This window comes from Tiliqua scincoides, chromosome 2 (genome assembly GCF_035046505.1).
Source record: "Tiliqua scincoides isolate rTilSci1 chromosome 2, rTilSci1.hap2, whole genome shotgun sequence".
Classification (NCBI taxonomy): domain Eukaryota; kingdom Metazoa; phylum Chordata; class Lepidosauria; order Squamata; family Scincidae; genus Tiliqua; species Tiliqua scincoides.
In genome coordinates this window covers 156,037,002-156,097,949 of record NC_089822.1, presented here as the reverse complement: position 1 = coordinate 156,097,949, position 60,948 = coordinate 156,037,002, and the positions used below count along the sequence as shown (strand labels likewise).

Genomic DNA, 60,948 nt, shown 5'->3' with positions numbered 1-60,948 from the left:
AGGAAACCATCAGATAGAGCGACATCTTGAAAGTGCTTCTTTACTGGCCATGTGGGGAAGAGGTTTTGTCTCTCCAGAGTGCTGGATATCTTCTTTTTTTAAAAGCTCTGATAATGAAATGATGAGCACCCATAGTTTGACAGATGTCAAACTCTGCTGTTTCATTCAAATCACTTCCCTGGAGAAAATATCGGAGGGCTGGAGCAATGGTAGAATATTCTTTGTTGCTTTTCTGCTTGATTCTAGGATTCTATTTATCTTCTTGGGAGTGACATTTGTGTAAAATGTCTATTGAGGCAAACTGAGACAACTCCAGAAGAATCTCTGAAGATGGAATAGATGAATGTTGTAGTTGAGACTTGAGTCCTTGGAGGCTCTTTAGACATGAATGGGTGCAATGTTTGAACACTCACTTGCTACCATGCCTTTTTTAAGATAGGTGTGTGAGAAATATTCCTGAGTCACACTGATCCAATTATTGGTTTCAGCAATATGACCCATGTATGTTAAAGCGCTGGTGTGTTCATGGGGAATAACAGTGATTCCCAAGTTTTGTAGCGCCCAGCTTGGTTTCAACATCTTTCTAGTTTGGTGTTAGCCTTTTTAACTTGAAGGTTAATGATTGTTTAGCATCATTGTAATTGAGGTAATTACAATGTAAATATAGCATCATTGAGGCCATAACATACACAGGATGATGCAACCCCATAACTTGCTATGGGCTGTTTGTGTTTTTACTGAATAATAGGCTATTTGCCAACAAGATTAGATCTTTTTCAGTTCACTTAACAACATCACAGATTTCTCCTTTTTAATGTGGAATCCTTACTGTAGTGATGTCTGTGGAGCTTTGTTTCCCCTAGAAATTTTGTTTCAGTTTTTGCCCTGTCTTCAATGTAAGAAGGCGTGAGCTTGGTTCAGGCTGACCGATACACCTCCAGAAGATCACCAACAGAATGCATTCTGTAGAACACGCCCAAGGGTAGACCAAAATTGACAATCACAAACCAGGTGGAGTAGCCATAAAATGACTTCTCTAATCCGTTCTCAAACACCGGATGTGCTCCAAATGATGGCATGATCCACAACTGGAAAAAGCAAGAGTCAAAAGATGCTTATCAATATTAGTTCTCTCTCTGTGTGTGAGTACATGCATGGCCTTTTATTTTAATTTGGTGCTCATCAATGTAACTTTTGCCTTAGTTTGATTTCCTAGTGCTTACTTGTCTCCTCCCCTTCCCTAAAAATTATAGCCACCTTGGTTCCAAGTACCACACATTAGGTCCCAACACCCATTACAGCATTATAATCCCCATCTGTAAAGATCAACCAATTTACTGTATTGGTGAATCCTAACCCTCATCTTTATAAGGGACTACTTGGTCATATTTGCCCCATGTTGGTGAGTGGGCTTGAAAGTGTATGATTTCAATATATGCTACACTGCAGATTATTATTGTATGAACTGGTCAAGTACTTACTATGATGTTGCACATGATCAAGAAGCTGGAGATCTCCTTCAAACCTTTCCTTTTCCAGTTCAAATGGTTGTAGGTCTGAATGTAAGCCTGGGAAACTCTCCGGATGTCTTGTTTCATTTCTAAGGCACAAACTTTTGGGGAACTACCTTCACCTTTCTCTCCTTTGGTCTCTGTCTCTTTGCTGTCTGTGGCTGGGGCAAGTTCTTGACTGTCTTGAGATGCAATATTGTGTTCATGAGGTGGACCCTGAGTTGAAGTGAAGCTTTGGATGGAGTGTTTAGCATGTCTGGAGCCTTCATCCATCCCAACAGGCTGCCTGTGGAGCCCCTCAATAATGAAGATATTCTGGGTGATGTGCTGAATGATGATGCTCACCGAATAGGCTATGATGATGCTGTTCAACAGATCCTTTGGATTGGTGGCCACAATGGCTACAATGGAAAAGTAAGACATGCCAATCTGGCCTAAGGCTGTTCCCATCAGCAAGACCACATCAAGGCTTCGTGTTGGGTTTTTCAGTGTATCCAGCTCTCTCTCTTCCAAACCATGGATAACTGTTCCAACCAAGGCCCCAACTGCCATCACAGGCAGCAAAACAATGTAGTAGGAATAATAGAGTATGAATGCTTGATGGTTGGAGGAAGAACTGGTGATTTGGATCTGATACACCAAGAAAATACAGATGCCAATGATGGCTGCGGAAATACCAAAGAGAGGCCCAAAAATGACTCCATGGAGTTGAAACCTGGACTTGATACAAGAAGCATGATGATGAGCAATGCGCCGGCCCACATTCTTCCACATGACATAGAGCATGGAGCAAGAGATCAGGCAGTATTCTGTGTTGAAGGGATACAGCAATATGTAGCCTTTCTGGAAAACCTTGCACATGGTGGTGATGCATTCACAGGAGCTGGTCCAATTGTCTGGAGCAAGATTGGGAGAATGGCAAGAAATAGACTGTACAAAGCTGCTATATGTACAAAATCTAGTTTCCAACTCTTAAAGGGTCATTTCACAACCCAATTCATAAAGTTATGAGCTACTTATTCTGAGCTTGCAGTGGCGAGATTTCTTTTAACTCAGGGGTGCTCAATAGGTGGATCGCGATCTACCGGTAGATCGTGAGGCAAAATGAGTAGATTGCGGAGCCCTGTCTCTCCAAACTGTTAATATGTCAGTTTCGTCTAGTCACTAGACGAAACTGACATATTTAGCTGACACTAAACTGACACTTTAGCTGCTGCTCTTCAGGCATGCAGCAACAAAACTGACGAAACTGACTAGACTCCAGCAGGGGCTCCATACATTAAAGGGAGTGTCTGTCAGACGCTTCCTTTCCCCCTGGTAGATCTCTGGGCCTTGCTGGGTTTCAAAGTAGCTCTCAAGCCAAAAAAGTGTGAGCACCCCTGTTTTAACTGGTTGACATATTCACATCTGGGAAAATGAGTCTGTTATTGACCATGACTCTGCAGGCATGTTCCCTGAATGATATCTAAAAGGATGGTCTCTCTTTCAGTTAGAACTAGACTCTTTTTGTGTGTTGAAATGTTGATATTCTCAAAGCAAGTGTAGCCCAAGTTGCCCATTCGTTATATTTCAGTGTTGCCAAATTGCCTTACTATGAGGAAGCTGAACAAAACTGGGTGCCATCTGCAATGGTACCACTTTGGTCTGCCATCTTTCTTCCATAGGCAGGAGAATAGGATTGGAAATCTAGAGGAAAGCATGGAAGTTCTACTTTGTGTCAAAAAGGCTGCACGTTTCCCATCTTGTCTATTTTATCCTCCTCACTGAGATATATCTAAAAGCGAATCTTACCTTCAAATGCCCGCAAAGATTTAAGCTCTGATTCAATTTCTCTGTGAATTGAGTCATTGGTTACTGCTAAGAGCCACAACAGGAGGTTAGTGGCCATGGTCAACATTAGCCCACACCTGTCAAAGAAGAAATACATCTTTAGAATCTCATGCCATGTGAGAATGGCCCTGACTGATTAAAACAAGCAAATTCAGCCTCATCTTTGAAGAAGAAAGGAAGGAACAGCAAACCAGATTCCAATGGTCCAACATATGAATGCTGCCTTATATCAAGTCAAATTGTTGGTCCATCTAACTCAGCATCATCCACACTGCCTGGTAGCAGCTCTGGTGGTGGTGGTGGGTCATTCCCAGCCCTACCTGGAGATGTCAGGCATTGAATCTAGGATCTTCTGCATGCAAAAGGCACTCTAACACAGAAATTGAGAATCTTATGTTGCCCCATACACATTTATGGTGCAACCACAATTGCAATACTGTATACCATTCTGGTTACCACACCTCAAGAAGGGCAAGAGGGTGTCCAAAATGATCAGAGGGTCTGGAGTACCTTCCTACAACATTAGGGCTTTTTTACTTAGAAAAAAGGAGATGAAAGAGGGTTATGATTGAGGCTTATCAAATAATGCATGGTGTGGAAAGAGAAGTTAGAGAGAAGCTTTTCTCCCTTTCTTACAATGCTAGAACCGGGGATCAATTGTTCTGAATTGGTGGGAGATTTAGAACAAATAAAAGGAAGCATTCTTTGCACAGCATATGTATAATTAAGATGTGGAATTTGTTGCCACAAGGTGTGGTGGTGGCCGCTAGCATGGATGGCTATCCAAGAGAATTGGCCCAATTCAGTGGCTTCTAGTGATGATGGCCATGCAATACCTCTGGATTCAGTGGCAATCTTACCTCTGAAAACCTGTTCCAGGTAAGAATAATGCCTTTCTCTCCAGACTGGACTTTCTAAAGGCAGCCAGGGGGTCACTGTGGGAAACAGGATGCTGAACTAAATGGCCTTTGGCCAGATTCAACAAGACTTCTCTTAAATTCTTATGGTAAGTGTGGTTTTCCTTTAAGCCCTACAAGTTAAAGGGCTTGTCAAGTTTGAAGATGAGGGAGGGAAGGAGAGTTTCAAGTTCTTCCTACAGCCACATTCCACATATCCATTGCCTCACCTTTGGTATACTTATTGCAACAGCCTTAGTGATGAAGGAATCGGCAGGAAATACGAGTGGAGAGCTGAAGTGCAGCAGGCTGTCCCGTCCCCCCCCCGAAAGGAATAAGTAACCTTCACTGGTACAGGAGAAAGGAAAGAGCAGCACTGAAATAGAGGCCAAACCTGCTCCCAGTCTCCAGTGGCCCTAGTCACTATGAATGAAACCTCCTATCTGCCTGACTTCATCCTGGGTTCACTTTCTGGATCTCACTCCTCTGAGGTCCTACTCCATGTTTCAGCTTGTAGAGACTGGGCCTTTCCACTGGGGGGGGGGGGCATTTAGTAATGAAAATCTCACCCACAAGAGGCCTGCCTGGTCCTCTCCTGCTCAGAAGATTGTTTCTAACATCTGAATTTTCTGTTGAGGTCAACGTCTGAGGTCAAGCGGAGCTTGGTTACAATTTGCTGCTGTTGTTTTGTGCTGATTTATCTTGGTTTAATTTTATTTGTTGTGATATAAAATGTTTGTGCTTCATATTTGTGTGGCATTGATCGACTGAGCCTTTAGATGGCAGAAAGGTAGGACAGAAGTCTTTGAAATCAAAGGCTGGGACTTATTTTTCTTTTTTGTGAGTGTTGTCGATACCCGTGCAGCTTGAGGCAAGCAGCATAAACTCCTGACTGCCACTTTGCTGGATCTCCCTCAGACCATTGGAATAAATGCAGCTAAAATGGAGCCCATGCTAGATTTTCTGAAAGAAAGAGAGCATGACCTGGTCTGAGCAGTGCAGAGAGTATATGCCTACCTAGTGAGGTTGTGTTGCACCTGCGTACAGTCCTTTGCATGGCGCCAGATGAAGTAGGTCTGAAATCAATACAGAGGAAAAAAATGACTGTGGTATGTATGCTTAGAAATAGTTAGCATGAAGGTTTTTGGAATGGGAACAGGCCAATAGGTGATATTCTTGGTTCAACTCTACAATGACCTTATTCTGGTATCCCTGCAATGCTGTTCTTTGCACTGCATCTGAACCTGCAAAGGATGAAGCAGTGGGGCTGTTTTTCATGTTCCGTACTTTGAAGCATGAGTACAACATACATCTGACATGGTGTTGCTGAAGGATGCCTGTATGTAGGTTGACTGACTGCAGCCTGATTTCTCCTTGGCATCAGTTCTTGCTGAACTGGGAGACAAAGTAACCGTGGTTTCTCCTCTTGCCTGTCTCTCCACCCAGCATCTTTCCCCATTCTACCTGCAGTGCCACATGCTTTTGAGTGTTGCTTGTTGTGGCAGGGAAGGTGAAGGTCTGAGTGAAGAGGTCATAAGTGAAGCTGCAGCTGCTTGGTCTCTGTGCATTTTAAGGGGCATGGGACATTTCTGCGTTGCAACCTGGCAACCCTTTATGCAATTACCAAGCTGGTCTTGTTTTACTTGTGTCTGAAATGGCAGTATGTGCTATAAATGTTTATCTAATATTGATAACAAACAACTGATCTCTGAACTGCCCTTGTGTCAACCACAGATACCCTACTCCTAATCTCTTTCCTTTTTATCCCGTGTCGTTAAGAGGCAGGACTACTGTATAAGCAAAAGTGAAATTTCCTACCTGAATGCAGATAAAGAGCATTTCCAAGCTCGGGAACAAGATTTCCAGCAGGGATTTGCAATGTATATGGACTGTAATGTACCCAATCTGGAATATACTCAGGAGAACGCTGCACGCCCCAAACAGTATTAGAGACCCTGTATAAACACAGAGGCCAACTGCAATTCATTAAAAGAAAAGAGGAAAGGGAGGGATCCAAGACAGGGTGACCAGATTTAGGTGTCCTCTTTTTTTTTTTTGTCTCATGTCCACAAAAAGAACTTAAATGTCCTCCTTTTCCCTGTGATTGGGCCCCTTCAGGCAGTGCACAGCACATCCAATAAATTAGATGTAATAAATTATGTGTGATATACTTTTAAATTTAATAATATAGTGTTGAAATTAACCACTTGAAATCAATATACGAGTGTTTTTAGCATTTATTTTGTCATGTCCTACATTTTTCTTGATGTCCTACATTTTGGGGTGCCTTTTCCTCCTTTGCGTTTATGACATCTGGTCACCCTGGTCCAAGGAAAACTATAAGAATGATGAGAGGAGACCTCAAACATACCCAGAGAATGATTTAGTAGCCCAACACATTTCAAGTCTTTCAACTCTTCCAAAACCAATTAACTCTGTTGCCCTTGAAGAAGAGTAACAAGACTCAAAACTTGCAATGAACTAACAATCAGGAACAGTGAGGTCTCCTTGGATTTGGTGCCCTCCCATCTCTTCTTCCTTAGAAAACGATGCCCAAACCAAAATGAGAAGCATTAACAGCCTTGGAATTGTCCCAAGAATGTGCAGTATTGGGCCAACTGCAGCTATCTGGGATTTTTAAATAGCTTGATAGTGGTACAATAAAATAAAGATCAAAAACCTTGCTCTCCCTGACCAGCTGTCATTCACAATTTAGAATTCTTTTAACTTGAAAGGTGGAGAAATTTTAAAAAGACGAACAGGAAGAAGAGAGGATGGGTTTGGGATTTGTACCTTACAACCTCTGCTGGAATGAGGGGGCTCTTTTTGCAAATATTCAGTGAGCCTTCCTCATTCGCATATGGTTGGCAACCTTCAGTCTCAAAAGACTATGGTATAAGCCTACAGCACCCAGTATTCCCAGGCAGTCTCCCATCCAAGTACTAACCAGGCCTGACCCTGCTTAGCTTCCGAGATCAGACAAGATCGGTCACATGCAGGGTAACAGTTGCTGCATTCGCATGCTCATGTGGATATCTGAATATCTGTGGATGCCGTGACTGCAGTTGGAGTGCCTCAGAGGACCTCCCAGATGACTGAAAGTGACCAAAAGGGGTTCCAGTCTTGCCTGGGAGGTGTTATGAGGCACAGGGGGGCTGCAGGCGGCCCGTGTGCTTCTCACAACCTGTCAGCATAAATCCCAGGCCACTGGCTGGAAACTCGTTTCACCAGTTGGTGGGCCATGGCTGCCAAGGAAAACGTCCAGAGGCCATGCCCAGGTGATAGCAGTCAGCTGAACCTCCTCCTTCCCCCGCTGTCACCAGTAAGTCGGGAGCAGGGTTGGTAGTAAGTGGCCCAGGTTGGAGACAGTTCAGGAACAGGAAAGGGAGGTTCTTGGTGGTAGCAGAGCACCCTAAGATTTTACCTTCCCCCCTCCCTGGCCTGGGTCCACCTTCAGGAGTCTTTTCAGACCTATGCCAGCACAAGAGTTGGCATAGGTGAATAAACCCACTGGAGACCAGGCAGCTTACACAGAAAAAAGAAAAAAGTTTTCACTTATCTTTTCTGGGCTGTCTGGAGCCCCCTCACCCATAGCCTGCAACACATGCTCCATCAGCAGCGCTGTATGCCCTAGGCTGGCAGGACATAGGATGGGGCCCTTAGTTTTCAAGGACTAACTTGCTAATGAAACCTTTGATCTATTTAGGGGTGTGTTTTGCTTTTATAATTAACAGGTGATCACTAAGATGCATTAAAATGAGACATCTGCTACTTCAGTGTCTAGGGTCCAACATTTGACATAGAAAATGGCATTGTTGTTTCATGTTAACGCAACCAACGCTTTGTAGCCTGGCAGTGTCTAAATCAGGGTTGGTGAATCTATGGCACACATGCCCAAGGTGGCATGTGAAAATGTCCAGTTGACATTAGTTCCACCCCTTAACTCTTTAAGCCCCACCCCAAATAAATAATGATTATCATTATTGCTACATGAAGCAGTAAATTGGGTGCATAAGCTGACTTCTTTAAGATTGCTTTCAAACATTTGTTCTTCATAAAAAAATTTGTAAAATAGAAATAATAAATTATCTGCTGCTCAAAATTTCCATTGGCACATGAGAGCATTTTTTTAAGAAGATTATTGCCAATTTGGCTACACAGTCTCAAAAATGTTTGCCACCTGTAGTCTAAGACAAATGAGTGAGCCACTTCAATGAGGTCTGGTGGCATGCCCTATCAAATAATTTGTTTAAACATCCACTTTCCTACAGTTCAGGATATGTTTCAGTATTTTAAATCTACGCATTTATGCTATCACGTGGTATCTCACTGTCCAAATATTAACAATTCTAGAATTACGAGATGTGCTCCATGTCAGCAAGCTGTAAGATCCAGTTCTCAATTAAGATGACCCATATTGAGCCACTGAGGGCCCAATCCAAACCTCCATTTCAGCCGAGGCAAGTCCCTTGCACCAGCCCAGGAACATCACAAAAGCTCCTTAAAGCAGAGACTGCAGGCCCCAGGGAGAAGGTGAGTTGCGTCAGCCAAGCTTGGCCAACTCAGGGGTCTGGGGGGACATGGGAAGGGTGGGGAGGAGGCAGAAGGGAGGTGTTTTAGGGTGGGGGAGGGTAGGCGGGACTGTGGGTGGGTAGGCAGTGAGCAGGAGGCGGGGCCAGACCTCAGCGGTTATGGCAGATCCTGACCACATACAGTCCCGGGCTGCTCAGATTTGCGCCACCTCATCAAGTGGTGCAGTTCTGAGTAGATCCATTGGGGCTGCTGCAGCACAACACGGTGTAAGTGGAAACATTTCCCCTTGCCTTGGGCTGGCTTGCAGTCAGCCCCAAACTTGCGCTGGATTCAGTGCAGGCCCACTGGCCTGCCTGTTTCCAGCACAAGTTAGGATTACACTCTAGAAAACTACTGGTGGCCAGTCAGCTCAAGGATCAGGTACCAGTTTACTACAGAGCACCCCTCACCTATGCACTTACCAAGAATCAAGGAACTGTTTTAATTAAGTATATTAGGGTAAGTATGCTGGGACTAATGCACTGTGAGGAAGATATATAGCATGGCAGAACTTACCCTTCACCCACATTGGCCCTGCATGGGCATCCTGATACAAGATAGCACGTGGCTTCTTCCTAGTGAACAGTAAATAATACGCTATCCAGCCTAAGGCCAGAATCTTGAGGATGATCAAGAAGATCCAGACATCTCCCAGAGTAATGGCCACCTTGTTAAATATCATACTGCAGATGAAGGCACTGCCTAGAAACACCACATTCATGGCCAGTAGTCCTGAGAAAAGCTGCCCAGCCTTCCGTGCCTGCTTATCCCTGCGCAACAGTGAAGAGCAATGCCGGTGCAGCCATGATTTCTCATAGCGGATCTTCCAAGCCTCTGGTTCTGCGGGTGTGGACTCATCCCCTCCATGTTCTTGGGCACCAGATGTCCGCCGCACTTCTTGGTCATCCATGGCTGAGTTGTTATTTTGCTTAAGTGTCTGGCAGGAAGGAGAACCGCTTCCCACTTCTCCTATAACCTTAAAAACAAAGTGGGGTTACTAAGGGCACAGCTATAGGATTAGTTGATGTGAATCTGCCTATCTCTGACTCCAAACAGTAACAGATGATGCTAATGGAATGGATCATTTGGGGGACCCCAAAATCAGATCAAGATGTCCCAGAGCTTAATGGGAGCCTAGCTTCTGCTCTGGAAGATATGAAGAAACCCTGAAAATGTATGGCTCTTGAGTAATCAGAGCCAGCCTCCAGATGGCTGAGATTAAAGGAATAGGTTGACCTAGTTCAGAAGATATGGATTCCTCGTGACTTTGACCTCTTTCTGTTCTTTCCCTTTCAAGAAATTAAATAGTGGGGAACTTCTAGGGTAGAACTGAGCAGAGCTTCGTATTTGCCTCTGTTGAGGCTGAAGTGTGAGCCCCATATTGCCATCCAAAATATCACACTGTCCCACAGTCCACCAGTGTCTTTCCTCTTTGTTTTGAATTCATGTCCTCTCTCACGCTCCCATGTATCCATAGCCTGAGGGGAGCTGAAATTGAAAATCAATACATTCAACTCAACCAATACTCATAATCTGCCACCGGACCATTTTTATCTAGTGCTTCTGTGTTAGACCTCAGCCTCCTGTTGATTTGGTCCTCCCTTTCAAAGGCTTTATGCCTTCATAAAGGTGTCTTTGGTAATTTTATTAATGTGTTCCTAATCGATGGCGGTGCTGGCAGTTCATGATGGATAAACAAGAGTGGAGTGGTTGGATCAAAGTTCCTTGCAAGAGGTGCTATGCAAGCGAAGTGAGTTAAGGTTTGCTAGAGTTCAGATTTAAATAAGATGCAAACTTGCTGAGTTGGGAAAGGGGTCATAAATTTAAGTTTTGCAGGCATACTTTGATATAATGATGGATCAATATAGTATTGATTTTAGCAAACACATTTAGAAACACAAGCTGAATGAATGGAAAAACAGGGCTAAAACATTCACTGGCAGGTTCAGATGGAAGGGCTGACCCACCTAGCAATAAAAGAAGAAATTTTTCTCAATGACTGAAAAAAGAGGCAACTGACGTGATTCAGCAAGCTCTGGTTCCTATTTCTGAAATACATACTTTAAAGAAGGTTAAAAGTCTTCTAGTACCTCATCTCACTCCCCCCACACTTTCTAAGCATACTTTGATTTCCCCTTTTTATTTTGCCTTCCTTTCATTTTCCTTTTTCCCTTTGTTTTGCTGCCTCTTTTTGTTACATGTCTGTAGCAGAGCTAATATCAGTTTGAAACAATACCCCCCAAAATACCTGAATTTTTTCCAAAATACCTGGAAAAAATACCTGAAAAATTTCAGCAATCCTGAAAAAGTTATAATACCAACCAAACCTGCAAGTACACACTGGAATAGACCAACAAAGTGGAAAGCAGGTAAAATCTGATTTCTGTGCTTATTTTTCAGATTCAATACAAATTCAATTTATACAAGTACTGTATAAAGAAAAATGGGATAGATAGAAATTAGTCTTTTTGTGAATTTCAGATCCCAGCTAAAATGTCACTGTCAAAACATTTCAATATCAGAACACTTTGTAGGAAAACTAGATTTATGTATTTAAAATTTTTTTTTTTTCATTTGAAATCTATGTTTGGATAACGCGGGCTGATGTGTATTTCTCTCAGCTTTCTATGTTGCTTTATTAGTTGTCTTAAAACCAAATAAAATTGCATCTGGAGTTTTGACTTTTACAACTTCAATACATTTGTAAATTCAAAGTGAATTGTTCTAGTTTCGTTCCAGTATTAAATGTACCCAATATATTTTTCAATGGGAATGGGGGGGTGAGTCTTATTTTGCAATTTGGTTTTAGTGATTTTCATTTAATAGCAATTGTGAATTCCTTGCTTTGGAACATTTTTCCATTTCAGAAATGGAAAATAGCAAATTCTCCTTTATAATGTTTTCGTCTAACAAAATGGACTACACTTTTTTTTAAACTCAAAGCTGCATTAAAAGATATTACACAAATACAATAAATAGAAGCATCAATGAGAGAGAACTCAAGAGCGATCCGTGAAAAACTAGGGAGACAAGTAGCCCCTTCGAAAAGGGAAATTTCCAATGCAGTTACTATATCAACTTCAACAGAGTTCTGTTTAATTTTAGCAAGTGACAACAAACAGAGCACCCCCCATGTGGGTTGACTGTCATAGCCACTTCATAGAAAATTTTATTTGGGCATATATGTGGAAAAATCCTATGCACACTGCAAGTCAATAAACTTTGTTTAGGATTCAAGAGGAGAAAGCAGTCTACAAGATAAGGGGAAGAGCTCTGTAAATAATTCTAAAACTCCTAAGTTGTAATACTACTATGTTTACTCAGAAGTAAGTGCCATTATGTCCAATGAGCCTTACCTCCTGCTCCAGGAAGGACTGCAACCCTAGAGCCTCTTAGGTTACACAGGGTCAATCTGAACCCAAATCTTCAACCTTTTCCTATATAACATTCACCTTTAACACAATCTGTGGTACGGAACCCTCTTTTAATTTTTTATCCTTATGTTCATTTGTCTCCTCTCTCTAAGGCAACCAGACATGTAGAGGACAGTAGGGCTCCTTTTAATAGTTGTTTAGAAGAGGGAATTTTAGAAGGTACCAGTCTTGTCAGCCTGCGTAGGAGAACTGGAGGCTAGAAGTGAGACCAAACCAGGAAGATCCATTCTGAAATGTTGTTGGTTCTTGAAAGAGAGAACCTCTATGCTTGTAAAAATCCCCTTGAGGGATTTAGAAATGCCTGCCTATGTAAACCACCTTGAATAAAGTCAGAGGAGTAATCCGATGACCAGAAAGGCGGTATATAAATACCTAGTTATTATTATTATTTAGTCTTACCCTGGCATAAAAGCAGCAGGTGCAACAAAGTCCTCTTCTGTCCAACTATCCATGGTAATGAAGCTCAGATCTTTCCTGGTTTTTCTGTTTCTCTTAAAAAAACAAAAAGCTTTTTAAAAGGAAGGAACCCAAAGCAATCGGAGATTCAGTTCACCTTTGTACAGGGTACAACCACAACCAGGATCTCAAAACACAGCACTGATGCAACAGCCCTCCAACGCCATGGTGGTTGTCGCTGTCTAGAAGCAGCTGTGAACGCCCTCCATAAACGATAAATGTCCCATTCATAAAAACATGTTTTCTTCAAATGATGTGTTGTTCTCATAAGACAAAGCCGAACAAGTAATATAGGGTTTGAATTTCCAGTGTATGTGTTGCAGCATGTTCTGTTTTGTTGATGTAGAATTGGCTTGTGATCTACAGAATCTTATATGTAGGCTATGCACACCTCTCTGCCCAACGAGTCAAGGCTTCTCAAGAACACAGCATGCTATAAAAATGGATTCATCAGTTTCCCAGAAGTGGCCAGCCAGGCGCTAAAGGGAGCAAGCTATTACACAGACTAGGGGTTTGTTTGCAGGTCTTCTGAATGGAAGGTTGGGAATTGGCAGTGCTGGATAGATGGTACATCTAGTCCATGGGGTGTTGTACCTATGATGAAATGCCCATTTCAAATCCATTGGAGTGCATCTCCAGTGACAGAAGCACCCACATGTTGAATGCAGACAGGAGACTTTAATGATGTGACTTTGGTGATTAAAGCCAGGTTGTCCCCCATGTGCTTAAGCGGCAACAGGGCACAGGATTGTCCAGATTAATCTCTCCTGATCAGAAATCTTCAGAACAGATGTCAAAGAAAAATTACCATGCATTCTTCCCCTTCTCATAAAAGATGTGTTTGGTATTGCCCTATTGCGTACTGTGGTTTTCTGTTATCTTTTTGTCTGTTGCTACCCTAAATACAGATTTCTTGCTTTGCTGTTTTAAAACTGAAAATGGCCTTGTTAAATTTTTATTTTTAAAAAGCGATGCAGAAACGTATGGAACACAAATCAATTGAAAAAGGTGTCCCTTTGTGCTCCCTGCCCTGCCAAAGGAATCAAGCCAAACCCATACCCCAAATTCCCAGCCAAAAAGGAGATGAAAAAATACCCTTCAGCAAACACACCACCTCAGTCTTCTTACCTCAGTGCTACCATTTGGCAGCTACGTAGCAGTGACAGTTGATGATGTCGGAAATGGTCGGTCCTACATCTTCCAGGCAAATGTGACCTTGTTTGAGTTTTTGGAAACAGACATTTCTTCTCTAGGGCTGAGAAGCTTTTCTTCTCAGAAGGGCTCAGAAGTAGTAACACAGGCAAGCGGACCTGCCAACTGAAAGCGTAGTTTGCATTGATTTTTTTTTGCCTGTTTACTTTGGGGATTGTCTTGTTATTATATTAATTACCAGGCTGAAAGATCCATTAGCCCTGGAGAGTCCAACCAATGGGAATCAACTGCCCTCTTATGCACCTTCCCTGGTCAGCTCATGTCAACAGTCTTCACCTGCCGCACGCAGGGTGTGCTGAGTGCAAAACCACAAACTTGCATGACTAATGCCATTCAGGCTGCAATTTGATTGCCATCCAGAGCTCCCGAAATGGTCCTACTCTTGGCAAACGGGATAGGCTGGAACAAATCCGTACGGATTTCTACACCTAAGTCAGGTCAGATGTGTCTTAAAAGGATTGGAATTGGGTCCCTTGAGTCTACATTGACTTATGTAATGCCTTTGGCTAGAGGCAAGTCAAAAAGGTAAGAGCCGCAATGATGTAGTCTGTGGAATGTATTGCCACATGATATTCCTAAGTGCAAGAATTTACCAACAGTCAAACTGGGTTTGTTTATTGACCCAGATAACAGAGCTAGCAGTGCTTCATGTGGGGTGGGATGCCACTTTGCTTCTTTTCAAGTGGACTCAAACTATCTCACTTCCCCTTTTGTCTCCTACTTAAAGCGCTGAGATGACCGCACCATAGCCCTCATAATGAGTCTGGCCTAATTTGGAATGAAACTGGTCCACTTGATTTTCGTTTTCTACTTCAAGAACCACATGGAGGGATAAAAGGAAGTGCTGCCGATGAGCACAGTAGAGAATGAACATCCTGTTCAGGTGAGAGCAAAGTAATGAGGGTTATAGGCACTTTCTTGCTCAGAACTTCTTTGCTTTTCCTTTGAGACAACTCAGGGCGAGCTCTTGGAGGAGCAGCCCTCAGCCAAATGCCCCAGTCAGCCCCTGAAGCCCTAGTGGACTTATTTTAGTGATGGGGTGGCAGTGAGCTGGATCACTTTTAGGTGGCTGCCATTTAAAAAACCCATAATGCCACGTCCTGACCCTGTTACTGCATCAGTAACAGGGGGTGTTAGTGCATGACTAGTGAAACACACAAAATGGTGGTTGTGCAGATGTGCTGGATCTGTAGCTGCTCAGTCACCAAGCTGAACCCACACAAGGACTTGGGGGAGTCTTATCTTGACTGTAATAGCTTGCAGTGCCGTGGACGAACTGGGCAGGACTTCAAAGTTCAGCTGCCAACCTTCTGATGGCCCTGTGCACCTGCCCAATCCCTTATTCTGAGTATGAGGCAACTGGTGATGGCACCTACCGAAAATGAGGTGCTGAATTAAGCGAGCCACACATCTGATCATAACTGACAATGGCACCACAAACCAGCATTTTCTTCAGAGAGGGCTGTTCCCAGGAAAGCTGACCACTGGGCCACTGTCATCTTCCTCTAGTGCTGGAGTTTGGGCTGATGCACATAAACAGCCTCTCATAAATACTTGCAAGATTATTTCCTTCCATATGGTTTTTATGATACTATCATGCTTCTTAGGAGAGCACCCCATGTCATTAAAGCTGCTATTTGCCAAATTAGCAAGTCTCTTAGCTCTTCTCCACTGTTGCCAAATGCATCTGACCAAATAAAAAGAATGGCTTTTATGACATTTAGGATGCTAAACATTAACTTGTGAATTGGTTCTTTTGCATGGATGAAAGAACATCACATTTTCCATTGTTTCACTGCAACAGTAATGTTTTGAAGTCTTTGCTATAAGGCAAAGACCATGGGGTTTAACCAAAGTCTTTTTTTATCAGAACTAGTGAACTAGGGTTGTCCACTGTGAGGATGTCATTTTTCCTCTTAATGAGAGCTAGCCCGCTTTGAGAGCTGACCTCTTAATTTTCTTAAGGGAGCAGCTCTTAAAGACACACTCGCATGGTTCAAGCTAAACCTATAATGTTTACAACCACCACCATAGGTAATATTTTTGGCTATGATCCTCTACTTGAGCCAAAGTACCTGGGTTTCAATCAAATCATTTTAAAATGACCAGTTCCTGACTCCTATAGTTGTATAGCTGAGATGTCACCCAGAGTTTCTTACATAGACAATCCATGCCCTCACAGGTCTGTATGGCTTTTGGGGTTCACACAAATGGCTGTAAAGTTGGTGCATGAATGAAGACCCATGCATAAAGCTGGCACAAAAAGGAAAAGATGATGCTAGAATCTTTGTCCTTGACATCCGGTTCTCTGTGTGCAGGGTTAGGGTTTTTAACATCTAGAGAGGCACACCCACTCCCATTATGCACTTCCCATACCTGCAGTCTCAAGCGCTACAATCCTGGAATCATTTTACTGCCTCGCCTCCTACAAATGGAAGTCTTCCCCTAATGAGGAGAGTAAAAAGGAACATAAACTGTGGCAAAAGAAATGTAAGAAGGTGATACGGGAGGCCAAGCGAGACTATGAGGAACGCATGGCCAGCAACATTAAGGGGAATAATAAAAGCTTCTTCAAATATGTTAGAAGCAGGAAACCTGCCAGAGAAGTGGTTGGCCTTCTGGATGGTGAGGGAGGGAAAGGGGAGATAAAAGGAGACTGAGAGATGGCAGAAAAATTAAATGAGTTCTTTGCATCTGTCTTCACGGCAGAAGACCTCAGGCAAATACAGCTGCCCGAACGGCCCCTCCTGACCAAGGAATTAAGTCAGATAGAGGTTAAAAGAGAAAATGTTTCAGACCTCATTGATAAATTAAAGATCAATAAGTCACCGGGCCCTGATGGCATCCACCCAAGAGTTATTAAGGAATTGAAGAATGAGGTTGCTGATCTCTTGACCAAGATATGCAACTTGTCCCTCAAAATGGTCATGGTGCCAGTAGATTGGGGGATAGCAAATGTCACGCCTGTCTTTAAAAAGGAAAAGAGGGGGGACCTGGGAAACTATAGGCCGGTCAGTCTAACATCTATACTGGGTAAGATGGTGGAATGCCTCATCAAAGATAGGATCTCAAAACACATAGACGAACAGGCCTTGCTGAGGGAGAATCAGCATAGCTTCTGTAAGGGTAAGTCTTGCCTCACGAACCTTATAGAATTCTTTGAAAAGGTCAACAGGCATGTGGATGTGGGAGAACCCATGGACATTATATATCTGGACTTTCAGAAGGCGTTTGACACGGTCCCTCACCAAAGGCTGCTAAAAAAACTCCACAGTCAGGGAATTAGAGGGCAGGTCCTCTCCTGGATTGAGACCTGGTTGAAGACCAGGAAACAGAGAGTGGGTGTCAATGGGCAATTTTCACAATGGAGAGAAGTGAAAAGCAGTGTACCCCAAGGATCTGTCCTGGGACCGGTGCTCTTTAACCTCTTCATACATGACCTGGAGACAGGGTTGAGCAGTGAGGTGGCAAAGTTTGCAGACGACACCAAACTTTTCCAAATGGTGAAGACCAGAAGTGATTATGAGGAGCTCCAGAAGGATCTCTCCAGACTGGCAGAATGGGCAGCAAAATGGCAGATGCGCTTCAATGTCAGTAAGTGTAAGGTCATGTACATTGGGGCAAAAAATCAAAACTTCACATATAGGCTGATGGGTTCTGAGCTGTCTGTGACAGATCAGGAGAGAGATCTTGGGGTGGTGGTGGACAGGTGAATAAAAGTGTCAACTCAATGTGCGGCGGCAGTAAAGAAGGCCAATTCTATGCTTGGGATCATTGTTGTTGGCAACCTTCAGTCTCGGAAGACTATGGTATCGCGCTCTGGATGGTGGTTCTGGCACAGCGTCTAGTGTGGCTGAAAAGGCTAATTCCGGAGTGACAATCCCTTCCACACTGGGAGCAAGTGTAGTGTGTCCCTGGTCTGTCTCCCTGGCTATGGGCCTTCCTTCTTTGCCTCTTAGCCTCAGACTGTTGGCCAAGTGTCTCTTCAAACTGGGAAAGGCCATGCTGCACAGCCTGCCTCCAAGCGGGCCGCTCAGAGGCCAGGGTTTCCCACCTGTTGAGGTCCACTCCTAAGGCCTTCAGATCCCTCTTGCAGATGTCCTTGTATCACAGCTGTGGTCTACCTCCTTGCACGAGTTCTCCATAGAGGAGATCCTTTGGGATCTGGCCATCATCCATTCTCACAACATGACTAAGCCAACGCAGGCTTCTCTGTTTCAGCAGTGCATACATGCTAGGAATTCCAGCTCATTCCAGGACTGTATTGTTTGGAACTTTGTCCTGCCAGGTGATGCTGAGGATGCGTCGGAGGCAGCGCATGTGGAATGCGTTCAGTTTCCTCTCCTGTTGTGAGCGAAGAGTCCATGACTCGCTGCAGTACAGAAGTGTACTCAGGATGCAAGCTCTGTAGACCTGGATCTAGGTATTGAGAACAAATGGCTAATATTATAATGCCGTTGTACAAATTGATGGTAAGGCCACACCTGGAGTATTATGTCCAGTTCTAGTCGCCGCATCTCAAAAAAGACATAATGGAAATGGAAAAGTTGCAAAAGAGAGCGACTAAGATGATTACTGGGCTGGGGCACCTTCCTTATGAGGAAAGGCTCCAATGTTTGGGCCTCTTCAGCCTAGAAAAGAGATGCCTGAAGGGGGACATGACTGAGACATACAAAATTATGCAGGGAGTGGATAGTGAGATGCTCTTTACACTCTCACATAACACCAGAACCAGGGGACATCCACTAAAATTGAGAGTTGGGAGAGTTAGGACAGACAAAAGAAAATATTTCTTTACTCAGCATGTGGTTGGTCTGTGGAACTCCTTGCTACAGGATGTGGTGATGGCGTCTGGCCTGGACACCTTTCAAAGGGAATTGGACAAGTTTCTGGAGGAAAAATCCATTACGGGTTACAAGCCATGATGTGTATGTGCAACCTCCTGATTTTAGAAATGGGCTATGTCAGAATGCCAGACGCAAGGGAGGGCACCAGGATGAGGTTTCTTGTTATCTGGTGTGCTCCCTCGAGTATTTGGTGGGCTGCTGTGAGATACAGGAAGCTGGACTAGATGGGCCTATGGCCTGATCCAGTGGGGCTGTTCTCATGTTCTTATGTTTGTGTGAAGGACCCCTCAGCTACAGCAACATCCAAAACTTGGCAGCATGGGAAGGAGCTTGTCCTGCTATGCTGCAAGGTACAAGCCCACCAGAAAAACTAGGCAAGGATATTGCTAAATATTAGGTGAGTGTTTTCTTGGTCATACAGTTGGCTCTGTGATTGCCCAAATGCCTTTAGGTTCCCAGTGGACTCTTCTCCGCTACTGCTCACATAACCCCTGCCATCTCCATTTGGTGCTGTGTGATAGCTTTGCACAATGATGCGCGGTAGACCTCATGGAGCCCTGGTGGCTATTTCCCGCATAGCAACCCTAACCTCAACTGTCGCCCTGTCCATGCTGCCAGCTCAACACATGGGTCGTATAACAGGACCAGCAAGGAACCCTTGTGCGTCTCTTTGCTGGAGCAGTGGCTGAAACCCTTGGTGCAGTTTTCTTGTGATGATTGCATTATCTCTAGGGCTTATGGCGACTGAAACAGCATCAACAACAATCTTAAAAACAATCATTAGCTTTGCCAATATCTTGCAATATCACTACTCTTTCCAGTAACATCCAGATTACAGCTTTATCTGCATGCTTGCTGCTAAGAACACTGTGGGATTTCTTTGCCTGTTATCTGTCATAAGTTAGATAAAAACCCAGATTCCTCATGCCAGGAAGTTTATGTACAACACTCAGTGGCGTCACTAGGATTCGCGTCACCCGGTGCAGGAGGCCTGCACATCACCCCATGTAGTAGACGGAGCAACGCCCCAGGTGGTGGGCATGGTGATGTACCATCGCCCCCGCCCCCACCGGTTTTTTGGCTGTACCTTTTGTTACGACACAGACATTTCAATGTGGATTGTTCCATTGCATTCTGCATGAAATTACACATTGATTGATATATAACATGATGGTCTGATTCCTCCAGATTCTGATTTTAGTGATTTTGAAAACTTGTAGAGTCTCACACACACACACCCCGTGTCAACTTTGACACCATCAAGCAATTAAAATAAATAATTAATAAATAATTATTTATAAATAATATAATATAATTTATATAATTTAATATATAATATTATATTTATATTAATTTATATTAATATAATATAATTTATAATTATTTATAAATAAATAATTAAATAATGTTAATGCTTTTATCTGTTTTTAAATTATGTTTTAATTTTAAAAGGTGCACCCCCCTAGCGACGCCAATGACAACACTAACATTTGTTCAAGAAGGTGCCATAGGAGACTACACACCTAAGACCCTCCTGAGTCTACCATCTCACACCCTTCCTGCTTACAGGTAAATGCCCTAAGGTGACGTCTTGTGGTGTTGACAGCTTTGTTTTTTTTCCTGTGGTAAGGCTTGTTTGCAGTGACCATATTTCCTAATCATTGAACCCTTAGCCTCAGTGGTCAAGATTATTAAATCAAGTCTACCAACATTCTAACCTCAGAGTGAGTGTGTGTGCTATAGCTAAGCTTCGAGACCACTGGAAGGTTATATTTTCTCAAAACTCACATGCAAAACTTGACAGTCTTGCATTAATTAGAAATCAGAAAAGGTGAACTTGTGTAGCCTAGGGTCAAACTGCAAAGCAAGATTTCCCTGCTACTTACCTCTGCCACTTAGTCATTAGATGGCCCTGGGCAAGCCACTCTCTTTCAGCCCAACTGCAATACAGGTGCAGCCTTGGTATCTGCAAGGGATCCGTTCTTGGACACCCCCAATGGATACTGAAAACTGCAGATAAGCAAATCTGTGGTTTTTGACCCTTTAAACCCTCCAAAGGGGACTAGAACTCTGGTCACCTCCAGTGGGCTCTCTGAAGCCTGCAGAGGCTGTGCATGTCACCTGACAGCCTCTGCAATCTTCAGGATGGCTGAAAAGGCAAAAAAAAAGTGACTTCTGGTTTCCAGAGGGAAATGGGAAGTCACGTTTTTAATGCATTGGGAGGCCAGAAACTTTCCAGGAAGGCTCAGGAAACCGGAAGTAGCTTTTTTTTTTTTTTTGCGCCTTTTTGGCCATTCTGAAGCCCACAGAGGCTGCGTGCAGATGTGCCTTGCCTCTGTAGGTTTCAGAAAGCCCGTCCGAGGTGATCAGAGCAGAGCTCTGGTCCCTTTCGGAGGCCTCAGGTGGAACCAAGTCTGGCTCAATGCAGGTGTGGAGAACTCGCATTAAGCCAGATTTGTGAATATAAAATCCATGGATAAACAGGCTCCATCTTTACAAAGTTGGTCCAAGGACAACTCTTCAGAAACAATACATATGAGACTTTGCACATGCAGAAAGCACTATACGAATGTTAAGTAATGTTGTTAGTGTAAATTAAAGGAGCATATGCCATTTTAAAAATGGCATTTTTTGACCAGGTTTAGAACAGAGTGAGTTAGTAGAAGCCTGAACCCATAAGCCTCTTTTTTCCCCCAAGGACATTGTGTCAGGTAGGAGGAGAAGAGGGAGGGGAAAAAAGACCTCTTAAACAGCAGTATTTGATTGTTACACAAAACAGCTGCTCTAAAACTATACCCATCAGCCACTACAGGAAACATCTTAAGCGCCCAATAGGTTCCCCAAGTCATTAACTTAGACCAAAGTGCTTGCCTGGCATATACAAGGAAAGCTAAGATACTATGGTCATCACACTATGGGTAGCCCAGCTCTGCCTGCTTTAGTTTATTTAGAGACCACAACTCCCCTGTACATGCCACACCTATAGAACAGGCACTGAAATATTGGTTTTTTTAGGCAGCACTCACAGCTTTTGTGAATCAGCACCAAGCATGAGTGAGAGACCAACACACACTCTCATTGCAATTACACAACACTGCCTAGTTATTGCAATTACACAACACTGTTTCAAGTGGTGAGGGATCGTCTCCAGCTGGGTCCTAAGATGGAGCACTCTAGGGAAGCCAAGTCAGTGCACCCTGAGACCAGATATTTCACTATGGAGTTGGAATTTGGTCTAGCTGAGGTTGCACTTCTTTTAAAGGATCAAGTTTGCTGTTAAGGAAGGGAATGCTATTAGATCAAACGCCCAAATGGCATCAATAGCATGAAATGCCTTTCATTGGGACCAAGGTAACCCACTCACTTATCATGCTACTGTTTGAGGTTAGGTGGGTAGCTGCCAAGGACAGGGACTGCTTGGTGGTGGCTCCTCGATTGCAAAACTCCCTTCCCAAATAAATTCATCTGCACCAGTTTTATCTTTTAGGTCCTATACAAAAGCTACTTAGTTTGGTCAAGCTTTTAGTGGCATTTGATTGAATTTTGCTGTGTAGTCTGTTATGTTCTCTTTGGGCATTTGATTAATATGGTCCCTGTTTTAAATCTTTTTTTTTGTATTGCTTGTCTCAGAAACCAAACTGCTTAAAAGATGGGAAAGAAATTAAAATCCAGCCAGCCCACCCAATCTGGCCATTCAGCTTCGTTGGGGTACTTTGAGAGCCACAGCAGCAGAGTTCCTCTAGGATTTGTGTCTCAGTTTCTATTTTGCGTCTGTCTGGCAACTGCAATTTGAGCTCCCATCTTCCCGCAGAATGCAGCATCAGCCTCTCCAGAGACCAAACGTTAGAATAAAATTTTAAAAAGAGACCACCAACAATTCTCAGAGTAGAAAAATCAAGGAAGGAAGTTGTGACTTTCTAGTGTATTTAAACAAGGATGACTCATTATGAGGTTTCAACATGAAGGAGATTTCTTATCTTTGACTATCTGCAAGATCAGAGCCTCATTTGTGTAATCAGGTGATGAAAGGTCTTGGCTTCTGTGTAGGTCTTGGCTCAGACACAAGAGGTTGATAATGGGTACTTTTGCTGCACTTGCGCTACTGCACCTTTCCCATTCATACATGTGTGAGTGCCAAGGGCTTCTTTCCTGCCAGCTCTTGTGCTCCCACCCACCCAGGCAAGAGCTCATAGAACTCCAGGCAGCACATTTTGGTCACCACTCCACATCAGGAGCCGCAGCTTACTCTGCAATCCAAACAAGATCTTGCAAACGCCCCTGAAAAAACATCACTCGACAGGCCTATGAATACTGATGAAGGTGCAATGTGGGGGGATGACATACAAGTCTGCTTTTCATTGGTCTCTACAAAGGCAGAAGGAAATGAGTAGCCTGTTAAAGTGTATTGCACCTTCCTGTGCAGAGAAGTCCATAAGAAACCAGCATGCATGACTGTGTCTATCACAACTATGGTATTTAGCCATGGTGGGTTTTTCGTTCTGATACCTCGTTTATTTTAAAACATTTGTATTTATGTTGGGGGTGGATGCTGGTAGAGCTGGTAGGGGAGAAATGCCATGAGTGGGAACTTCTAAGGTAGCCCATTTCTTGGTGACTTTAATTGCAGCTTCTCCCCCTCCCCCAACACTTTTGCAGACACATTAAATTGTGATGCTGTACTCTTGAATCCTATTTATGGTCAGTATGCTCAAGTACTATTGCTGCTATAGCTGAGCTATCTACTATGTTTCTTAGAGTCTCTGGATAGACACTTTTGTTGGGTGGAGCAGGTAGACAAATCACTCATCTTTCTGCATATTTTAATACTGGAAGTATGTAAAATGATACTGATCATATAATTGGTGTCTTTTCTGCCAGAGGTCACTCCTCTTCAGCCCTGCCCTGCCCTGCCCTGGAATGGAGGCTTATGGGGAGCTTTCCATTTCTGTCCTGTGTGTTTGTTCCCTGCCTTCCTGTCCGGGATTTGTTTGTTCCCTGCCTTTCTGGCTCATAACCCTGCCCAAACTGACCTCCTTTCCCCAGATCCAGCTATACTGTCACCATCCCTGCATGTCCCAACCCAATAATGCAACTTTGAGCCACAATCCCCTGCTAGCAGCTATGTGGATCAGTGTTTTGAAAGTGAAGTTATTGGAGATGGGGACAGATGATTCCTAGATCTGCTATATCCGACCACAAGCAAAATCAATGGGCAGAATGTCCAGTTCAAATATTCAAAGCAGGATTCTAAAGCATGTCAGAAGTAAATCCAACTGCGTTCCATGCAGTTTCCTCTCAAATAAAGGTTGGCAGGATTGCTGCCATAGTCACTGAGGGGGTAGAGTCCTCTGCCAAGCTGCTGTGCCAAATCAGATTTGGGGGAACTACTTATTTTGACAGCACCCCCTGGTGAAAATCACTCTGTAGCACAATGTGCCATCTTGGATCAGGAGGATTCAAGGAAATCAGTGAATTCATAGAAATGTGTAATTGCAAATCTTTTGGTACAGAACTTGCTGTGACTTTAAGTGCTACCTTCATCGTTGCTCTGGATTTTCCACATCCAAACCCAGCACCCTGCTATACTGGCTCTAGTTACGAAGTCACTTATTCCCTCTTATCCTATAATTACCAATTCTCACCAGAAGGTTAGAATTGCCCCATGGAGGAAACAGGCAGTCTAAATTCCAAAAGAAAAGAACAAAATCTGCAGAATGAAGTGGCAAGACTTTTTTTTATTCTTTCATTTGAGATTTTCAAAATTCCATGAACAAGCATTTTGCAATGACTCTGTCATCCCCCCCCCCCACTATTTTCTATCATCAAAATGACATTTCTTCCCATTGCAAATATAATTCCATAAGAAAAAGAAAATCTAGGTGGGTAACGGAGTGATCAATATGATAATCTACATTCATTTCGCAGATAACATTGGCTGGTGATTTAAAATAATTGCATAGGGGAGGATTGAGCACAGTCAAACTCTTTCCAAATCTTATAACTACTTCTCAAATTCTCCTATAGCTACTGCCAAATTTCACCCTGCAAATATTTTGGTGACGAACCTGTGGATTTGGCTCTGTTGTGATGCACTATGGACTTACTGGAATCCAGTGGGCTCATTCCTGGGTTAAGGAGGCTGCACCAAAACTGTAGTTCTCATTGTGCAGAGAACTTCAGTGCTGACATAAGGCTGTCATCCTGCAAAGCTTCTGAACTCACCAGAAGCTGCAAGAACATGTCAAGTTCTGCAAGGCTCATCACCAGAAATCAAGCTACTTGGAATCCATAAGAGACACTGGAATCAAGAGCAGCAATGTGGCAAACATCCAACTAGAAAATCTGGATCCACTGAACTTTTTTTTTTCTTCCAATTTTACCCATCTTGACGCTCCACCTTAATTTTGCAACTGTTGCTTCCAGCTACAGAACTTCATTAAATTGTCTCCTAGAGTTGGATGCATTACATTTTAACCATGCATGCAAAAGCTTCTATCTGGACTACCAGCATCCTGAAAGCTATTCAGAAATCAAGACTGGGATGGAGTCTTTGAACAATGGGGGAAAATAAGAGATAGGGATATTACATAAAGGAATGAGCCCTTAATATTTCATGGACAGCAGGTCACCTGTGCAGTGTTTATGAAGGATCTATAAATATGATGATCCTAGCCAATACTTGAAGAGTGTGTTGAGTAATTAAAGTTGTAAGATAGCCCATTCCAGATTTTATATTGGGTTGAAAGTTGAAGGTGGTGGGAAAAGACAAGCCAGCATTTGCTTTGGCTATATAGGCTATATTTTGGCTATTTGGGTATCACGGTGCTAAATCCACTATTGCACACAGGAATACAGCATTGTTGCAGATCTCACCACATCATCATCATCATCACATGATCCTTCAGTGGTGTTTGCAGGGTTGAGGGGAATGGTATCCTCTTCCTATACCATCTGAGGCACATGTACTCTCACATCAGCTAAGGAGGCCCTCCTGTCTTCAGACACATCTGCAGTATAATCATATTTATTGGTATGTGTGCTATGGTCTTTTTCAGGCTTTTTTTGAATTGTCACAATGAAAATCAATAAATAATTTTTATAAAAAACACACACATTTAAAAAAATACTAAGCTATCTTTAAAAAGTAACATATCTTAATACCCTCATGATAGCATAACTGTAGGCTCTTAGAGTCTGGAAGCCCTGATTCAGGACAGCAAGAAAGTACTAGTGAAATCTGCAAGACTTCCGGACTGTTCTTGTAAAGAGAGAGCTCTAAGAGAGTTATGCTCCTGGGGCCTTCATAAAGTACTAGATTTCTGTCTCCATGATGTGAAGTGGTGAAGGAGCAGAGCAGGGAGCTATAAAGCCACCCAGACTATTGTTGGGTACAGTTACTTTAAAGTTTGTCCATCTTTCTCAGTTCTTCTTTCAACCTGAAGAACTCCTCAGGTTTTCCTGCTGAAGTTAAAGGGATCTTAAAGTGACCAAGAAGTAGCCAGAACATATACAAAGTCCATGATTCCTGGTAGAAAAATTCACTGATGTTGAATGCTTCTTAGCAGAATGAAGGAGAAAAGAGTCTTTTGAACAGAACAAAAAACAGAAACAAAAAATACCTCCCCCAAACCCAGAATATGTTTTGGCCTGTTGCCAATATGATGAAGTAATGCATTGCTCACTAATCACCAGGATTGGACACCACAGTTGAGTCTCAAGGCCACTCAGTGAGGCTGCTCAGGGTGTTTTGGGAGGTGCAAGAAATGTGGGTTCATGCAGCAAATTCTTCATCTTTCTTATTAAGACATGATGTAGACCTCCAGAAGGCTGGCCACAGCATGCATCCTGTAGAAGATGCCAAAGGGCAGGCAGATGTCCACAATGGCAGCCCACATGGGATTGCCATAGAATTTCAGCTCTCTGTCGTTATCAAATTGTGGCCTGGCTCCAAACGCTGGCATGATCCATAGCTGTTTGGGAGGAGACAAAGAGAACAACAATCTTAGCAAGAGAAATGGGAAGTAGTGAAAAACCAGTGGGCCATATTGGCGGGGGGGGGGGGGAAGTAAAGAGTGTTTGAGGCGTAGGAAAAGGGGACAGGCTCAAGCTGTTAAAAACACGCTAGTGCAAAAGTGCGCTTCATGGTGCCCCAGGGCAGAGTCCTGGGGAAACTCCAGTCTAACCAAGTTGCTAGATGTGCAGGTAAGGAACTCCCACCAGCACTTCCCAAATAAAAGTCCCTTATAGCTATTGACTGTCCAGTCCCTTTAAAAAAAATCCAAACGGTGTAAATCTTTTCACTCAATTGAAAAATTCAAAGCAGTAAAACTTAGTCATGCCTAAGAAATGTTTGAGGCTTGCATAATTTTCTCTAATCACATAAATTAAGTTTCACTAGGTGCAAAACCTGAAGGTTACTATAGTATTTTTAAATGTGTAGAAATCTAGACTTTCCTGACACTCTCTGAAGTAACCCCTTGAACTGGAGTCCCACAGATGTTCCAAACCAAGTCCATTTGAAACTACATGGGCAACTTCTGACCACTGGATGTTTCGGCATTTCTGATTTTGTTTCATTTATCTTTACTTTTGTTACTATCCCAAAGGAATCCTCTCATACTCAAAATACCTCTTCTACAAGTAAACTGGAATAACAGATTTAGCCCACATTCTCTTTTAAGGTGTAGTCAAGCATACATGCAAATCAGGACTTGCTGTGGTTTTTTCCTCCCACAGTTTAAGCTCAGCTTCCCTGCACATTTGCAGCACATTTCACAGATGTACTGGACAGTGAGTCAAACACTGATTCAATGTCTTAAAACTCCTCCTATTCTTCAGGTGGGCTCACTTTTTAAAACCATATTTGTTCAGTTGGATAGTTTTCTTATATTGAAAAACTGCTTTAGGGAGGAAGGGGAGGATGGGTTAATGATCACACTGTTTCCAGTCAATCAGTGCTATGCACAGGTGGCTTCTGCTATAAACACTCAGAACCAGTTTCTCTTGAGCTCAGACTGAGAAAGAAGTTTGTACTCTAAACCAGTGTTTCTCAAAGTTTGTCCTCTGCTGTCCCGCTTCACATGGTCCACCTATTCAAAGTACCACTGGAAGTAACTGGCGATGACATCATCACTGGTTACTTCTGAGTTGGAAGGCCAGATGTGATGCAACAAACACCAGTAAGAGGCTCAGGGTGGACAGGAGGGCTTTTTCAAATGTGCAAAAGCATGCTTTATAGCTCTGCCCACTGAGCCAAGCCTCCTACCATTGTATGCTGTGCCTCATTCCTGGTCTCGTTCCCAGGTGGCAGGTATCTAGGGGTTCTGTGAGTACCACCAGACACCACCTCAAGTACCACCGGTGGTACATGTACCACTGGTTGAAAAACACTGCTGTAAACCAGGGGTGCCCAAACCCCGGCCCTGGGGCCACTTGCGGCCCTCAAGGACTCCCAATGCAGCCCTCAGGGTGCACCCAGTCTTCAATGAGCCTCTGGCCCTCCAGAGATTTGCTGGAGTCCACACTGGCCCGATGCAACTGCTCTCAGCGTGAGCGTGACTGTTTGACCTCTCGCATGAGCTGTGGGATGAGGGCTCCCTCCACTGCTTGCTGTTTCACATCTGTGATGCAGTAGTGGCAGCAAAGGAAAGGCCAGCCTTGCTTTGTGTAAGGCCTTTTATAGGCCTTGAGCTATTGCAAGACCTTCATTCATTCATATAAGTTCATCTTTATTATATATGTTTATGTAAATGTATGTAAATTTATTCAAATTTTAAATGTAAATTAATTCTTTTTTCCCCACACAATGTCGGAGAGATGATGTGGCCCTCCTGCCAAAAACTTTGGATACCCCTGCTCTAAACAAAATTTGGTAAGTGTGCCTCCACAGTAGACACTCACCCATGTGAGTTATCTACTTCTGTAATCAACCTGGCAATCCTGTACATCAACTAGTAGTATCTTATAATGACAAAACTCAACTTTATAAAAGGGATGGCACTGTTGTATTGCTCCAATTCCTTCCCGCTTTTTGATACTATGTAGCATAGGCACAACTCATTATGTAATGTCATCATGCTGGGCATATTCCTACCCTTTTGTTGATAGCCAGTGATGAAGCTCAGGAGTACAAAAGCATACAATGTAATGCAACATCATACACTATTTTATACTAGATGATATGTGAAAAGGGAGAAGTGGGGGGGGGGAGAGAGAGAGACATGGAGTGGCAATGCCAGTTTCATGTCTCTTGAAATAGGAAATGCTCCATAAAAAAATTAACAAAACAGCACAATGTGGCGCTAAAATTTTTCATTCAAACATTTAAATTTGCTCTGTTTATAAATGCTTGAAAACCAAGCCTTTTATACAGGTTGAGCCTCATTCGCGTGGGTTCCATTCCAAGCACTCATGTAGATGGCAAAAAATGCGCTATAGCAAATCAATTTAAAAAACAAAGTTTCTTTGCTCCTGTGATTTAAAAATAGCCTTGCTGACCTTTGTGATGTAAGATAAGAGTCACTAATAAGACAATCCATCAATCAGTCATCCTCCAAGTGCTTACAAAGGCGCTTCACTCAGTCCTTCCCTTCACCGATGCAAAGTGATCACCTTTCTTTCACGTTGTCAGGGGGAAGGGAGGGGTTCACTGGAGAGAGAAGGATTGATGGATTGTCAGCCAGCTGCCCTCTCTTTCTCTCTCTTATTAAGGAGGCTATTGTTAAAGGACTGTTCAGTTTTTTAAACTGATTTTAAAGGGATGCATTTTTCCCCTTCTCCAGAGATCAGCACATTCCTTCTCATTTGCAGGGGCCATTCGTGTCGAGTCAAATCCGTGTATAAAAAATCCGTATATAAATAGGCTGGACCTGTATACATATATACAGAAGAATAAGAATAGCCTTCATTACATGCCCTTTGTTTAAAGATCACATTTGGTTGCCTAGAAGATTTTTTTATGTGGTTTACTTACCACGGCATTACACAGGAGCAGGAATAGTGAAATCTCCTTTAGGAATTTTCTCCTCCAGTGCACTTTCTTGGAGACTTTAATGGACTGTCCAACTTCAGAAGAGGTCTGAATAGCTATTGATGGGGGCGTGGTGGGTGGTAAAGCACTTCCACTCTCAGGGACACGGAAGGACACAGCATTCATGTTGACATAAGAAAGTCCATAGAGAGAGTCCTTCCGCTGAGAGTCAGTCTTGTCTTTCTCTTCTGGGGGCTGGCGATGGAGGCCTTCAATAATAAAGATGTTCTGGAAAGTGGGCTGGGCAATCATCAGCAAGGAGTAACTCAGGTTTAGAGCACTTATAGTATCCCTCCGAGGACTGGCCACTATGGCCACAATAGAGTAATAAGAAATGGCATATTGTCCCAAAGCCGCACCCATCAATAAAGCTACATCCAAAGTTCTTGTTGGGTTCTTGTGATGGTCCATATCTCTCTTGTCAAACCTATAAACAATGGAGCCTCCAATGGTGATGAGGGACATCAGGCTCAGGCAAACAATATTGAAGATGTAGTACATTTCAAGTGTCTCAAACTTGGATGCATCTTTGTTTATCTTAATCTCATACACAATCAAGACCGCTACGCCCGTCATCAGGATCAAAAGCCCAGCAATGATGCCCACAAAGTAAGTCCCTCTGAAAAACTTGAACTTCAAGTTGTGGATATGGTTGGTGTGCTCCTCTATGAGGCGACCCACATTCTTCCACATGACATAGGCCATGGCAGAAGCAAAGAGACTGTACTCAATGTTGAAGGGATACAACCAAAAATAGCCATTCTGAAAGATGTGGCAAAGCTCACTGCTACAGTGAGAACTGCCTGAGCTGGCCTTCATCCCATCTGCAGAGAGGGAAATGGAACATGATCATGTGACAGCCAAGTGGAAGCTCTGCGACAGAAGAGAATTCCAATATGGAAACAACAGTCAAAAATGTGTTTCAATGACCAGCTACGTGACCATATACTAGTATACCTTTGTTCCTTCAAGGCTTGGAGAAAGAGGAATTTTCCAGGAATACTTTGGACATTACTGCCCCCCACAGAGAGGCTAACGGCCCAATCCTAATGTGGCTAGTGCCACTGGACCTAGCATTCCAGTGCCTCGCACCAGATTCTGCTGGTCTGATCCTGATCCTCCACCCCAGGTTAGATCGCATATGGAGTCAGAGGGAGGCGGGGGTGGGAGGATGGCAGATTGGGACCAGAAAACGGGTAGGTTCAGTGGCAGCAGCACGCACCAAATCTAAGCCCCCTTCCCAGGTTCAATCCACCTTTACAGGTCCACGAGGACTTGTGCCAGTGTTATCACTGGCAAAGGTCTGAGAAGACCCACTGGGCTGGTAGGGGCTTACTGCAGGGCAGGGGAACAAATGTTCTGCCCAATGGAGATCCTGTGGGATCTCATTCCAGAGTGAATCTGTAAGGTAAGAGGAATAATGAAGAAGTGAGACTGTATGAATTTGAGGTGCATCCCTGATCTCTTTCCTAGGATGACTCTTGTGTGTTTGTCCAGAAAAGGGAAACAGCTCAGCTTCTCACCAGAAGAAAAGAAAATTCTAGAAGAAATTCTTAGAAAAAATTATATGAAGAAAAAAAAAGCATAGGAAGTCTTCAGGGGACAGGATGATCTGGTTGAGAAGAGGCCATTTTAATTTCAGCCTTGCTGTATGAGTTTCCACTGAATCAGGTCTTGGGGGACACTGCCCCTCATCATAACATGATTCCACAAAAGATCTTACTTAAAACTAACAATGTAACTAACATTCTAACTCCATTACTTTCCAGAGCCACTTACGTGTTCTGTGTGTGCTATTTGGGAGCTTTGATTGTGCTTTATGCACCGACTCATCTGTTACTGCTGCCATCCACACTGCTAGGTTGGTGGTCAAGGTGAGCATTAAACCACATCTGTACAAGAAAAGGGAAAACCATGAAATTAATGGTAAAAAAAAAAAAAACTAGCTCCGTTCCAGGGTTACATGTCCTCTTCTGGGACAGTAAAGCATCAGTACTATCCATTCTTACAGATTTGATGAAGGGGTTACTGAGACAATGCATGGGAAGAACACTGAGCACGACAAAAAAAGCGCTATACGAATATCAAATATTAATTCCACAAGGTGGGTAAAGATCAACAAACACAGTTTTAAAAGTTGGGGACAAGTTGGGTGTGTGTGCATGCACATATATGTAGGGAGGAGATCTACCATTGTAGGGCTAGTGAGGGACACATTCAGAACATCAGCCACATCGAGGGCAGAAAACCTTAACTTTGTGGTTCCAAAACTCATTCATAGAGTGATTTTGTTCTGCTTCACCGGGAAGTCAAAGAGGGGCAGTGAAAAATATATTTATTAGGACTAGAACTAAAAACGATCATACAATGAGCTAACATTCAAGTGTCAGCAAACTCCTTTTCAAGCTTGGTGCCATACCAAATGAAGAAAACAAAAAGTGGGGGTCAGGAGAGAGATATTCTTAGTGGACAACAGCCCACTCTTTCTGTTTAGCTTTTAAAATAACTGTCTTCACCAACAGACTAATAAAAATAGCATGGCTACCTTTTTTGTCTGGAGCAATAAACACACACAAACTTCAGATCATTCGCCAACTAAGCCATTTCTGCCCAGCCCACAGGTGTACACATTTTACCCCTGTTGCTTATATGCAATGCTGGGCAGAAATTTAATTCACATAAGCCAGTTTGCTGAGGAATAGGGGTTAGATCCTTGCTGATTCGGGCTAATGAAGCAGATGCAAACCTAATTGGTACATTATGTTTTCTCTCAGTAGTCACTGCCTTATTCATATTCTAGACTGGAACAAAGAGCAATGGGAGCAAGGATGACATGGGAAGAAGAAACAAACACTTGCACGTGAAGAGAACACTGTATTATATCTCTGTATAGCCCTTGCTACTTTTGTTATTGCTGATGTTGTAACGGAGATGGTATGTTTGCATTTGGACCTGGTTGGCATGCCTCAAGTTCAGAGAAGGTAACAAAGAACAGAGAAGGATTCGCTTAATTGGTCAAGATGCTCACCTGGTAAGATCCAGATGCACATGTACGCAGTCCTTGGCAGAAACCCACAGAAAGTAAGTCTGTAAAAAGAAAGGATTTATATTAAAAATGAGCTTTCAATGTAGGTATTCTATGTGTAGCCTGGAACTTTGCATGAGGCAAAGGAATAAATTTAAGTGAAGCAGAAGTGAGGAAAGAACAATAAACGCGTACCCAGGCCACATCTGTTCATTTTTCTCATCTCAGTTGGTACTTCTATTCACTCAAAAGTACTTCTGTTCACTCATCCAGTTTATAGATGTTCATTCTCCTGATGTAAATTGACAGGCTCTCAAGGAAGCATCTTCAATCCTCAAACATGTGACTGTCTGCTTTGCACCTCAGTACTACCAGTTCTCTTTGGTTCCTCTGCAGTGGTTCTATGCAGAAATAACTGGTTTGGCAATGCTCCCTGCCTGCACTGAAGACTTGGGCTTATCCAGAAATCACTGAACTAATTGGTCCTGATGAGAGTTAGGAACATGGAACAACTTCAGTGTCCAGGGCCTAATCTAATCCCACACTCACTAGACTCTTTTCTTCTACTCTCAGAATTCCCCAAGACTACGAACCTTTCCAGGTCAGGACTGGGCAAAAGCAGACTATGGACTCCAGATAATCACACTCTAACTGAATTGGTTTGGAAGGTTAGCCACACAGAGGGAAAGAGCCTCAAAATTTGATCGGGTCTTCCCTGAGCAGACAAAGTCCTTCTGACCCAGATTAATCTTCAACAAGCTAAAAAACAATCCAAACTTAATATACTGTCCTTCCTCATCTTGACTAGATATGATCATGAAGCTCAGTAAGCAGTCAAGGAGAGACCCCAAACTTCCCATCAACCACTATTATCCCACATAGGTTATTCCCTATATATCCAGGACACTGGGAAGAACCAAACTCACCTGGACAACCACAAACACAGCTTGCACAACTGGATAGATGATTTTGATGGGTGTCGGGGACGGTGAGAAGTTGGAGAAATATCCTGTCTTAAATACATCCATCACCACCGTAAGAACTCCGAACAAGACCAAACCACCTGTTTTGGAAAGCAAATGCACAGTACTTCCTATTATACACATACATTGCAGGTGTCCAGATTGCAATAGCCATCCCTTTCCTTTTACTAACAACCATGGGGTCTTCATACCAGACAATGGTGTTCCTTGCAAAGTGCTCTTGTTTTGTTGAAACCACAGCCCTATTTTGTGATTTTACTGATCAGTCCCACCTCCAAGCCTCCAGTTCCATAAATGGAACACACTACCCCATAATCTGGGTCAAGCAAATCTGAACTCTAGGCTCAATTTCCAGGTTGACAAAGTTGTCCTGCAATTGGAGCCTCCATATGATTGTCTTTCTTGCAAGTTCCTTTCCATACAAACATATCCAGGGATGGCTCCAGACTTTTGTTAGGCCTGCAGGCAAGAGCCTTTGTGTCTTGCCCAAACAAGATACCTGCAAGATACCCCTAGTGAGAGTTTTTTGCTTGCTTACATTTGCAATTTTCAACTTACTCTCCACATTGCTCACTGGAGCACAATGAGAGCTGTGGGGTGTGCGGGTGGTTAAGGACTGCACTGAATATAAGGCTTAGCAGCCCCATCAAACAGAGTCTTCTTCACTGGCACTGAAAGACTTACCTTGGCCTCCTTACACACACCACCCTGCTTACTGACTGCCATGGCCTTAAAGAAAAGATCTTGAAGTTGTTCGATAACAATGCATGATCCCCTTGGAATGTTTCCCTTTTATGTATCCCACATGAACACTTGTGTGGCTTCTTCTGCTCCTTACCTCTCAGCCAGATGGGTCCTGCATGGGAGTCCTTATAGGGGATGGCATTTTGACATCTAGAGGTTTTGAAGATATAGAAGAGCATCCAGGCAATGGTGATGAGCATCACAATGGTGAGCATGAAGAAGACATCATAATCATGCAAGTTGATTTCTTGGAAAGCCCCACCACTGACCAGCGTGCAAGCCAGAAGCACCAAGTTGATGGCAAGGAGAACAGAGAAGACACGACCACCTTTCTTCCAGATTTCCTTAGGGCCATGTGACAAAGATAATGGGAACTTGTGGTGGCCCACAGGAGAGAGCGAATCAGGTCCTGAACTGCCCTTGTTGTCCTTGTGACCAGAGCCCATGATAGAATCTTCACGGTGGATTATCTCACTGTCACGTCGGATTATCTCACCGTCATTCCACAAAGACCCGTCAGTCATGGTTTAATGCGCACTAATGTATTACTGCTGGTATTCAAAGAGAGAGAGAGGACCAAGGCAAAATGTTTAATTTCATGTCCATCCATATTTCTTTGTTGCACAGCAACAAAATGCTTTATAATGAGGTAAAAATACCCAGACAAAACCACAACAACATGGTCTACTGATTTAATATGTAGCAATCAAGATACTGTAATCACTTCTGCATCCCACCAGCTCATCATTTACAATTTGTGATCAAATCCTAGTTGCACGAAGTAGTAATTTTAATGTCACTATCAGATATAAAAACAGTCCAATAATTCAGTCTCAGTTTGGTTGGGTATTTAGTTATTTTGGTCAGCTGCACGTGCAACATTGCCTTTCCCGGGGCTTCAACCAAGAGACTGTTGGTTGGAAGTCTCTTACAATGACTCCCATTCTCGCTGATTACCCATTTGGTCTTGGTACAGTTTTCAAAGTAATAACCTACCTAGCCTTATACTGGCAGCCAAGGTTTCATAAGAACATAAGAACATAAGAACAGCCCCACTGGATCAGGCCATAGGCCCATCTAGTCCAGCTTCCAGTATCTCACAGCGGCCCACCAAATGCCCCAGGGAGCACACCAGATAATTAGATTTGGTTTCACACCAGTTTCACACCAGTTTCAATTAGATTTGGTTTCTTTTTTTTTAAAAAAGCTGTACCCCTGCTTTCCCTTCCTGGCGTAACCAAGTCCTAACTTAGCCCCATCTGTACCATGCAGAGACCTGGTGGGACAGTTTCCAAAACTCTAAGATACCCTTCAGATCTAGAATTGCTCAAAATATGTTCACACGTGACCCACCAAACCAAAACACAGTCTGCCAGCTACATATATCATGTAGTAATTTACCAACACCCGGAATAGCTCTTTGTCTTGTTCCCCATGACTAGCAAAATTAGATGTGCCTGCCAAATCTCCTAGGTTTGCCACCTGTATGGTCTGTAAAGCCTAGGCTGGGGTATTTGCCTTGTCAGGTTCTCAGCAGGTCAAATGCATGGTTTGTCTCCTTTGCACTCACAAAAGACAAGCTAGGCAAACAAGCACACTGCAAGTTTTCTGTGAGTGGTCAAAAGCCTCTCTTCATTTAAAGCAAAAGCTCTCTAACTGTAATCACTTCACTGGAAGAATTGCATCAGCCACGGAGATAACCCAGATGCCAAGACATTTTAACACCGCATATCACACAAGATTCTTAACAGTTCTATTCCCTCCCTTAAATTTCTCACAAATGATTATTTTGATCCAGTTTGGTTCTTTACTGTATTTATTCATTATTACTTTACTTCATTCATTCATTTAATTAGCTATGTAAGTCCCTTTGCAAACTACTTTTTTGCTGAAAAGCAGTGCTGTATATAAATATCCTTAATAATTTAGTTACCTAGAATCAAACAAGATACAAAAAGAGTGAATGGCAGTTCCACCCACCTGCTTTCTGTATGCAAGGTGATCTTCAGTTCTCACCAGAGCTTTAACAGGAGGTTCCTCTTTCACCATTCAGTTCACAACTGAATTTATATGTGTCTGGATGCCTTTGTGATTTACACCATCGAAAGAGTTGACAATGTTGCTTGATAAACTTTTCAGCAAGACTTACATCATCAGTTTTTTGTACGAGCTGGTTTTAAGGAAGAAAAGGAGAGAGATGAGGATCAAGGTCACTCCGTAATAAATATGGAAAAAATATTCTTACTGTTTATATAAAAAACTATATGGCAGTCTGAACTAGAGGTTCCAAAATGTTGTGCTAAAGGAACACATCCATGGAAACTTGTCGTCTTTAAGAGTCCACCTGTCAGCCTTGAGCTTCCACTCAGTAGAAGTAAAACCCTCCATAGTATTACATTGGCCTCAGCATCCATATTTTGTGCCTTTACCAGTTACATGGGCAGGAAGGAATCAACAGGTGCCACTTCCTCATCATTGCATTCCCCTGGTGAGAAAAGAATCTTTACCTAATGATTTCTGTATGTCATGTAACTATTAGGCTCAGAACCTCTTGCCATGAAAGAGGGTCACACTTTGCAACCAGTTCCCCTCCAGCCTTAAGACTTCATTGAATGTTGAACTGTCAAGGTAGGCCAAACAATCAGTTGGGCTGGAGCAACAATGTACAGTGTATAGGTAGCCACCTTTTCAAGGCTATGTCCCATCTCTCCCAGTTTAGCACCAAAGTATCATGAGTACAGGAAGTTGGCAACTAACCAGAGAATAAGACTGACTGGCCTGTCCCTCTAACAGCAATTTGATGTGTAGAAATCAGTAGAAGCTTTTCCTAGCATGGAGAGAATAATCATCGGCTGCTAGCTAATGTCTGCAAACCAAATTCACCACCAAGGCCCAGTTGAAAAGGTAACAATTCTGACTGCTTTCCTTTACGTTGTCAGGAATATTTATGATTTAATTTAATGCATCTGAAACACTAGTGTGGTTAGGGAGCTACACACCTGTTGAGTAATTTGTGTCCTTTTGTCAGTATTAGCATTTCTGATGGGCTAGATTACAATTACTACATTGTAGGCAAGAAGCACTACTGGCCAACACACATTTTGCTTCCTTAAATGTTACACCAATTCCTGGGTATATTTGGGTGTTGATTCCAAAAATGGCATCCATTTTGCCCTATCATGACTAGTTTTGGAGACACAGCATAGCCTCTTTAGTGAATGGTTCAAGCAGCTTCCTCATGAGGAAGCTGCTTGAACCATTCACTAATGAGGCTATACTATATCTCCAAAACTAGACGTGATAAGGCAAAACGGATGCCATTTTTGGAATCAGCACCCCAAATATCAAACCACCATAAAGTTTGGGAAAAACTTTTCTGACCCTCAATTTTGTAGGCCTGTGTGATTTGCTACTGAACCCATTTCTCTTAAGAAAATAGCAAGAAAAATTATCAAGGTCCATTACACTCAAGCCTAAGAATCTGTAAACTAATCCACAACAATATACAACTTCTACCTTTCCATAACATACTCAAATCAACCTACAAGAACACAATATAAAGTCAGAAAATGATAGTCACACTGTAAGAAAGAACAGCCACAGAAGCTAAAAATAAATAGCTTAAGCCACTCTACACCAGCCGAAAGATTTTCCTGAAAATTTGGTCACAACTGAAGTGGGCAAGTGCAGTGTAGTACTCACAGACATCATTGGAGTAGACACTCCTTAACAGTGCAATCCTAGGCATGTCTACTCAGAAGTAAGTCCAACTGAATTACATTGGACTTACTCCCAGGTAAGTGTGCATAGAATTGCAACCAATAAACTTCCAATAAGCTACTGAGAAGAAAACATCTGATAGAAAAAGGCTCCTTCTGCACTTCATTCTCTGAGCAACAGATGGCGCCAGAGGAGCAGCTATTTCCAGGATTGCTGGGGAACAGGTTTTATGCTACAATCCTAAGGAAGCTTACTAGGGAGTAATCCCCACTGAGTATAGTGAATCATACTTCTGAGTAGACATGTGCCACCTTTCTCAGGACTTCTAAGGCTTCCTTACAAGCTGCATATGTATACCCAAGATTTGTAGTTTACAAAAAACATTTTATTATGAACATATCAAAAATGTGGATCAGATGTTCTTAACCAATACAGTAAAAACAATTTATATTTTAATACTCCAAACCCAATGACTGATTCAGGCTGTAATTCTAAAAAACATTTTCCTGGGAGTAAGCCCCATTGAACACAATTATGAATGCTCAGAATATGAATGCAAACATGAAAGCATGTGTATAATACAGGTACACCCACCAGAGAGATATCACTGGCTATATCTCCTTGAACACCTTTTCTTGCAAATGTGGGTTGAGCCCTGGGAGCCAATTCATGCCTGATGTTTTTCTTACATGGACATACATTGATTCAGGAAAAAGAGTGATGATTCATGTGTCTATTTTTCCAGGTGTATATTCACCGAGAAGCTCCAGTTGCTGGTTTCGGTGACCAGTGTATATTGACATTCCCAACAAGTGCACACCCATAATTATAGACCAATGCAGACATTTGCCTAACATGGAACGCACAGTTTGCTATGCTGGGCTATACACTATAACTGGGCCTATACACACATAGGCCACTGTGCAAACATAGTGGTCCAACTGTTAGGATGGGACAGGCATACTGGGAGTAGATGGGGAAGTGTAATCTTCATCATCTGCAGACTCAAATGATTGCATAAGATTAGCATATATCATCATCTTGTCTCTTCCACATCTAAAACAGTCGCGTCAAACTGGTTTAATACACTGGGCTGAATAGCATTCATGACACCTGCTAACGGCTGGAAGTAACATCATGAAGCAGGAAGTGATGTCATTAAGCAGATGATGGCCAGAAATAAGCATGTTGTCCTTAAGTAAGAACTCATTAGCTGTAAATTATAGAAGAGAAAATATACTAATCATGATCATATTTTCAAAATATGGGAGAAATCACACAGGCCACCTTTCAACAGTGCTGCTTCTGCTGAGGCAATACTCCATCAAAGAACACAGATGTGATCTGTGAAGTGACCGCTGAAAAGGTGGTCCACGTGATAATTGGGCTGTCCCAGTGCTTCGGCAGTGTCTCATTTCTTCTCACATGCATCTTGGTATTCCCCTTCCCTGTACCATTCCTCACCTTCTGAGGCTCCTTCTGTCTCTCCCTCCCAGCACCTTAGTAGAAGCAGCACTGCTGAAAAGGTGGCCCTTGTGATTATTGGGCTCTCCAAGCATCTCAGCAGTGCCTCCCTCTCTTACCTGCTTGGTATGCCCCTTACCCCAGAGCATTCCTTGCTTTCTGATTTCTCCTTCCATCTCTTTTTCCCAGAGCCTTGGCGGAAGCAGCGCTGCTGAAACGGCAGAGCTGGGACAGCCCAATCATCATGTGGACTGGGTAAAGAGCTTCCGCAGGCTGCATCTGGGCCATACACCATATGCTTTGACAAACCTGCTCTAGAGCATACACTACATATTGAAAAGTCAATTGTCAAGTAATCCTCAGTAGCAGCACAAACCCTACTGCCAAAGGCTAGAAGACTGCCAGTCTTCTGCAGGAGTCTGGAGTGGGATACTCATGCATTTACTTTGTGGCCTTCCACAGGCATCAGTCCTAAGCTGGCTGAAACTGCTGAGGGATACTTGGAATTGCCGAAGCTGGAATTTCTGTAACCACCAGAAATTTCCTTTAGAAAGCTGGCATCTGAGGTTTGAAAGAGACCGCTGTAAAGGGTGAAAAAAGAAGCGAGAGAGCTGACAGTGCAGTGCTGCCTTCGCTCCTGGAACTGCCACAAATGCAGTGCCTGCTATCTCACTTCTGTAAGGTTCTTTCCTCCCGTGGGAACTGACTACACCACAGTTTGGATTCGGAAAGAGCCAATTCTTAAAACTGTAGCAAGAAATGCAGGACTGGGGAAGCATTCCATCTAGCTTGGTGGCCCAACAGCTTGGACAGGGACCCAAGTTGCTCAGCAGTTCCAAGGCATTTCATCATAGCTCAGAAGGGAGCAGCAGGTCTGGCATCTTCTGCAAGGGGTTTACTAAGGTGACAGTTCCAGGGAGGAGGAGGTATTCTTAGGACCCAGGGGAATCCACAGAGAACCAGCTCATGCATTCAATATGAGGAGTTCCTCCCCTCACTGGTCAAGGATTCTCAGGTGTCTGAGCAACAAAGCTCCCTCCTCCTTCTCTTCAGTCTCTCAAGCAGCTGCTTTCCCCGAACTTTCACCCAGTTTCATGCTCATCCTTTTACTGCCCCACCTCCTTCCCCAATGAGATGGCTGGGAAGTAAGGCTGCACCATGAATGACCAGTACCACCGAGCAGCCAGGGATGGCTACCTGGACTTGCTAAAGGAAGCGACCAAGAAGGAACTAAACTCACCTGATGAGGATGGCATGACCCCTACCCTATGGGCTGCCTATCATGGCAACTTGGACGCCTTAAGGCTGATAGTTAGCAGAGGGTAAGTCCTCCATTTTGCCCCCCCCCCTTGTTTTGCTGTTGTTCAGAGCTCACTGCAACTCCACTTTCCTGTTTGTTAATGGGCAGGCAAACCTGCCCAGAGAACAGTCAGGGCCTCCATCCTTGCACAAAACAGCAGGGGATAAGCCGATTTTGTTACCTTCAAGAAAACGGCCAGGGTAGATGCACAAATCTTTGGGACTCTGAACTCAGTGATGAAATTTGTGCCCCATGTTGCAATGCTTTATGCAGAAAAGCCCCAGTTACATGCAGGTGTTGAGATGATCAAGGGACAGAACAGCATCCCACTTGTCCTACCTCTAACAGCTATATATTTCTCCCAGGGCAGAGTGCCTACATTGTCCCAGAACAGTTTGCATCACTTCCAGTGCACTCTTAAAACCTTACATGTGAACTCGAGCACAATTAATTTTTCACCCTCCTTCTTTCTCTGGTTAAAGCAGTTAATCCTCTCTTACTGCATATAGCTGGAAGCAGGCAGTAGTTTTAAAGGGGTAAAACTGGTTTAAAAGAGACATTGCATCCTATGGTGTACACACACATTTGTACTTTTTAACCCCTGTCAAACAGGTTTTGTATGTTTTTTGCAACTACACAAAAATTTGCAAAACTGCTGATTGGAGGTAAAAATAGGAATTCTCTCTCTCATTTACCACACACACACACACACTTTTATCAAATGAATTTCAACTCTCTGGGAAAAATCTGTTTCCAGCACTGCTTGTCAGTAACTTAGTGCTTCTCCCTCCCCATCTTTTGAAGATGATGCACTGAAAAGCTAGATGTGATCTGTCAGACAGGAGATTTAAAATGCATTTTGGATTTATGTGCCAACAAGCAGACAACAACTTCTTTGTTCTCACAATCACTGATGCGTTAGTTACAGAAGACACAAAACTGTGAGAGGAAAAATCTGAGAGTTGTAGGAGTAACAAAAGATTAGTTTCTCTTCCTAGATTATGCTGCCTAAGGTAGCCCATTTTGAAAGGCTGTTTGAAAGGCTGAACTTTATCAGAGTAGAGGAGGATTTCTGTAGGGGTGTTTTCTCCAGAGGCTGCCTGTATCTATGAAAACTTGTTTCTTTATGATTTATGTGGCAGTGCTATTATGAGAAAGTATTTGACAACCATCTCATGAGATGGGATCACAATTGTTTTTGTTTTGCATTTGAACCAAAGCAGCAGCTTGCCTGAGGGGTCATTCATGAGCCTACAAGTACTAGCCCCTCATCAACCTTAATTTCCAAAGCAATACAGAAATATTAGCTTCTTAAGCCAAGATGAGACAGTGCCGGATTCTTAAAGAGGGGAACTCTATCTTTCACCAATAAAACAAACATGAACAAAGGAAAAAGTTTTGGGGAATCAAGGGCTGGCCTTTCATGACAATGTTTTGATCTTCATGTTGCTTTATGCACAAGTGTGCATGTTTACATAAGTACAGGGGTACTTGTTTGAATGCAAATTATATCATATGTCTATTTTCCTTCCTTGCAGCTCAGCTAGTGTTTAATGAATTGAAAAAGATGTGCTCGCTGTCAGCTGGGGGATGTAGCAGAGAAGAATGTTCCTGCCCTTTTGGTGATGAATGTTATTAGAAAATAAGACTGGCAGTGCCAGCATTTTAAATGGTATTTTCATCACTGGCCACACTGTATCAAGGAGAAAAGAAATACACTCAGATGCTTAATTAAAGCAACATATAACTTATAAGAGGAAGGGAGGGAGCAAGGAAATGGTGGCTGCATCCAACATTATTCAAATTTAGTATTGACTGGAAGACTTTTCACATACCTGCAGTACCATCTTTTTCTTCTAATTAACTATAGTGCCATTTCATGTGTTAGCATAGAAGATCTGAGGAGACCCAGTGGGCCAGGATGGGCTTATCCCACAGCAAGGGAACAAATGTTCCCTCCAGAGGCTGAAACCCCCCCTCCCCATGGGAGACAGTGGGTGCCACGTTGGCACAGCTGCATCACCATGTGGGGAGTTAAATAGGATTGGGCTGCCAGTTGGTTTTCTGCTGGATTGGCTGCCTTTGTTTTGTCCCCTTGTAAGCATGTCTAAAGAGAATAAGAGAAATGTCAAAAGTGTAACAGCAATCACTGCAAGATTGATCCCTGTGGAGGAGCAACTGATAAAATCTGAAGGTGTCAGGAATGTTTGTGCATCTTTAAGGGCAGTGCAGTTAAAATGCCAAATTCTCACTATCCAAGCAGACTGAGTACTTTTGCTGTGTGTACCCAGTCAGCTCAGAAGCTGTGATAGAGGACAGCTGGTGGCTGCTATCTAATCAGCAGTATCTGGTCAGATTAACATCTTTCTGATTCTCTCCAACCCCATCAGTATTCAATAGCTGAACATCCCTTATACTGTTCAGCTGGAGGAAGAGATCCCCTAAGAAGCTGCAAGGGTGCTACTCTGCCTGGCTTGCTCCCCAGAGAGCTGATTGTCTTACAGAGCCAATCTATGCATGTCTACTCAGAAGTAAGTCCCATTAGATTCAATGGGGCTTACTCCCAGGAAAGTGTGGATAGGATTGGGCTGTTATTCAATATGGTGCCTGAACACAGGCCTCACAGCCCAGTCCTATGCAACTTTCCAGCACTGGTGCAACTGCAATGCAGTTCCAGGGTCAGGGAGCAAATGTTCCCATACCTTAAGGAGGCCTCTGTGACTGCATCCCCAACACAGGAAGCAGTACATAGCCCATAGGCACAGCAGCACCGGTGCTGGAATATTGGATCGGATTGGGCCCTCAGACCCTAAATAAGTCTCATTTCCATTGCTCAAGGGAAGAGCTGCAGATATCACCTGTATTTACATGGCTGTGCAGGTATCAGAAAGAAATCACAGGTCATGGTTCAGGATGTGGACTCACCTCTCTGCATTGCAATCTCTGCACATGAGCTGGAGGTTGTCCATGACTTTGTGTACCTTGGCTCAACAATCTCCGACACTCTTTCTCTGGATACCGAGCTAAACAAACGCATCGGTAAAGCAGCTACCACATTTTCCAGACTCACAAAGAGAGTCTGGTCCAACAAGAAGCTGACGGAACATACCAAGATCCAGGTCTACAGAGCTTGCATCCTGGGTAGACTTCTGTACTACAGCGAGTCATGGACTCTTCGCTCACAACAGGAGAGGAAACTGAACGCTATCCATATGCGCTGCCTCCGATGCATCCTCGGTATCACCTGGTAGGACAAAGTTCCAAACAACATAGTCCTGGAACGAGCTGGAATCCCCAGTGTATATACACTGCTGAAACAGAGACGCCTGCGTTGGCTTGGTCATGTCATGAGAATGGGCGATGGTTGGATCCCAAAGGATCTCCTCTATGGAGAACTTGTGCAGGGAAAGCGCCCTATGGGTAGACCACAGCTGCGCTACAAGGATATCTGCAAGAGGGATCTGAAGGCCTTAGGAGTGGACCTCAACCGGTGGGAAACCTTGGCCACTGAGTGACCTGCTTGGAGTCAGGCTGTGCAGCACGGCCTTTCCCAGTCTGAAGAGACACTTGCCCAACAGACTGAGGCAAAGAGGCAAAGAAGGAAGGCCCATAGCCAGGGAGACAGACCAGGGACACACTATACTTGCTCCCAGTGTGGAAGGGATTGTCACTTCCGAATCGGCCTTTTCAGCCACATTGGACGCTGTGCCAGAACCAGCATTCAGAGCGCGATACCATAGTCTTCTGAGACTGAAGGCTGCCAACAATGTGCAGGTATCAGCTCATCCATTAGATGAGGTATTGCAGGTTGCATCAGCAACAGATTGCAGGGTGGAGGCAAGAAGGGTATCTTTCACCCTGAATCTCCCTCTGCCACCCACTCCCTCCAGTCTGTTATGGATGCAAGCCACATTGATTCACTTTCCACCAGCTAAAAGCAAGCAGAAGTGAGTCATCTGCCTCCTTACCTTGCTTTTGGCATGGTTCCTTCAATCACGGAAATACTAGAATTTTGGTTTGATTTTACAGACCACATGACCTAAGGAACACTGTCATTCACACAGTCCCTTTAAATCAAACCAGAAGCCCCACATTTCTGCAATTGAAGAAACTGTGTGAGGAGCACAGGAAGGGAATTTTAAACTTTATTATTATGCAGAGGTGGCAGCAGTGGCAGACCCGAGGCAGCATCAAGTTGTGTTCCAAGTCATGCTTTCCTGACTTGAATGGCTTAGTCCTTGCAGAAAGTCAATTCACACATAATCCCAAATTTATGGCCTATGTGTGGTGCTCATTACTCATCTCTTTTCTTCCCTCACAGTGACAGATCAGATTGGATCTGTATGGGCTTATACATGTATGAGCATCCCACACAATGTTCTATGGTCAGCATGATGGGAAATAAGGTTGACACTCACTTGCATATGTCACTTGGCTTTGGACTGTTACACTAGGAGATCTGGGTCTTGTGAGTTTACTTCTGATCTCTGGAATTTGGTTTACAAAGGGTGTCAGTTGTCCTATACATCTAAGGGCGCAATCCTAAGATTCCGGCCCCAGGAGGTTCACAAATGTGCTGTAAAGCAGTTTGCGCCTCCTCGAGTGTCAGCTGGGCCAAGGCAAGGATGTGTGCCAGCACGTGGAGGCTGCATCCAGCCTCTGCACCAATGGAGGAAGGTAGGTCTGTGCCGGCTGAGCTCAGCTGGCACATAGTCTGCGGGGGGGGGGGGCTTGTGGAAGCAGCCCAGGGTGGGGGGGAGGGCAGGTGTTGAGAGAGAGGGGGTCAGCCAAGATCCGGCACTTGTGCCGGATACTGACCCTGTACCCAGGCAGACTGGGGCAGCTCCAGGTTGCTCAGATCTGCACCACCTCTTTTGGTGGCACAGAACCGAGTAGACCCACTGGGGCTGCAGCTGCTCTCACTGGGGTAAGGGGAAGCGATTCCCCTTGACCTGGGCTGAGTCACTTTTAGCCCCGAACTCATGCTGGATACAGGGCAGGCTTGCCGGCTTCCCCATTCCAAACGGAAGTTAGGATTGTGCTGTAAATGACATAGAGCCCAATCCTATGCATGTCTACTCAGAAGTTAGCCCCATTATAGTCAATGGGGCTTAATCTCTGGTAAGTGTAGATAGGATTGCAGCCATATGTAGTTATAAAGGTAGATTTTTCAAAAAGGTTCATTTAAACCCTTTTGAGTTGCCTTACTGACCTGAGATTGTATACAGACTTTGTGTAGCTACTTCTGTCAGTATTTTGACCCATGGCCAGTGCACACTCCTAAGCACACTGTTGGTGCTTAATACATATGGGCATAGTATTAGTAGCATATAGACATCTACTGTGTGCTACTGGATAGCAAGCTCAATTTCTCAGGGGACAAGAGATCTGAAGAAAAAGAGGCAGGAAAACACTGACATATCACTGCTTTTGATTAACAAGCCAACTGCCACTGCAAATTCCAGTAGGCACAACTTCCAATACTGGACATCTCAGTTTTCTGAACTTTCCTTGCAGCAACTTTTTGATGTTCGACTGGCAGAGACACAACAGGGACCTTGGAGCCCTCTCCCTGTCACATTTAGGACTGTGATATTTCTGGATTAGGAAAGAATAATGAAGGATCAGTGGTATGGCTTGAGGAAACTTTTGCTGCAATCCTATTCACACTTACCTGAGAATAAGTCCCATTGATTTTAGATTGTGAGCCCTTTTGGGACAGGGAGCCATTAGTTTGATTTTCTCTGTAAACTGCTTTGTGAACTTTCTGTTGAAAAGCGGTATATGAATACTAATACTAATAATAATTTCAGTGGGATTCACTTCTAAGTAGACATGCACAAGATTGTGCAATTTATCTTCTAAACCTATGGACAATTCTCAACCTAATGAGTATATTTTTTGTCACACAGAGGAGTTGTGTGCATGTGCACTTCACCATAAATACCAGGCATGTTTCACAAGCACAAGCATTGAATGGAAATGGGGTTGTGAGGAGGACAGCAGGGGTTTGGTGGTGATCTGCCCGGTTCATTAATCAGACAAAAAGAGCTCTTTCATCCTTCTGGCTGCACTCTATAATGAGGGAAACGAACACAATTAATGTGATGGCTAGGAAAAGAGAGAGAAGCTAGCATTTAGTGCCGCAGCCTCAGAGACAATCATTTTTCAGTGTGAGTTGGACACCCTTGCCAGTGAGGGGGGAGATGGGAGATGGGCCAGCTTATGATTAGCTAGGCTAGACAAGGAAAGGTTTCAGAAGATGAGCTGGAGAAGGGCCTTTCTCTGTCAGAGTGGCAGTGTATTGTATTTGGCTACTGTCTCTTAAAATGGCTTTTCTGTTCTTATTGTGTTTTCCAGTACAAATGTAGGAGATGTTCTGTTACCTCTAAGAAACACAATTCAGCTGCAGACAAAACTAAGTTTGGCTGTTAGTCAAACTTAACACGGTTGCCACATGTTCATAGTGACCCTAGGCCTTTAATAATAGCGTGACCAAATAAGAATTCAACAGATTCCATTTTCTCCTTACACAGCAGCAACATTATGTGGTGAAAGTTGTGCATGTTACGTTTCTGTTTCTTATGTAGCTGTTGAAGTTGCCAGGGGGGGAAGGTGGCAATCTTAAATATCTGTGATGACTCGCAAGTACTACATATGTAAAAATCAGGTCCTAATTTAGTGCAGTTGCATCACTATCTGTGGCAACCACTGGAAGGGTTGAACACAACTTACACTAAGATAGTAGGATGACTCAGTCTAAGCCACTTGCAGGTTTCTCCATAGGACTTATTTCTTAAGTATGAGAAGCACTAGTATTGTTGACACAGGACTGCAAAACACTATGCAGTTATGCAAGCAATCTGGCCTATTGCATTGTGACTCCCTGTTATTAAACTGTTCTCAGTGACAGAGACAACTGATCTTCCCATGCAAGCGCTTCCCGCGATACCAGCCTGGGTCTACCCTACAAAGGGATTTCCCCAGCACTTGTTTGTTCCTGCTTCAGCTTGTTTTGTAACTGAAAATAATACTGTAATTCCACATAATTATGTTTCTTCTGGATATCATTTGTTGGATTGCCAGATCTTCACCAAGGGAACCCCACTCATGACCTACTTCATGTGGTCTGGAGGCAGCCATAGCAATTCAAAGTAGCCATGTTACAGTTTAAATAAGAAACAGCAGAGCTGGCAACATTAGGAAAGGTGAAGTGGCTTGCCCCAGCTTTGGGAGTAGATCTTCGGTGCCGTGAAAGGGTAACAAATCCTCAATTATCTCATGTATTATATGGACGGGAAGCTAAAGCACCACTTAGATTTTCTGCCTGTCACCAACATATCTTGTGTGTCTTCCTTAGATAGCATGTCAATATACAAGGTGATGGGGGAACACCCTCTGGCTCTTTCCTGTCTCACAGTTCTATATTTTAATAGTTAAATTTGTTTGGGATTTTCTAGATTAAGGGATCTTACAAGATGGGTTTCCTTCCCTGCAAAAAAGATACCTTATTGCGGGGGGTGGGGACACACACGACATACACCCTCACTTGTGAAGCATGTGGTTTATTAATGCCCTGACACATGAACCTATGGACTCTCAGGGTTAGAAGCCTGTGTTTGAGTTTGGTCAATGTGGTGAAATAGTCATGCTGTGCTTCACATGTGATAAACAGTTTAGCTCAGTGGAGACAAAAATGCTGTATGTGAAGTGAATGTAGCCTAGCTACAATCTGATCATTGTTATGCTTAACATTTAGTGAATTAACTTGCCATAAAATCCAGTGTGGGCAGGGAAATCCCTTGTTTGACTGACCTGGAAACCACTGAGGGCTTCAGCAAGAGAGAATGCAGTCTGATTGCACTCCTCCACCTGCTGCACGCAGACCCGTACACCCCATTCCAGCAGACGTGTTCATCCGGAGGAAAACATAAACAATCCTTATGCTTGCAGTCAGCACCAGCATTTACAGCCTTGCTGACTCTTTAACCAAACCCCATCAATAATGTATTCCTCTCTTGCAATTCATCAAATATTTATCTTTTCCCCGAGTTCCCCACTACTGATAGGCCAGTATCAAGGTGAGGGGAAGAGGGCGGGCTAGCCAAGGAGTCAGAATGAACCTGTTGCCAAGTCCTGGATGGGACTACTAATCAAGGCCACAAAGCAAGAGGAAACCTACTCTGACACTCTGTTGCCAAACAGCCTTTTTGGGTGTGTGTGTGTGTGTGTGTGTGTGTCTCCCTGTCAGTCCTTGGTGAGCCTGGTTGACTCTGCAGTTGTCTGGAAATGCCACAGAAGTTAATGAGATGTTAGGGTTGGTTGCTGGTTGCTCCAAAATCATGGCTCAGCCACTTGAGCATTTCACTAAAAATCAGGAGATTGCCTGAGAAGTCAAGAAGGATGGTACAAGACTCTGATCTTCTCCTATAAAAGCTTTCATGACAATACAAGAACTCATGTTTTACCTATATTATGGTAACCAGAAATGTTTCACTGGGGTTATTTAAGGCTCTTGCGATGCTTGTCAACCAGCTTGAAATGTTAAGAGGCTGAAAAAGAAGCCACATTTTAAAAAGGGAGAGAAGTTCCCTCTCCCTTTCCACAATCAATTTGCCAAGAGCTGGTGAGGTAAAGACCCCTCAACAAGGTCAGACCGATGGACACTAACTCAGGGTCCTCCCTGTCTTTATTTGAACACTGTGATGGAAAGACAAGATGTACGTTCAGGATATAAATCCGCCTTGGGACCCCTCATGGGGGAGAAAGGCAGGATAAAAATGTAGTGAATAAATTCTACAATAAATAATGCATAAGGGGCCAGGGCTTTCAACAGGCCTTTTTCATTCCGTTCCCCAGAACTCTGCAAGCAGAGATCAAGAATCAATGGGGAACCATCCATCCCACAGCCTTGCACATATGAGAAGAAGCATGCGTGTCCCGAGGGCCCCATGACAGTCTCTGGTGAGAGTAGCCCGAAGGGAAAAAAACCTGAGTGCCAACTCTGACACCTCTGTCGGGTGATTCTAATCAGAGACAAAGGCACTGGGGTTAGGCCCCATGGAATGAGAATCTCTGAACAAAGACAGGGTGTTTTCCATGAATAGTCAGCCAGGATCTTCAATATACGCAAACATTAGCTGATTACATGCTCAGTTTCGTAGCTGCTGGTTAATATTATGGTAATAGAGGCATTATCATAGCAGCCATATGAGTGTGTGGTTATTTAAAGGCTCCTATTGTGACCCTGTCCACAAGGAGAATCAAAACTTATTAAGAATGTTTATACCGTATACCTCTTTTCAATGAGAAGAGTTCACAAAGTGGTTTTTCATAGCTAAATTGCATATACTCATCCATGTCTACAAACACCCAGGGTACCGATTGCAGACTCTTGAAGTACCAACACATTGTTTTAACAATCCCCAGTGGTAACAGTGCTACTCCAGGCAACCAAGAGACTCAGACAGAGTGTAGGTAATGACAAGAGAACCTTGACACACTGTGACTATGTTTAAAAAATTGCAGAATCATGCACAGAAGTACAGTATGTGGTTTTCTCCTTTTTGCCCAATCTCGCATCAGATCACATAGACATAAGTTAGTTACAACCTTCCCCTAAGGACTGACGGCATGGTAACACTCTTTGGTGATTGGTAGTTCCTGTCAGACTAATGACACAGCCCTACTCCCATTGTTTCAGTGTCCTGAAGATTATTCTGATGACCAATGTGTTCCCTTAATTGCTTCATTACTGCAATGTGTGTTATAGAGGAAGCAAACTTGGAATTGGTATGTTTAATGATAAACCATGCATTCATGAAAACATAGGCATATGGTCACCACGTATTTAGATAATCAGATGCTCCCTAGCTCAGATTTTTTGGTGGTGAGTGGTTGGCAGGTGATGCATCTAAAGGCAAGGCCTACAACAGTAGGATTCGTATAAACAGAAAATCTCATGTGTTAGAAGTCGGTGATCTGCAGGTGGATGAGTTTACAGATGAATATGAGGCATCCTTGCGCATGGTTATTTTATATAATTCCATTTGCAAAGATGTCCTTCGAAAAGGCTTTGAAACCACTGTGATAGACCAATATCAGAGGCACAAGTAGGCATAAGAGAATGAGGATGTATGAGTGGACTGTTCTGTGCCTGTCTTTCTGTAAGCACTAATAAACTTGTACACATGAGCAGTACAGGTCAGCCTGACAACTAACAGTGTTTCTCACATTGTTTTAGGGGTGACCCAGACAAATGCGATATCTGGGGGAACACACCTCTTCATCTTGCAGCAGCCAACGGTCATCTGAATTGCCTCTCCTTCCTGGTGTCTTTTGGGGCCAACATCTGGTGTTTGGACAATGACTACCACACACCACTGGACATGGCTGCCATGAAGGGTCACATGGAGTGTGTGCGCTATTTGGACTCTATTGCTGCCAAGCAAAGCGGCCTCAATCCCAAGCTGGTGGGCAAGCTGAAGGACAAAGCCTTCAAGGACGCAGAGAAGCGTATCAAGGACTGTGTAAAGATGCAAAAAAAGCATCATGAACGAATGGAGAAGAGGTACAAGAAGGAGATTTCTGATCACTCAGACACAATGAGCTTTTCTAGCTATTCCAGCAGCACTTTGAGCAGGAGGCTCCAGCAGATGTCCATGATGACTTCTTTGCCATATTCTCAGGCCACCATACATGGCACAGCCAAGGGCAAGACCAAAATTCAGAAAAAGCTTGAGAAAAAGAAACAGATCGATGGAACATTCAAAATCTATGAAGATGGGAGAAAAAGTGTGAGATCCTTGTCTGGCTTACAGCTGGGCAACGATGTCATGTTTGTAAAGCAGGGCACCTACGTTAGTCCAAAGGAGTGGACACGGCGCAACATTAGGGACATGTTTCTAACTGAAGAAGATACCGTCTCCCGTGCCATAAGTGACCCAGGTTTGCACATGGACTCGGCCCACTCTGAGGTCAGCACTGACTCTGGTCATGACTCTTTGTTCAATCGCCCTGGGCTTGGCACTATGGTTTTCCGGAGGAACTATGTCAGCAGTGGACTATTTGGGATTGGTCAGGATGATCCCAGCATGCTGGGGGAGGGCAGTATGGAAAGGATAGGTGCTAAACTGCACAACCGCCTGCAGCGCTCGCCAAGTCTCAATGACAGCATTGGCAGTGCCAACAGCCTGCAGGAGAGGAATGTGGAGGAACTGCCATGGGATGAGGTGGAACTGGGCCTGGATGATGACATTGAACCTGACACCAGCCCCCTGGAGACCTTCCTAGCTTCCTTACACATGTTCGAGTTCATTTCCATCCTCAAGAGGGAGAAGATAGATCTGGAAGCTCTTATGTTGTGTTCGGACAATGATCTGAAAAGCATCAGCATTCCACTGGGCCCAAGGAAAAAGATTCTAGATGCTGTCCAGAGGAGGAAACAGACTTTGGAGAATCCTCATATCATAGAAGACACTGATCTGTAAGCAACAGAGCCCTATCTCCGTATTCATGGATAACTTCAGCATGTGAAGATGAATATAACTTATCAGGGTACTTCTATGTGCACATTCATATTATGTTTTCGAAGAGTAGGAGTCCTCTCTCACTAGATCAGGATGGTAGAAGACCATATGAAAGAAAATTGCCAGCTGACATCACTCGATTGTCAATAAGGAATTTACACAAATGTTTCAGTAGCTGCAAGCTGGGTGCATGAGTGGAAGTGCTCAATATTTTGAGGTAACCTTCTGAAACATTCTTAAATTTAATGATTGCTACTACATTATGGTATTTTTTAGCATTCTCAAAATTATGTGCTCTGTGAAATCAATGTGTGTCCTTCTGATAGGCTTCAGAGTTCTTTGCCAAACTACCAGACAAAAACAGAGTCTCGTGCCAGGCCCTCATTCTGTTCCAAAGGGTCCAGCAAGATAGGTGGTATTATAGATTCCTGTGCACCTGCATCTCCACAAAGACATGCTTTTCTCTGTTCTCAAGAGAAGGCCATGGCAATTCTTTCACCTTATCAAGAGCAAACTGAGCAATACATTAAGTGTGTAGTTTGGTGCTGTGCATTCATTTTTTAAACTGTAAATAGCAGCTGTAGGTGGGGCAATCAGGATGCAGACCATGGCACAAAACACAGAGAAAGGGTTAATCCTTTTGCCTCATAACATGACCCTATAGAGCAGTGTTTCTCAAACAGTAGGTCAGGACCCACCAGGTGGGTTGTGAGCCATATTCAAATGGGTTCCCATTAATTTTAATATTTTATTTTTAATATACTAGACTTGATGCTACCATGGTATGACACTGGGGAAATGTGACACCTGTACTTTTAACAGGCTACTATGTGTATGCTTTTAACAATGAAAGTAAATGGGAATTACTCCTGGGTAAGTGTGGGTAGGATTGCAGCCTAGGATTGTTAAAAATTTTCCTGCTTGATGATGTCACTACGGTCATGACATCACTTCCGGTGGGTCCTGACAGATTCTCATTCTAAAAAGTGGGTCCCGGTGCTAAGTGTGTGAGAACCACTGCTGCAGAGGATCCCTCCCTCTTCCCTCAGGGACGAAGCGATCATTGGTGCCAATGGCAACTTCCCTCCTTGGGTAAAGAGCAATTTCATGGGGGGAGGGGATTTTTGTTGCAACGATGACATGAAGTGAAAGATTTAACCCCCCCTCCTTCTTACGCACAACGCATCCATGTTCACAATGACAAAAAAATATACAGGGACAAACTGCACGTTTAACAGAATGTAAAGTTTGGCTCATTCTGAGGTGGAAAACCTGTGGCTGGGCCGTACCACTTAAGACAGCAGGTTGTGCCAACAGAGTAGACTGCTTTTTCTCACACAGATATACACAAACCTAGCTTTTGGGAGAAGGGTCCTAGCTTTGCTTTCTCACAGACATTCTAGTTTTCTGTGTACAGGGAAGTCACATTTCTGCACAAAGGAACACTGAATCATGTGAATCTCCACTACAGTCTGATCCCAGTATAATTAGGGTTGCTAGACTGGCAACTCTGAACCCCTTTTTGTCTTTAAAGCTCTCAAAACCGGCTGATGCAGGTATGGGAGGTAGCACTAGGCCACTGCCACTGAGTAACACATGAGGGGGAGGAATCCAAAGCCTTTGCAAGAGATAGCAGGAGGTGGTTCTGTTGGCACCATGCACATACGTGGCTGCTAACTGGCTAGCTATATCTAGCATAAGGTACTGACAGAGTCACCCCTGCTGTCTGGGCAACGACACTGCATTTTCCTCTAGTAAAGACATGGGGGGCCCCATCCATGTGAGTGCTGCTCAGGGATGGCAGCCCCTTACAGCCTCCTCTACCACATGCCTCACTGGCTCGTTGGGCAGATTTAAAGACAAAAACAGTCTTCACTTTGCCAGTTTCCAGGCCTACAGCCCAGACATAACTACCACCTCAGAGAGATCCAGACTAAAAAGTTAGCTGGCAAAAGATTTGCTTCTCAATGGTTGTACTTCAGACTATTCTTGATTGCCTGAAAAGGGGGGGGGGAAGAGACAGCGAGAGCACTGTAATTGGAGTCTGTGTGTCTGAGAGTGAGCACAGGAGAGAAGGTAAATCTGGTCTTGTAAATCAGCTCTCATTCATCCGACTGCTTGATTTGTTACTGCAATCAGGTGGATGTATTACCCGACAATAACTGCACAGGAGATTTCAGTTATTCATGGCTTTGAAACTATTCTGCAAAACACAAGTTCTAGTTTAAATATTTTAAAGCCAGTGCCACTATTCCATAAACTGCATGCCCATCATCGGATTATCCCTAGGCATAGGTAGTAGTTGGCAACCTTCAGTCTCGAAAGACTATGGTATCGCGCTCTGGAAGGTGGTTCTGGAACAGCGTCTAGTGTGGCTGAAAAGGCCAATTCGGGAGTGACAATCGCTTCCAAACTGGGAGCAAGTGCAGTCTGTCCCTGGTCTGTCTCCCTGGCTATGGGCCTTCCTTCTTTGCCTCTTAGCCTCAGACTGTTGGCCAAGTGTCTCTTCAAACTGGGAAAGGCCATGTTGCACAGCCTGCCTCCAAGCAGGCCGCTCAGAGGCCAGAGTTTCCCACTTGTTGAGGTCCACTCCTAAGGCCTTCAGATCCCTCTTGCAGATGTCCTTGTATCGCAGCTGTGGTCTACCTGTAGGGCGCTTTCCTTGCACGAGTTCTCCATAGAGGAGATCCTTTGGGATCTGGCCATCATCCATTCTCACGACATGACCGAGCCAACGCAGGCGTCTCTGTTTCAGCAGTGCATACATGCTAGGGATTCCAGCACGTTCCAGGACTGTGTTGTTTGGAACTTTGTCCTGCCAGCTGATGCCGAGAATACGACTCAAATATAGATGGATATTTGAAAGTAGTTCTGAAGATTTACATGCACGTTTTTCCTCTTGCAATAGAGGGAAAGGAGGAGCTGTAATCATACAGACAATTTTGAAAAACACTTTGTGGACTCGGATGCTGGATATATAAAGGAAAGTACCTCAGGTTCTCACTCAGAATGTTTGCTGCTTAATGCCTTTTAGTTACTTAGTAGCCACCTAAACACCAGTTCATTTTGTGTTAACAACATTTCTCTTCTCCTTTACAGATAGCTGTTTTTAAAGAACAAGAAACAAAAAAGTTCTAAGTTGCCAGAAAAATGCTTTCCAGTGACTCTCACAGTGGAAAACCTGAACGCCCCAACAAAAACCCAATTCTAACCACCTCTCAACTTTCCCTTTCTGCTTTCCATCCCACAGAATCTGCCAGATAGCAGCCGGGTGATAAACAAAAGTTTTGAGACATGAATTACAAAAAACTAATCTAAATTGCCTTTTGGGGGAGCCACACTGCAAACTCAGAGCCACACAGTAGAGATGCACTCCTTAGCATCTCCTAACCACTGTCATGCTCCTAATGAAGACAAAAACTGACAAGAGTAGACAGTTTTTACACTTTCAGTTTGAATGGTTCAAGCAGCTTCCTCATGAGGAAGCCATGGCGTAGACTTCTTCATGAGGAAACTGCTTGAACCATTCACTAAAGAGGCTATGCCGTGTCTCCAAAACTAGATGTGATAGGGCAAAACGGATGCCATTTTTTGAATTGGCACCCCAAATATACCCAGGAATTTGCTTAAGGAAGCAAAATGTATGTTGCCCTGTGTAACAAAAAAATTAAATAGAAAAACAAGCACATACTGAAGATGAAAAATGAGTATGGATGGCAAGGGGTGCATTTACACTGGGTTGCTGAAATGCTTTTAATTGCTTTTTAAATTAGCTTAAACTTTAAAATTTTATTTTTGAATTTGTTTCCACTTTTAAACATTAATTGTTAAAATGACTTAAAGGTAATCACTTTAAAACCATCAAAGTGATTTCAAATATTAAAATTTGAGGAAGGTACATGAAAGCTGTTTTGTGCTGAGTATCTGTCAGTTTTGCCTTGGGGTAGACTGAATTATCTGGGGCATTCAGTTAGTATAATTTTAGCTCTCACAGGCACTTTAATCTAAATTATGTCTCCCAAGGATTAAAAACCAATATCTGTAAATGTCTAGATGAAATGCTATGGGCCACTAAAAATGCTGCAACAATTATTCTGTAATTGCACCCCAAGTCATGGTGATAACCAAAGTTTATGCTTCTAGGGATGATCTCCTGTGACTCAGAGATGTTGTTTGTGGCACAAATCACAAGTCAGAGGACTAGACTGTAGAGCTTAGATTTTATCCCTTTAATTGTATTGGTGATGCAGTTTTGGCAGGTGCAGCTTTTTTCCACACTTCCAACAATATCCCATGACAAGCAGCACCTGCCAAAATTCCATCTCCTATAGTGAAAGTATAGTAGTCCGAGCAGATCTCTACTGTCACCTCCAGGTGCATCCCTGTCACTCATCAAGGCAGATAGGAACTTCATATGCCCTTTCTATCTGAGGTTGGTGTTTACCCATGAACCAAAACTCTGGGACAACTACCAGCAAGGAATTTACTACGAGAGAAAAATCCAACCAATGTTATAACTTTGCTAGGATTTGTCTACACCAAGAAATGACCATGGTTCATGGCATAGCTGAAACCAAGTGAACCAGCAGCCCACCAGCTTCATCTACACTGAAAACACCCGGGAATCCATGTGGCATTTTGTATCAATTAGACTGCACTGTTTTTGGCCACAGTCCTATATACAGCTGCATGGGAGTAAACCCCACTGAACTCAATGGGACTTATTTTTAAGTAAACATGCATAGGTGTGGGCTGTTAAAGAGGGGCAAATGCTTCCTATAAACATTTGTACTTTCAACAAGATACAAAAAATACATGGGGTCTATATCATTTCACAGTAATTAAAAGTGAATGTTCAGATGCTACTATAACACATACCTGGGAGGCCAACACTGGGCAATTTTGAATTGCGGTCATCTGCAGTGTAGACAAGTTCTTGGTTCACGTTAACCATCAAAATGACAATAACCCAATTAGCTTCAGTTCTCAGTCATGTTTATTCAGTGGGGTTGCTCAGGATGCACTCAGAATGAAAAACAGAGTGGCCACTTCTCCCTTTCCATTCTACATGTTTTCTCATGTACCAGGGCATTTCTGCATTATGTACCTGTCACCTGTCTATTCAACATATATGCACATAAAATCTTTGCCTTCTGCAGGCACTTGGTATGTATTTATTGTATGTATGTATACATATCCTGTCTGTAAAAAGGACCTTGCTGTTTACTGTTTATTTCTTAGAACACAGGGCATTCTGTTACTTGCCTCTTCCTGACAACAAGATTTTTAATGAAAGACACCTGGTGTATTTTGTCTTCCTTGATTCCAACTTTAATGGAGGAGTAGGTGGGAAGGACCAGTTGTTCCCAGATCTGAAGTGCATGCTACAGTCTAACTTTGGGATATGGAGGATGCTGAAGTGAGCCTCACGGAGTCAAGTGGACCTTACTCCAAAGGAGATGTGTGTGTACATTTTGTTGTGGGACCGCTCTTGTAACACAGATATTTACAAACATATTTCTCATTCAAATGTAACAATTTTCTGTTGGTGTGCATGACATAATGTTTTAAATGTACATCTAAAATCATAATGTATTATGTGGCCCAAGAAGCTTTGGAACTGTCACAGTATCTCTCCTAAGTGATCTCACCGGAGCATTACAAGACTAAAATGCAACACAAAACTCCTTGGAGAAAAGGTAGAATACAAACATGGAATTTTAGGCCCAACAACACTGATCCCCAGAAAAGTCATGGAAAAACAATTTTAAAACACCCTGATCTTTGCCTGGCCACTTAACTGATGAGTTAATATATAATATGCTACATAACAAACGTTGGCATGAATTTTCCCTTAGCTTGAAAAAAAAGAGGACCACCTGCATGGGGGGGGGTGGAAAGTGCGTATGTTTGATGGCTATGCTTCCCCTGGAGTTTCTCCTCATGCTTATGCTCTCTGTTTGTCATTGGAGACACAGCAAATCATCTTCTCTTCCCTTTCTGCAGGTGATGTACTGAATTTACTCCTTCCTTCCTCATTATCTCTGATCTGCCTATCTAGGACTATGATTATTTATGGAGGCTTTTGCCTGTTGCCATATCAGCTCTGTGACACTTCCACCCTGTGTTTCACCTTGCCTAGAAACGACTGCACAGCAATTGCAGGAACATTACCATGTCATCTTGAACATTTAAGCACAGAAGCTCCTTAAAAGAGAGGAGCTGTGGCAGGAGAATGCTTATAACAGAGGGCTGCAGTAGTGATGACCTTTGTGACCTCAAACAAGTCATGTGGCCACTCTCCTTCTGTGTCAACCTCCTAGCTGTATGATTAATAGTCTCTTGGGCAAAAGGCTGTGTTCTCAGAGAGTTTGCTTTCTAAGAATTGCTGCCATAACAAAGAATCAGAAAAACATGAACCAGGACCTAGCAGCTGCCATAAACAATGGAGACATCCAACTGTTGTTGAGTCCCAAGTGAGGCCTCCCCAAACCAAAACTCAGGAAAAGGACGGGAGAGGACCAGCTGCCTTTGTGCTGCACATCTCTCACTAGCTCCTAAAGACCTCCTTGTCATTTGCTAAAGAGTTCCTGTTGCTTCAATTATCCAAATCATTTCTCAAAATACTTAGAACTGCTATTGCTGCAAGCCAAAAAAGGTACACAGTGACAACTGCCAAATCTCTGCACTTAGTTCAGTACACAGATTCCCACTGAGGTCCAAAGGAGTGTATGTCCAGGAAACAGACCTGGCCCAATTTGTACAAAATATGCAGTCTGAGCTAATTAATGCTCTTGTCAATGCTGCAATGGGAGTAATGTCACAGCAGATGCCCTGAAGTAAATGGAGGAGGCTGAAAGTCCAGAAGGGAGGTGATAAACAACTAAGAAAGGGCATTTCGCCTGACAAGAATATTTCAACACTGACAGAATTCTTATGGCAATAACTTTTTTAAAATCTGGCTTTCTTCTTCTTAACTTTTACTTCTCTCTTGCCCCTTGCACCTGTTGGATCAGCACAACCTGCTATGCAAGACTCCCCTCCAGAGTCCCTGCTTCTAAAGCACTCCCTACTGAGGGCAAGGATTAGTGATGCAATTGCCCCCTCTGCTGGAGAAAATCTCAAGCATCAGTCGTGCCCCAGGTTTATCCATATCAGGTTTCTTAACCAGTGGTACTTGTATCACTGGTGGTACTTGAGGTGGTGCCCGGTAGTACCTGAAAGACACCCCCCCCCCGCAGGCCCCTGCTGCCTGGCAGCGAGGCCAGCAATGCAACGTGACAAGCAGTAGTAGGAGGCTCCGTTTTGTGGGCAGAGCTCCAGCATGTGATCAAAAAAGCCTTCCTGCCTGCCCCGAGCCTTTTTCCGATGTTTGTTGTGTAGTGTCTGGCCTTCCAATAGTTCCAAATGTGCTTTACAGTACATTTGCAACATTTTGTACACTGCACAATGTCAGTGCAGCGGCTGCTGCACTAGCAGAGCACTCAATCATAACTGCACTGTCAGGCTACAATCCTATACACTTACCTGAGAGTAAGCTCCATTGAATAGCCTTACTAATTAACAACAGCTGGGGGGGGTAGGAGGATTCTTCATTATTTTAAATAAATTTTTAAAGTTATGCTTATTGTAAACTTTTAATTTACTCACTTAATTTGATTTTGTCATATGGGGTTGTTAAAAGTTTTCCCACTTGATGATGTCGCTTCTGGCCATGACACCACTTCCAGTGGGTCCCAACAGATTGTCATGCTAAAAGTGGGTCTAGGTGCTAAAAAGTTTGAGAACCACTGCATTAAGCTACACGTTAGCTTGCTACTAGCACACCTGCTTTGAAATGGCTTACCATTGGTGGTTGGCGAGTGGCTAATATTCACTAAAAGGCCCATCCACACGAAACATCTAGTTATGAGCCTAATGGCTTATTCCTAGTAGCCTGCAAAGCATTCCCAAATCACAGTAGTATTTCCTTTGTGTAATCCTACTGATGTTCCTCAAAATGCTATATCCGGTCCCTGGATATTCCTAAATGCATATATTAAGTCTAAAACTTAATATATGCAATTAGAAATGTCCTTCCCTCCATCCCTGTTTACTTTCTAAGCAAAACACATACTAATCAGGTGAAACCAAAACCAAGCACTTACTTACACCCAGCAAAATGTCTTCAATTGCGGAAGCATTTTAAAGCTGAACTTAGTGTGATGACAGCATAATGAGGTGATGGGGTCAGAAGTACACCCATTTTATGCAACATCTACAGAGCACTGGAGGTGTGTGCACTGATCGTGAGTCAATTCCTGCTTCCTAAGGGAGCAGAAGACATTCCAGGAACAGTTGATGGCAAGCTAAAGTTGCATACATTTATTCTGTGATATGAAATTGATGTGTCAGCTA

The 60,948-nt window shown here is 43.4% G+C and overlaps 3 protein-coding genes across 3 annotated transcripts; 1 reads left to right on the top strand and 2 right to left on the bottom strand.

The window, feature by feature from the left end:
• Positions 1–917: 917 nt before the first annotated feature.
• Positions 918–9,719, bottom strand: OTOP3 (otopetrin 3). Its single transcript, XM_066612878.1, has 7 exons — positions 9,326–9,719; positions 6,056–6,192; positions 5,255–5,313; positions 3,303–3,418; positions 1,785–2,407; positions 1,482–1,664; positions 918–1,088 (listed from the first exon to the last, which is right to left on the bottom strand). The coding sequence occupies exons 1-7, from the start codon at positions 9,717–9,719 to the stop codon at positions 918–920; spliced, it is 1,683 nt and encodes a 560-aa protein (XP_066468975.1).
• Positions 9,720–26,557: 16,838 nt separating this feature from the next.
• Positions 26,558–35,063, bottom strand: OTOP2 (otopetrin 2). The gene is made up of 6 exons (XM_066612877.1): positions 34,634–35,063; positions 33,739–33,875; positions 32,816–32,874; positions 31,567–31,679; positions 29,731–30,611; positions 26,558–26,728 (listed from the first exon to the last, which is right to left on the bottom strand). The coding sequence occupies exons 1-6, from the start codon at positions 35,061–35,063 to the stop codon at positions 26,558–26,560; spliced, it is 1,791 nt and encodes a 596-aa protein (XP_066468974.1).
• Positions 35,064–40,881: 5,818 nt separating this feature from the next.
• On the top strand, positions 40,882–52,512 carry USH1G (USH1 protein network component sans). The gene is made up of 2 exons (XM_066617761.1): positions 40,882–41,045; positions 51,267–52,512. The coding sequence occupies exons 1-2, from the start codon at positions 40,882–40,884 to the stop codon at positions 52,510–52,512; spliced, it is 1,410 nt and encodes a 469-aa protein (XP_066473858.1).
• The last annotated feature ends 8,436 nt before the right edge of the window (positions 52,513–60,948 follow it).

Coding starts and splice junctions, on each gene's coding strand:
- OTOP2 (XM_066612877.1), bottom strand. CDS start 35,063: ATGACTGACGGGTCTTTGTGGAATGACGGTGAGATAATCCGACGTGAC. Junction 33,876..34,633: donor AGGACCCATCTGGCTGAGAG/GTAAGGAGCAGA, acceptor TTTCCAAAACAG/GTGGTTTGGTCTTGTTCGGA. Junction 30,612..31,566: donor AAATAGCACACACAGAACAC/GTAAGTGGCTCT, acceptor CCCTCTCTGCAG/ATGGGATGAAGGCCAGCTCA.
- USH1G (XM_066617761.1), top strand. CDS start 40,882: ATGAATGACCAGTACCACCGAGCAGCCAGGGATGGCTACCTGGACTTG. Junction 41,046..51,266: donor AGGCTGATAGTTAGCAGAGG/GTAAGTCCTCCA, acceptor ACATTGTTTTAG/GGGTGACCCAGACAAATGCG.
- OTOP3 (XM_066612878.1), bottom strand. CDS start 9,719: ATGGATGACCAAGAAGTGCGGCGGACATCTGGTGCCCAAGAACATGGA. Junction 6,193..9,325: donor AGGGCCAATGTGGGTGAAGG/GTAAGTTCTGCC, acceptor GTGTTTATACAG/GGTCTCTAATACTGTTTGGG. Junction 1,089..1,481: donor TGATCATGTGCAACATCATA/GTAAGTACTTGA, acceptor TGCTTTTTCCAG/TTGTGGATCATGCCATCATT.